General features: G+C 34.4%; 7 protein-coding genes and 1 long non-coding RNA gene across 11 annotated transcripts; 5 read left to right on the top strand and 3 right to left on the bottom strand.

Moving 5' to 3' along the window:
• The first annotated feature begins 11,566 nt into the window (after positions 1 to 11,566).
• On the top strand, positions 11,567 to 16,656 carry LOC110705652 (hydroxyproline O-arabinosyltransferase 1-like). Its single transcript, XM_021883555.1, has 8 exons — positions 11,567 to 12,122; positions 13,583 to 13,650; positions 13,826 to 14,027; positions 14,123 to 14,220; positions 14,311 to 14,380; positions 15,151 to 15,222; positions 15,360 to 15,473; positions 16,281 to 16,656. Exons 1-8 carry the CDS (start codon positions 11,724 to 11,726, stop codon positions 16,332 to 16,334), a joined length of 1,077 nt encoding a protein of 358 aa, XP_021739247.1. The 5' UTR covers positions 11,567 to 11,723; the 3' UTR covers positions 16,335 to 16,656.
• A 448-nt stretch (positions 16,657 to 17,104) lies between these two features.
• LOC110705627 lies at positions 17,105 to 32,708 on the bottom strand. Of its 3 annotated transcripts, XM_021883532.1 has the most exons (21): positions 32,204 to 32,708; positions 31,686 to 31,980; positions 30,047 to 30,644; positions 29,872 to 29,960; positions 29,654 to 29,752; positions 28,268 to 28,832; positions 27,072 to 28,169; positions 26,843 to 26,951; positions 24,689 to 26,373; positions 23,631 to 23,769; positions 23,374 to 23,497; positions 23,204 to 23,287; positions 21,246 to 21,387; positions 20,912 to 21,141; positions 20,627 to 20,722; positions 19,630 to 19,800; positions 19,371 to 19,550; positions 19,005 to 19,118; positions 18,529 to 18,711; positions 18,263 to 18,307; positions 17,105 to 17,931 (listed from the first exon to the last, which is right to left on the bottom strand). In XM_021883532.1, exons 2-21 carry the CDS (start codon positions 31,803 to 31,805, stop codon positions 17,797 to 17,799), a joined length of 6,006 nt encoding a protein of 2,001 aa, XP_021739224.1. In that variant the 5' UTR covers positions 31,806 to 31,980; positions 32,204 to 32,708; the 3' UTR covers positions 17,105 to 17,796. The 3 variants fall into 3 exon arrangements, with proteins under 3 accessions (XP_021739224.1, XP_021739231.1, XP_021739237.1); XM_021883539.1 differs by lacking the exon at positions 32,204 to 32,708 and having other exon boundaries at positions 30,047 to 30,691; positions 31,686 to 31,766; XM_021883545.1 differs by lacking the exons at positions 29,872 to 29,960; positions 30,047 to 30,644; positions 31,686 to 31,980; positions 32,204 to 32,708 and having other exon boundaries at positions 28,268 to 28,693; positions 29,654 to 29,739.
• A 6,517-nt stretch (positions 32,709 to 39,225) lies between these two features.
• LOC110705621 lies at positions 39,226 to 41,735 on the top strand. Its single transcript, XR_002508110.1, has 2 exons — positions 39,226 to 39,474; positions 41,304 to 41,735. It is a non-coding gene; the product is annotated as an uncharacterized LOC110705621 (long non-coding RNA).
• Positions 41,736 to 42,510: 775 nt separating this feature from the next.
• Positions 42,511 to 46,290, bottom strand: LOC110705608 (flotillin-like protein 3). 2 transcript variants are annotated; one of them, XR_002508108.1, is made up of 4 exons: positions 45,592 to 46,290; positions 44,913 to 45,314; positions 43,580 to 44,476; positions 42,511 to 43,109 (listed from the first exon to the last, which is right to left on the bottom strand). XR_002508108.1 is itself a non-coding variant. In XM_021883515.1 (3 exons), the coding sequence occupies exons 1-3, from the start codon at positions 46,117 to 46,119 to the stop codon at positions 43,973 to 43,975; spliced, it is 1,434 nt and encodes a 477-aa protein (XP_021739207.1). In that variant the 5' UTR covers positions 46,120 to 46,290; the 3' UTR covers positions 42,511 to 43,972. The 2 variants fall into 2 exon arrangements, 1 of the variants encoding a protein (XP_021739207.1); XM_021883515.1 differs by having other exon boundaries at positions 42,511 to 44,476.
• Positions 46,291 to 49,896: 3,606 nt separating this feature from the next.
• On the top strand, positions 49,897 to 52,939 carry LOC110705591 (flotillin-like protein 3). The gene is made up of 3 exons (XM_021883490.1): positions 49,897 to 50,879; positions 51,000 to 51,401; positions 51,902 to 52,939. Exons 1-3 carry the CDS (start codon positions 50,352 to 50,354, stop codon positions 52,418 to 52,420), a joined length of 1,449 nt encoding a protein of 482 aa, XP_021739182.1. The 5' UTR covers positions 49,897 to 50,351; the 3' UTR covers positions 52,421 to 52,939.
• A 51-nt stretch (positions 52,940 to 52,990) lies between these two features.
• LOC110705599 (40S ribosomal protein S11-like) lies at positions 52,991 to 55,325 on the bottom strand. The gene is made up of 6 exons (XM_021883500.1): positions 55,207 to 55,325; positions 55,079 to 55,119; positions 54,861 to 54,961; positions 53,636 to 53,780; positions 53,474 to 53,563; positions 52,991 to 53,350 (listed from the first exon to the last, which is right to left on the bottom strand). The coding sequence occupies exons 1-6, from the start codon at positions 55,216 to 55,218 to the stop codon at positions 53,260 to 53,262; spliced, it is 480 nt and encodes a 159-aa protein (XP_021739192.1). The 5' UTR covers positions 55,219 to 55,325; the 3' UTR covers positions 52,991 to 53,259.
• A 1,151-nt stretch (positions 55,326 to 56,476) lies between these two features.
• LOC110705585 lies at positions 56,477 to 61,365 on the top strand. Its single transcript, XM_021883476.1, has 9 exons — positions 56,477 to 56,816; positions 56,993 to 57,210; positions 59,012 to 59,193; positions 59,286 to 59,570; positions 59,647 to 59,705; positions 59,807 to 59,843; positions 59,962 to 60,033; positions 60,298 to 60,622; positions 60,925 to 61,365. Exons 1-9 carry the CDS (start codon positions 56,681 to 56,683, stop codon positions 61,285 to 61,287), a joined length of 1,677 nt encoding a protein of 558 aa, XP_021739168.1. The 5' UTR covers positions 56,477 to 56,680; the 3' UTR covers positions 61,288 to 61,365.
• A 3,936-nt stretch (positions 61,366 to 65,301) lies between these two features.
• On the top strand, positions 65,302 to 66,767 carry LOC110705574 (putative protein TPRXL). Its single transcript, XM_021883467.1, has one exon. The coding sequence runs from the start codon at positions 65,812 to 65,814 to the stop codon at positions 66,484 to 66,486; it is 675 nt and encodes a 224-aa protein (XP_021739159.1). The 5' UTR covers positions 65,302 to 65,811; the 3' UTR covers positions 66,487 to 66,767.
• Positions 66,768 to 70,724: the final 3,957 nt, after the last annotated feature.

Genomic DNA, 70,724 nt, shown 5'->3' with positions numbered 1-70,724 from the left:
TTGTCTTACCTGTATGTATCTTTCTCCAAATTATTTATCAATTGCTACATCTTTAATTTGCTTCTGTTGTGCTTATAGATAAATCTTTAATTTGCTACATCTTCAAAGGTTCTTGTACTCTCTTTTTTTCATATAATGAATTATTTTTCAACGCTCGTCGTTCTTGGGTTTTTTTTTTTATATAATTTTTCCCACGTTAAATATTGCGTGTCTATTTTTACTACTTGTCTTACCTGTATGTATCTTTCTCCAAATTATTTATCAATTGCTACATATTTTTGTCGAACAACTACACAGAAAATTTCTATTACTGGAATTATAGATAAATGTTGCGGACTTGTGGAAGCGTAATTTTCTTTTAAATTGAGCTTATCACTGCATGTTGAATTCTGCAAATTAGTAGAATTTCATCAAGTGCTTGGTGAACTAAGTAAGCAGACTTTAGAGAGAGACAAAAATTAGAGAGAAAAACCAAAGGATTAAAGAAAGAGTGTTAGTTCATAATTAAAATGAGGAAATTACCTAAGATTTTTGACGCACAACTCCAATAAATTGCTATTGCTGGAATAATAGAGAATTGTTGCATAAGCTTAGTTTTTTTCTTGATCAAACTTATCACTACATGTTGAATTCTGCAATGTAGAGTTCTTGATGAACTTGTAAGCACAATTTCGAGAGAAAAGCACAAATTAGAGAGAGAAATCAAAGGATTAAGGGGAGTGTTGAAGTTCATATTATGATCATAACAATTCGAGAGAGAAAATTGGGGAAGAAGATGAGTTTCTGTATTGAATCAATGATTATAATTACAGTAGAAATACAAGTATCTATGCAAGAGTTTGTTATGATGATAACAAACTTATACGTTACATATTTTCTAACTGCTAAGTAGGAGTTGAGCTAGATTTTTGCAAGAGGAAATCCAAGTTACTCAATATGAGTAGCAAAATATGTTACTTAAAGGGTACTATTGTCTTTTCTATACTACCATTCAACCTTTTCTCTCTTCACTCTTCTTCAATTCTACCTCAAGTCCTCAACCATAGCGCTGCACCCCGACCTTACTTCTTCACCACCCCAACCACCATCATCTCTCCGCCGAACACATCACAACAACCACCACCATCATCACTTCTTCGCCCATCTTCGAAAATTAAGCTCAATTGAGAGAGCTTCAATGGAGGACATGGTCACCCCTTCCTTTTGGGGGTTGACCATGCCCTTAATTTCACCCTTCATTTATAGGGTTTTCGTTTTGTTCTGATGTGGGTGGAGATTGGGGGAGGTAGGTGGAGATCGGGGAAGGTGAAGATGGGGAAGCTTTCGTTTTGTTCCGCCGCGGCATTGTGGTCTTGAGAAAGGACGAAAAAGAGGAGGTCGACGGGGGAAGAAGAAGATCAGAGGTTGACAGGGGAAGAAGAAGATCAGAGGTCGACGGGGAAGAAGAATATCGACTTGAGAGATGGTGGCTGTGATGATGGTGGTGGTTGTGGTGATGGGAAGGAAAAAGGAGGAAGAAGGATGAGTCAACAGCAAAAATAATAAAATATTGTCAAATTTACAATTTGTGTTATTTGAGTAACAATTGTTGTTACTCAAAATGAGTAACTAGGGCTAGCCCTTTTTGTAATTGTGACAAAATTCAGATTGAAACTAAAGAAATTCTTGGGAAAATGCAGAAGAACAAAGGAATAAAAAAGAAATAGATAGAACTTAGTGTTGGAAATCTATGACCTAAATACAATTATGTATGTGTACTATTCAGTTATGATTGTATTTATATGCTATTATATACACATAATCAAGCAGGGATTATGATTTATCGATTAATTTGATATGAAGATCAAAGTTTATAGTAGAAATTAATTGTAACAAGTGGTATCATGCATGAGCCTACTTCGTATTGAATTAGTTGGGTTTTATGATTGTTGATTTTGGCTAATTTGTAATATGCAATTTGATTTTAATAATGATCATGGATATGTGTTTTGTGTTTTTGTGAAATTAATTTAACTTCAATTGTTGTTTCGTTGATTCGCGTTGACATCTATTATCATTGCAACTTCCTGTCATTATCTTCTCTAATTAAGAATTAAATTAGTAAAACAGTACAACAATTGTGAAAGTGTGAAACGAAGCTCGTATAACTTTTTAAATTCTTTGTAAGAACAACGAATTAAGAAGTAAGAACTCTTGTGTCTAAGGAATATTCTTTTTCATAGTATTATGCTAGAGTATCAAAGAAAATTCTTAAGATTCTTAGGGCAATTATATTCAACATACGATACCAAATTAGAATAGCCATTTCATAATGTTTCAATTTTCAGAACACGAAGTACCAACATTTATTATGTTTTCATCGTGACTAGATTTCTAATACATATCTAGAACAAAAGGTCATCTTAAACGTCTTAGAATTCTATACTAATTTATGTAAATTTGAGGGCTCAAAATTGTAACATATGCAATATATAATTTTTAATAGAATTAACCCTTTAATTAACATACTTATAATCTTTGAAAGCCTTGTAAGATACGAAATTACGAAGCCAAGAGGAGATTTTACCCACCCTCTGACCCTCGTTGCATACGAAGTATCTACTAACACCCTTAACTACACAAGTTAATACTACTTAATAGAGTACACTACACTTTACATCTTCAAAACGGTACATTGCCCTTTTTGCTTTTTCCCCACAAAAGATTTAAAGGGCTCCATCAGATATTGAAGGACCGTTAAAAGTAAGCAACTTGACTAGTCGAGCATTTTTTTTTTTTTTTTTTTTTTTCTGTTTACTAAACCACTCACACACTCAATTACATAAGAGTACAAAGTAGTAGTCATTAATTCATTACTTCGTATTAATTAATTTAAGACATCTTAAAAAGAAAAACGTGGCAATCAACATGGTCTATCTAATTTAAAATAATTAATCCTTAATTTTCACTAAATTATGTTCAGAAATCATTGAAGTAAAGAGCAAAATCAACTGTATTTCCAGATAAAAGGCACTAATTGTAACTTCATATTCAACTCTGCTAAATTTATAATCATGTACTAGTATGTCCAATCCAGAACACATCTCAATTTACAAATCATTCTCTAATAATGATAATCTGATCGTAAATTTGTAATTACATACACTAAACATAAATAAATTAAGATAATAACTCTCAAAATCTACATTGATTTCGCCAATTTCGACAAAAATCAAACCCTAGAAAATAAAATTAATTTCATCAGTCAACTCCAATTGACAGTGTGAGTAGAAACGACGGCGTTTTTGTTGGCCTTAACAGGAGAAGGAGGAAGCCTAGAGGAGAAATCACGAAGAGGAAACTCATCGAGGTGCGAATCATCATCTTCAAAATTAAGCGCGTAACTCAACGGATCATACCTGAACTCAGTCGAATTAGATCGGCGATTTTTTCCAGAAAACACATGAGAACAAACCTCTTTGATTACAGGAAGCTCAGATTTCAACCAAGACGACAATGTATTCGGCTTTTTCTCGGAATGTTCTAGACTCTTCTGGACGGAGATGTCGTCTTCTTCGGCGTCGCAGCAGGTGGCGCAGACGAAGAGCTTGATCTTCTGCTTGAGTGAAAGCGAGTGTTTCTTGTCGAACTCCATTGAAACTGTTGAACCAATGAATTGAATGAACAATGAAGGAATTTGTGGGTTTGAGATTTGGGGGAGAGAGAAATGGTGTGAAGTTATGGAGTGTTGTAGAAAGAAGAAGGGGAATATATAGAAGTTTGGAGAGAGAAAATAAAGAAGAAGGAGGATAAGGTTAGGGTGGGGCCCATGTAAGTTGAGTGTGTGTAAGGATGATGTGTAAAAGGTGTGCGTTGCGCGGATTTTGGTTGACGCATCGTGACTTCACGTGGATGGCGACGATGCACCCATTGTTTTTAAACTTCTTAATTTGTGGACTAATACAAGTATTCAGTCTTGAACTTTTAATAAGGATATATATGAGAGAGTATAAGATGATTTTTAGCATGAGATAACTTGTATGGATTACGAAATAGAATTGAATTAGATCATACTTGTATATTAATATTATTAAGTAGTCCAGTTCCTATCAATTTGATTTGGATTTTGACCATGATAGCTTGTTTATTTAGGTCCAATTCGTATATCTAATTCTCGTTTTGAAATATTATTGTGATATTATACCGTCTCTAATAAGATTTGATATGTATTTAGGTCATTTAATATTTAATCTAGTTGTTAAAATTATAAAGTAATAATTCGAATAAAACATCTAATTTTTGCTTTAAAATAAAAATTAGTACTCACCACTATTATTTAATCAACTACAAATATTTAAATATCAATGGTTTTCTAAGTTAAGAGTTTAAAACACTCAAAGTAACCGCAAATTATTGGCAAACACATTCAAAAAACACAATCCAAGTCTTCATCCATAACGAACTTTATTAGTTTGTTTGCGTTTGACGGCAGTAAAACACCCATCCTCCATTGCTACCTTTCCTTGATAATAGAATACTAGGTCAAATTCAAAGTAGTGATATTATTTAATTAACTAAATCTAGGTTAATTGAATTTCTAATTTTCAATTGCATCGAGATCTCCCATCACTACTACATCACCTCTACCACTATCAATTTAAAGCATCAATCAAAATTCTCGAAAACACAATTAAGAAACAAATTAATATTTTTTTATTAGGGTAATTCTGGCAAAAAAGTAGATTATATGGTTATTAGTGACTTAGTGTTACACCTAATAACGGTTTAACAATAGTTTAAGGCTCTATAGAACATGATAGGGAGTTCCAAAGCACTTAGGAAGTACATTAGGAGTTATTCAAGTTAATTATAGTATTACCTAAATTATAGCTTAATTAATTGGAGCTTCCACGTGATTATTTGCATTGATTCAAATTTTAAGGTGTACACAAAACACACAATCACCTTTAATTGAGAAGATTGTGGCATCTCGGTTGATGGATTGTAGTTCTAATTAGTAACAATTTTCTTGGATGACAATTTAACTTACTAAAACTGCCTAATTTGGTTTTGTTATCACATGATGTTAACAACCTCCTTGAATGATTACATTAAGCCATTGATGTATATGGAGATAAAAAGCAATTATATTTTAATTTATCAAGGCTCAAAAGTTAATTAAGAAATCAAGTAAAGTACATATTTATTATGCATAGTCTAGAGACAAGTTAAGAAAAACTCAAAGTGGTATTTGATTAACATATCTAATGAGAACCTTTGTCCTAAAATTAACTAACTAACGTAACGCATAAGTTTTTATTTTCTTTTTTTCTAGGGGTGATAATGACCACAATATGTTTGTGAGCTATTTGAGCTCGGTAAGCTAAGTGAGCTAACCTGGAAATTACATGACTGAAGCAAGAAGAATACGGTCAAGCTATGATCAACTGATGAATAGACACACATAACACACACCACTTATAAATTAAATACGTGTAACAAAACATACAAATGTAAGAGTGCATATACTTAAATTCGCAAAATGCTTACTCCCACCGTGTTTTGATAAGTGTTACTCCCTTCCGTGTTTTAATAAGTGTTACAGTTTGACAAAACACGCATGTCGAGACATGACTTAGACCGTTGGTTTATCTAACTATATGTTAGTAAAATCACAAGAAATTTTATAATATGAAAGTATACATTAAAACGAAGTCAACAATGTATTGTACAATAACATTTGATTTTATATATTAGTAAATTAATCCAGTCAAAACCATTATGTGAATAGTGAAAAAAGTAAAACTGTAACACTTATTAAAACACGGAGGGAGTAAACTTCCTTTTTTGTCAAAAAGCTACAATTTAATATTATATCCCTCTCCTCTCAAGGTCCCTACCCCAACCCACTATTACCTATTTAATTATTTTTTTTTTCTCTCATTCATTACTTTTCAATAAACTAATAACCCCACTATCTTTCTTTTATAATTTTTTAATACTCCAACTACCCCACTTACCTCTTATTTTATTTAAGTCAATTAAAACATGCAGGGTTTATATGTATTTCTGGAACTAAACCTTCTTGTAGTGAGTAATTCAAAATGTCCCTTTTACAATGAACAACTTGCCCAACCAACACAAGTCTTTTTAGCTCACTTCGATCAAATGTTATGAAGTGATGCCGACTAAACATGCTTAACTGTGCTACGATGTATCATCATGAAAGTATAAGCCTATAAGGCTTCATGCATGTTTCTTTCTTCCTTATTGGTGGAGACATCAAAACCAAATTAGTGATGTCCTATGTCGACTAGAAATAGATTAGATGACGAGCGATTTTATTTGAAATGAGTAAAAGCAAGGTAGAATAGTTAAACTTGCATAAGCACAAATCATGGAACTTTTGAGGTCGGCTCCAATTCGAATCAAGGTGAGTCAAAGTGATTCTACAGCTATATTATATATAGCCCTATATCATCGTCATCAAATTAAAGCAAATTAAAATTGGTCCAATTTTACTTTGTATATTACAGCTAATATATTTGTGTTACATAAATTATAGTATAAGATAAGGTCATCTTTACTACTTTACACGACATATATTTCATGAAGAAAGTTAAAGGCCACAGTTAGCTAGCTGAAGTTGACTTGATTGGTGGAATTATCCATATTTCGTGTAAAGTTGATGAACCACACATACATCATCAAATGTAAATGTGAACCTATTTTGCACATATGGTGCATATACATGAAAAGGGAGGTTTTTGTGTCACTTTTGGAAATGTAACTTGATTTTGACTAGAGTCTTACTCTAATTAATATCTATAAGAGATAATTTTAATTAGAATATCATGAATTAAATATCATAATGTGGAATATGACATGAGATTATATGACATATATATGAAAATGAAGTATTTTGTGAGAGTAATGGTGGCTAATAGGGCCAAGTTAGGCTAAGCTCATGGAGTGGGGCTATCAATAGCCTGCTAGAGTTGTATAAGGAAACCCAGTTTATGTTTCAAAAGAAAATTGATATTCTTAGTTTGATAAATAGAAAAACTAGCTCTTTCAAAGAGAGTTGATGAGATTCATAACCTAATCAAATATTCCAATGGTGGAGAAATTTTGTTTATTGCTTTTGTTGTTTTTTTAGATGCATCACTTTTTATATATGAAAGTTTCAATTTAGATGAATTACTTTCCTTTTGAATTTAATAAATTCTCTCTACCTCTCTCATATCACACGAGTCCTCTTTTTTCTTTCTCTCTCTATCTCTTATCTCCAAAAAATTACCTAGTAGTATGTGAATTCTAAAATGATGCATCTAAAAAATAGGAGGAAGTACAAAGGATTTTTTATTTTATTTTATATAATTAGTCTTAAAAACAAATATAAGAAATTTTGAATTTAATAAACAAACATAATAGAGAATCAATGAAAATAATTTCAGTTCATTAAAGATGATTTCATTTAGTAAATTAATTCAGTTCAGCGAAAATCAAGGTGAAGTGAGCATAGCCTAGCAGGGATTAGTAGGAGAGAGAACTAATAAAATAATAGTGAGTCTTTACCAAATGAATAAGTATTTCAATTAATATGAAACGAACGTATAAGAAAAGTGTTGCGAGTATTATGAAATGGAGAAAGTAGTTTACATGTCACAAATTATTCATTACCCTGTTAATGAATTTCAAAGAAAGACTATATTCGGATGACTTTGTGATGAAGAGTTCAAAATCCAATAATAGAACGCATATAGTTGAAAAATATTATAGGAAAACTATATTTAATAATCCCAACTATTAGCGATTTACATATTCTTAACCTTTTTCCACGATTTATGATCCCCAATCAAAATGAGGAATAAATGAACGGCCTTTATGTTAAGGATTTAATGATTTATTCATGGGCTTAGTGCCGAAATTGGGATTTTGTAAGGAAGTCATTTTTCATAATTGGGCTTTGTTAAGAAATCATTATTTGCAATTGGGCCATTTGATTTTTTTTTTTTTTTTTTTTTTTTTGTTTCATATGAGCCATTAGGGTGGCCAGGATTACCTGGAACCGGGAAGAAAGCTCTTACCAACTGAGCTATCCCTCACTCTCGCCATTTGATTTCTTATGGCACAAATATAATACGATATCTACCTTTTTTTTTTGATACGATATCTACTTCATTACTAATGGTTTATTAATTTTTTATTTTTTTTAAATACAATCTTAAAGGTAAAATGTTGTATAATGATATTATACTTTCCATTAATATAAAACAATAAAATATAGTAAACGAAATTTGATTTTTCAGAGTAACTAAACCAGAGAAACTATTTTTGATGCATACTAAACCAGAGAAATTATAGTTATGAAAAGATATTTTTTTACAAAATATATCCTAAATAAGATAATATTCTTTTTTTTAAAATAAAATAAAATAATATAATATTCTTAATTTATCAAATTCTAATTTTCTAAGTACGTTTTTTTTTTTTTTCATATTATACTGCCAACAAGTTATAATTTCGAAAATCTAGGCTCACTTTAGAGGTTGAGAGTGAAATTATTCAAGAAGTACATGCCAAAAAAGTGATGCACGACAAGAATTACGTAGCTAATAGCCTATATATTACCATACAACTTACTCGACACTATGCTCGTCACATGTATACATAAATACAAATCCAACTAATCCAAGTCTAGATGAAAGAAAATTAGAAATATATAAGTATGAAAGTATCGCATACTATAATAACTTGATTAAATTCCGTCAAACTAATAGAAGAAAATATTACACCATAGTCCATATATTTATTGTGCAATTCCTTAAATAATACTACGTACTTCGTAAAATATTTATCGGTGGCTCGACCTTGCTCCTCATTTGGGAGCTCCCTGGAATAGAAATAAGGCTTTCTACACAAAGATATACCCTGCCATCAACATATCTTGAGATGGCAAGTTCATTCGACTCTACAATTTCATATTCGGGATCATACCAAATAAGACTAGAATGTCCAACTGAACTAACACGGTTACCATGTTTAGTATCGACACATTTGTTGTTGTAGAAGATTAAAACTCCTGAAGATCTTTTTCTCGAATAAGCAATAGGATCAAACCATGTCATGCTATTAGATACTACGTAGAAATTTGAAACGCGCAACACTTTTGTCCATGATTCTTTGATCCCATATTCCTTCATGCTCCATACTTCAATATAACCACCCTTAGTTTTAAGACATACACAAAAACGTCCATCTATAAATGTTGAACGAGCATGGTTGGTTGGACAACTCAAGTCATCGTCCCATTCTTCTGAAGAGAGATTAAAACGTTTGATTTGAAAAAAAAATTGATAGTTTCCGTTTTCCCATCGGAAAATACAATGTAGCATACCATTTCCATATACAATATTATATTGACATCTTACATGGTTTCTGTTTTGGACAGGTTGTTGATGTTTAGAAGGAATTATCTTCCATGAATCCGCCTTCAAACTATAAATCAGAAAACTAAAAGTCAGCATGTCTCTCTTCCCTCCTAGAATTATGACGACAATCTTGTAATCATCACGCCGAATATCATAGCCAAACCCATAATGATTAGCTATCTCCTTGCGAGGACATATGATTGGTTTGGAAGTATGTCGAGTTGATGGGTTACATATCATGAAACCATCAAAAGCCTCATTGTTGTAGTTAAACATGCTGGGACTTATTCTTTGGCAAAATAAGCCACGGCAAGAACCTACTCCTTCTATGTACGAGTCCTCATCTATCATATAATCGTCAAAAATATTTAATTTAACGAGTTGAGAGTGGGAATCAATATCATCACCAACATGTAGGGAATTCTTGTGAATAAACACGAAAGGACGATTATGGTGATAGGAATTGGAATTGGTTTCACTAGATTTGTTAAGATGATGTTGGATGAAAGGTACGCTATTGATGAGGTTATACCACTCTTTGCATACACACTTGAATCGTAACAATGATTTTACGGGTAGCCTTACTAGTATGTCATACATCAAATCTTGAGGTATTGGGTTTAAGGGTGATGAATTGACGGCCATGGTTGATTTTTTTTTTTTTTTAAGAAGTGGTTTATATTTATAGGCAGTGGTACAGTTTTTTTTTTTTTCTTTTAAGAAGTGGTTTATATTTATAGGCAGTGGTACAGTGTATAATCGATCTATAATATTAATTAGGGTTATAATGTTACTAAGTCTTGATTGTATTAGGAAATCTAATATTGTTAAGCCCTAATATTGTGTTTAATATAGTAATTAGCTAAATGGGCCAATGTCTAATGTTAGGCCTACTCTCTTCTCTTAGGTTGTATATAAACCTTGTGATTACAGTAATACACACTACGAAAAATCAATTCCTAACATGATGTCGGAGCCACTATAATTCTAAACCCTAAAACACTTTTTTCCCTAAAACACTTTTTTTTTTCTCTAATCTTCTCTAATTTACCAATCAATTAACAATGAGGAAACCATGCAAACAAAATATATCCTAAATCTTTCCCGAAGTCTGAAGTTTAAATATCTTTATACTCCATATATTTTCTACTTATTTTTTTTGAAAGAATATTACATACTTAATTATAATGAAATTTCAAATTTACATGATCGGTTTTTGGAAACATTATTAACTATTCTTTGGGATCGGATTTGACAGTATGTTTTTATATGGTAAAATTTAAATTCACCATATCAGTGTTACGACTGTTACCACATTAATAAAAGTCTCAACTCAAGTAATTTCTTCAATTTTAAATATGCACATAACTACACAAGTTAGTTCGATGCCTATATAGGTGTACAATATTAATCAGATCCAGTACGAAAATCTGGATATCTAAATTTTTGGATCGAAAAGATACATACAATCTGTACCAACCCTAATCTATTTGATTATCTAATTAAAACCTTAATCATCTGAATTAAATTTTCCTAAAAAATTCCAAATTGTGGGAAACAATCATCATTACAATCCTAATATCATTTGCAGTGTTAAGGTGCTATTGATTCACCTAATTAGGGCATATTCTCTTTACTTTAACTTTTTTTTTAAAAAAAAAAAACAATTTTAATTTCGAAGTTTGAAAAATTTCCAATAAGGTACAATATATTTAATCAGGTCTAATAAGTTTCAATAAGTTATCTCATAAGTTCCAATGCATAATCAACTTCAATATCTTCACAAAAGTTTTCATATTAGATAAATTGATGAAGAAAATCCAACCTTCACTTTAAATTGCAATTAGCTAACCATTAGTACACATTATTGTTTTATAAATAATTGAAAATAAGATTAATCCAAGTAACGAATATGGTCTATTAATTGAACTCAAGTAACCACAATTTGTTTTTTTGATTTGGTATTTACGGGTCAGACACTTTGAGAGTGAGCGAGAAGGATAAGAGATCCCTACCCTCAAAGTGTCTCTAATAGGGATTGAACTCCCAACCTCAAGGTTAGAAGGCGACAATCCTAACGACTAAACCGAGCTTAGCTTGGTATACGATAGTATTTAATGTTTATAATTCCCAAAACAAAATACGAAGTATTGAATGCACATATACTTGTAAATAGTACTACTCCGTAATAGAAACGAAGTTTGGAAAGAAAGAGTCATCGTCAACCTCTCTTCTCTCTCCTCTTCCCCAAATTCACAAATCAAGTCATCATTTACAGAGTGAAGAACTCAGAAGCAAAAAATAACGAAAATGGGTTTTGGGGCATTCTTCAAAACCCTATTAATTACATTTTCAGCAGCTCTAGTCACCTACAATGTCATAATCTCTGCAAATGCACCCTTAAAGCTTGATTTCCCAGGACCCAATAACCCATCTTTACTTGACCCGGTTATCAAACTTCCTAATGATCGCAAATTGAAACTGGGTTCATCTCAAAAAAGGCTCTTTCATACTGCTGTTACTGCCTCGGATTCTGTGTACAATACTTGGCAATGTAGAGTCATGTATTATTGGTTCAAGAAGTTTCAGAATCAACCCAATTCTGAGATGGGTGGGTTTACCCGGATTTTGCATTCGGGTCACCCGGATGAGTATATGGATGAGATCCCTACTTTTGTTGCTCAGCCTCTTCCTTCTGGGGTGGATCAGGTGATTGATTTTTATTTGACTTTTTTTTGTTGAAGTTTTGATCAATTTTAGGAATTAATCTTGTTTTTGTTAGGTAGATTTTGAAGTTTATGGTTGATTTTTGATGGATTTTGTTATGAATTAGAAATGTTGTTGGTTTCATTTTACTGATTTGAAGTTGAATCCATAAATTCCATATTAGGTAAAAGTATCATATTTGAAATGTTAAATATACTACGAAATAAGGTTGATTTAGCTCATTTAAGGGTGAATTTGGATTCTGTTTTGACAAATCGACGATTGCTTGATCCTTGGTGGGTAGCAAATGTGTATTGGAACTTGCACAGTTAGGAGAAGGGGGTTTTTATAGAACCTATGTAAGTTTCTGATGGCAGAGTGGAGTTTGTGATTAGGTTGCTGAGTTTGAAGTTTGTGGAGTTAATTGGCTACATCCCATAAATTTGTGATGGCAGAATAGTTGAAAAGATAGAAAATTTGGACATCCCATAAAAAAAATAGAAAATTTGGACATAAGAAAGTCTAGTGGTGGTTGGGGAAAGTGGCAGAAGATGGAACGGTTGTGGTCCTTTGAGAAGTAATGATTGTATGATTTAAATGTACTATATACTTGCTTTCATTTTGTTGAATCACGGATGTGGTGCCTTAACTTGTGGAAGTTAGACAATATGATAGATTAGTCAGGCTTATCACCCGAGCACAGTAAACATCTGTTTGATCTTGAAATAAACAATAGATGTGATTGGTAAAAAATTGTTTTAGAATTCCATCAGGTATATATTAACTTGCAAGTTCAAATCTGTACGATAATGAAGGGCCTTCACCATTATGCATGTGCTGAAACTGCTGATCAGTGTGAGAGTCTGAAGTTATTGAAGTTGAGTCTGTGTAGAAATCGGTACAGTCTGCTTGGATGGCTGTGTAGATAGTTGTTCGCCTATTTTTCTGAAGGTTTTTTAGGAAGTCAGAACCTAAGTTGATACAGGTTTAGGCAGTTCATGTCTGTATAAGATGCTACTTTGTATGTGAAAATTCTGGAAGATGTGCATGTAGCTGTATCCCAGTAAATTGTGACTGTAGGCTTGAATAATTATGGTGATGCTATCTAAATGCAGGTGCAGTGAATGCTTCTTATGTTCAATTCAATAAGCTGGTTTGATGTTAGTTTGGAATATGAAAGCACATGCATTCAAGTAACTAGGTAATGGTTGCCTGTGAGAAGTTTGAGCTGAGGAGCCCCATTATTGACATGTAATCGAACTGAATGATAAAAAGAGGAAGTCATTCTTCTTTATGTGGTGTAAAAGCCCATGTACACCTGCTAAGATTTTTTTTAAAATTTTTATTTTGCGCTTAATTTGTTCGTCAATGTTGTGTGATGTGTAATACTGCTCATATTTTTTTAAGAGGAAGTCCTACCAATCTCATTTGTCCTTGTTTATGTCCTCCTTTTGAACTTGTAGGGCTACATTGTTCTTAACAGACCTTGGGCATTCGTACAATGGCTTGAACAAGCAGACATCAAAGAAGAGTATGAAATCTGATAATTATAAATTCCTTGGTCCTTTCACATCCCTTACCCCCCCCCCCCCCCCCTCACTCCCTCCTCTTCCCCTCCCACTGGAGAACAAAAATTTTTTGGGGAGGGGGGGATTCTGTTATCATTTCTTTCTATAATTAATTAGCAGTTTCTCACTGTAATGCAGTTACATACTAATGGCAGAGCCAGATCACATTATTGTGAAGCCTATACCTAATTTATCTCGTGATGGATATGGAGCTGCTTTTCCATTCTTTTATATTGAACCTAAGAAGTATGAGGCTGCACTCCGGAAGTTTTTTCCTGAGAACAAGGGACCAATAACACAAATTGATCCCATTGGAAATTCTCCTGTAATTATTGCAAAGGTAACTAGTTCTTTTCATTTTGTTACAATAGATATGCGTCTATATAATTGTGATCAGTATCATCCTTTTCTTTTCTCTCTTGCTATTCTTTACAGGAATCTCTAAAGAAGATAGCTCCCACGTGGATGAATGTTTCATTGGGAATGAAGAAGGATTCTGAAACTGACAAAGCATTTGGTTGGGTTCTTGAGATGTAAGCTTCTTCAAAGTAGGTTGATAAATTTGTTTACTATAAATCTATAATAAAGCATGTCTTGTAGCCTCACTCCCTATGAATCTGCAGGTATGCCTATGCTGTCGCGTCTGCCCTGCATGGTGTAAAGAACATCTTGTATAAGGATTTCATGATTCAGGTTTAGTCTATTGCTTTAACCTTTATATCTTTTATTTTAATGTCGTATAGCTTTTATCTTATTCTTGTCCATTTTTCCCCATGTTTTGCTCGCTTACCACACTACTTGCTTGAGAGATAATAATACATGATTACATGTTAAATTTTTTGGTTGGATTATCACATAATATCTCAATGAAGCTTGAGTGTTTCATTGAATATATATAAACACCATTCACCGGTATGCATCCTATCACTTGCAAGGGTAGTCGGATTCTACATTTCTTCCAGACCCTAACTTTCAATAAATGTACGAAGTATAATGCTTCTTGGTCAGACCATAGAGTTTCTGATTACATTGACTGTTTGCTTCTGAAGTTACATATTTCTTTTGATGATGGGCCCTTATCAACCTATTATTCAAGATTTATATAAAACCTTTGATTAAATTAGAGTCCATCATTGCAGTTCATTTTTTATGTAGCTGACATATGCACTACTTTTGGGCATTGGATTATAACGGGCTTACTTCAAATTAGTGATTTTCTCATTAGAACTAATTAAGCTTCTTATTTAATGTGTAAGCAGAATTTTGAGGTTAATTACTGATTTGTACATATCTATTCTTGTCTATATGTTGACAAGAAAAAAGCTTGCTGGCAACGTGCATGCTCTCATTTAGGATGATGAAGTTGATTATGTATTCTGATTAAATCATTATGGTTTTTCCTTTATGAGAAACAATCTATTGAAATCATTACACTTATTATTTTCTGTTGTGATGTAAACCAGCCTCCATGGGACACAGAAGTGGGAGAAAAGTATATCATACATTACACTTACGGGTGTGACTATGATATGAAGGTATGTACCCCTACCCCTTCCTCCCCTAAGCTGTCTGCTTCCCACTATTTGCATGTCTTCACTTGTGTGCATGCCTTCTTTCGTATCTCAAAAGCATTCTTGAATTGCCTTTGAAATTTTTAGATCCTAAAATGCAGGGCAAGCTAACATATGGAAAGATTGGAGAATGGCGATTTGACAAGAGATCCTATGACAAGGTTAAACCTCCAAGAAACTTGACACTGCCACCACCCGGTGTTCCTGAAAGCGTGGTATGTTTTTTTCAATTTGTAGCAGTGCAATTGTTTTCATTTGGCTGCACCCTTATGGCTGTCTTCCTTTTGCAAGCCACTCTTCTTTGAACTAACACATTCGTGCATTGGAGCCATGTATTTGTCTCTTAAGGCTTTGGTAAAATTGGTTTTAGTTTATCGAGTTTCGTGTCCTTGTCTTATAAATTAGATACTTGGCAAGGAAATGTGACTATGTTTGGAGCTATGAAAGGTCATATATATAAGTACAAAGATTATGATTGTTTTTCAAGATGAAGGAGCATTGTTTTGTCATAACAGAGGAAAACCTATCTGGTCTAATAATAGGAAGCTAGTGCTAGAATTAGATTATAAAGATAAGGCGCAGTTGAGAACATGAGGTACATTTATTGCCAGACGGACGTTATTAGGTGACTTTTAACGCGGAAAGTTAAAGAGGTTAAACTTCCTGAAATTTCTGTATGTCATCATTGCAATTGTGACTAAGAATATTATATGTGATGAATGAGTTTATCTACTGTGTATAAAGAAAAAACTTACCCAGTAGAGAGCAGAAGACTTCACCTTCTATCTTGATAGTAGCCTGGTAGAAAGTTTTTAACTTACATTAATGACAAGTTGATAAGACTTATAACTAGCATGTACTCGTGCAATGTCCAAGCTGTATTCTGCTAACTGTATAAACCATTGCAGGGCTGTTAAAAACTCCATTCAGATCTTCAACTGCACAGTAGACTTGAAATGATCAGCTTCTTAGCAGTTTAAATCTACCTGTGGTATTCTTAGTGTTTTGTTTTTCTATTACAGGTGACGCTTGTTAAAATGGTGAACAAGGCAACAGCAAACATACCAAACTGGTAGTCATAATGAGATGTGATGGATTACAATACTGTGATAATGTTGTATTGCTTTAGGTAATGTGGCTTTGTTGATGCAAGATAGATCCAACTATACAAAATCATAGATCATCCTTAATAGTAGAGGTTTCTTTTTTTCCATTCCTTTTAATCACTGCCAGGTGCCACCCCATATTTTTGTATTGCTGAAGTACAAAAGATTTTGCACCCTAGGTAATAGTGCATAGGTGAGTTGTAAAAAGCTGAAATTCCTCAGAAAAGTTTGTTAATATAGTGAATTTCTTGTGCAAGTTATGGTGAATCAATCCCATTGATTCTTTCTACAATCATTATCTTTGTTTAAATGTTACTCCGTACTATCTGAATTTCCATTTTGACTAGACTAATGGTGTATGTACTGATCTACCACTGCTAACGAGAGTACATTGTCCCAAGTGCATGGAAGGCTATGCCTGACATTTTACAAATTATGAATCATCATTTTGATTTTCAGTATCTAACTTCAAACTGTATTTGGTTGTAATATGAACTTGTTAGTCCTTGTCTAAACTTGACGAACTTTGTGAACAAAGTTTGAAAACATTTAAATTTTCACTAATTTTGTTATATTTTAATTTTTATGTGGAACATCTAACTCCTACAATGAAGTAGTCGTATAAGCAAGGTTGTCCCTGATTGATCCCCCCCCCCCCCTCTTTTTTCAAAAAAAAAAATTGTTTTGGGCAGTATCTTTGCAAATTGAATGTTAACTCTTGCGCACTAATTCTCCTTGACTTATGTTGTCAAAAACAAAGAAAATCCTTAATTGAGTTGAATGAAAACTCCTTTGAATGCACTAGAGTTCTCTTTTCTTCTATAGACATTGCAGCCAAACAGTGATCATAGCTTAGTTACGATTTATCGGAGCATCAAAAATGAAATAAGATCCTAGTAAGTCTTCCACTATGATAATTCTGTTGAAAGCCCTTCTCAGCATGACCTATGTAAAGAAATATCAACCATTGCTAGAAGTTTTGGCTCCAAAACAGTGGAAATAAGATCAAGAATCCACAGGCACAATGAACAGCTAAGAGAAAGGCCAGAGTGCACAGCTCACAGAACCTGGCTTAGATTCAGGATCTTCTGGTTCAACTGATTCTACTGACCAATGCTTGGGTAGACCTATCCAAGCAATATAGATCAGAACTCCAATCTAGTTCTTCCTGGGTTGATCTGTTTCAGGACTTTGACTTTTGAATTCCTTGGATGTTATCAAGTATGCCAAAGTCTCATTAGAACACTGTCCCAACTCAGATGTCAGATTGGCGATAACATTAACTAGTATACATGTAAATTTACAACCATATTAACACAAGGCGTCATCACCCTTGTAATTACATCAAGATATTGAAATTGCAATTCGTACAACAGACAACATTTTGATAACTGGAAAAATACATTGTTGCCCATTGAATTTACGGCTTTGTCTAGTTCAAATAACGCCTGCAGTTTTTCGAATTGCAAAAGCAGGGAATTTTCTTACCTTCATCCTCACGATTGAAATGATAATCGTAAGTGATTTCCTCCCCAGGATAAATATCTCTTTGAGCCAAAAACACAACCTGCAAGTGCAAATATAAAGCATCTCAGAATATCTGCATTTTTTAACTTAGCTAGACGATTAACAGGGTCATCCTCCAGATAGAAAGGGATGTTACTGACTGAATTGCCATTTCAATAACATGTGAAGAGAGAAATCTCTGATTATCTTATAATGTAACAAATAAAAAGAATGGTTTCTCAAATCCGTTATGCTGGCTTGTTATCATTCATCCTCGTTGCTGCTATGTACATATTTTGGCAAATGCATAACTATTTAAATCAAGTAAGCAATCTCATGAACATTTTATGAAGCAAAGCAACATAGCATAAAGAAGAAATCTGTTCCATTACCTTCTTTTCGCCCCTGACAGTCAACACTTTGGCAACACAGTTTGGCTGGTCACAGAAAATGACATGAACAAAATCAGTCAGCACATAAGTGCATATATATATATGGGATGATAAGGAGGTTAAATTAAAAGATCATTAAATCACTGAGCAGAAACAACCACCACCACCCCAAAAAAAGAGAGCATGCACAAAAGAAACTTTCTATATTTTTTTCTCCATGGGGAGGAACATTTAGGCAAGCAATAGTATCCAAAACAGCATATTACCTGGCATGAATGGTTGACAAACCGAGCTATCCCACCTTTGCAGGTAGCATCAATAATCTGTTCCTTGTCTATTCTAAAAAAGTAACATGCACTCTTATACTGAAGCTTTCTTCCTGACAGATACTCGGTCTCTCGTTTATCAGCAACACGGTGCCCCACTATCTCACCAACATATTCAACAACCTAAGAGATGCAGATGTAAAAAGAATAACATACCAGTAAAAGAAGCCAACAAGTCTAAACACTGTAATTAACCATAAAACATAGAGTTCAGCAGATATAGCTGCTCAATATCTGAAAAGTGAACTCAACCATGTTCAGCAGATACCAAAGTCAACTAATTTGATCATAACAACCAAACCATAGTACAAAAGTCATGTCTTATATTATCCTGCAATTAAATTCACATCAAGATTTTTTTTTTTTTTTTTAATTATTATTATTTAATTTTTTTTGTCAAGGATGAATGACCCTACCATAGCACCACGTTGAAAAAACTGTGACGTGTACAGACCAAGAGCATGGATACCGGATTTATACACTACCAAATGTTTCCAGCCCTTTGCTTGTTTGTATCGAGCATATTCTTTCTGCAAAGATGTTATGCATGTATTAGTTGATTTTCATCACTTAAATGCAATGACAATCCAACCCTTTGAGGAAGGTTTCAAAGACATATACAAAGACAAAATTGTGATAATCACTTATGCATTTCTGTGTCAGTTGTTGAATTCCCAAAAATTAAGCAATGACTATTTCACATGAAAAATGATATTGTGATATATGTTTGCTATCCATCCCACATTTACAAAGAAAGAGATTATGTTTAACTCTTTACATACCCGATAATCATGGTCTATATCTGAAACTGAAGGTTTAGGCAGCTTATTCCTGCTCAGCTTGTGTCTATTGATGTAAAGCCAAGCGTCTACTTGCACCTGAGTGACAAGGCACCCACCTTTACCCCTACGCTGATAGGAAGAATAATGCCCTCCATCTCCCTGGATTTTCCCTTTATATCCCTAGTTGAGAGGCAATCACATCATAAGCTTTCTAAAATATTCTGCACCATAAAGTGCCAAGAATTAACAACACTTGTACCTCTGTTCTGGCACAAGTTGGCTCTTCTTCTTGACCAGTTTCAGAATTGTCCTTGTTAGTATCATTATCATTCTCTAAATGACAAGTTCTGGAATCAGCATGAAACAAGCATCTTCCATAGAAACCAATCTGATCCCTGTCAACTCCTTCTACCTCACTTTGCAGCAGACCCTGCAAGCAACAAGGTAAGATACTTTGAGATGCCATCAATGATTATCATCAGACACTTTTTTTCCGTATAATTTTTTATTTTTTTTCTCTTCAGTGAGCAAGAAGGAACAAACTATCAATGATATGAAAGTAGCAGCCAAACCACATCTGGCCTCCATATCATGCCCTGAGAACATCTATATCACCAAGATAATAATGATAGGTTGATGATCATGCAGAGAGTTGGTTTTGGTTCTTTAAGCAGAGTATTTTCTTTAAAAACTGCAACACCTTCCTCACCTCAAGAAAACAATCCTTTGAATCAAGTGGCAATCACTACTGGCCATAAAAGACAATTTTGCAGATGATCACCTAGACTAGTTCTTTATCCTTCCCATTTTGTTTTATTCTTAAAGCAGAAATTGAATGATGACAAGCTTTGTATTAAATAAAACTTCTTAAAGCCAAAACCAGCAAGAATTGAAACTGAAAGGTAGAAAATTTTATTTAATATAATAATAGTTTCATCAATGAACTCTAATCCCTTAGAAATTTTAAATTTTTGAAATGTTTAAATTCTAGCTAACTTACTTAAATTCCCATGTCATAACTCATAAGTGAGGCAAATGTGGATGCCCACAAGGTAGCCAAGCTTAATTCTATATTCAAGAGAGGGAAATGTGGATGCCCAGTAGAAGAGGGTCCTATTGGGGTGATTGATGTTGTAAAATGCAAACGAAGACATTAACTTATTGATTGAAGTCCGTTTGAGTTTTACAATTATTACCATAAAGAAAAGGGTTCATCAATTAACTTAACTGGGAGCACCATATAAGCATAGGATTACCTTCTGATGAGCACACCATGGATGAAAGTAAGTACAACATGTCTCAACATAACATCGTATGCACGAACCACCAACGCGCTTGCATATATAGCATACCTGGAACAAGGAAATTAACTCAAGAAATTATGGGAAGAATGGGGGGGGGGGGGACTGTCACATTTTGCATAGATTGTTTCGTCAAAAATTTGAGACTTAAAAATTTGATCACGAAAAAAAGCAGAGATGAAGCAAAGTAATGTCTGATTTTTACTGTATGAAACTCCATCTACAGAACAAAGTGCTTACCATGTATTCTTTAAGGTTGGAAACACCTGAAATATCAAAGGCACTCATGGTATCCACATTAGGACATCTTGTTCCTGGAGTCCATAATCCACACACCATATGGACCCACTGCTTGACAGTTGGATCAAACAATCCTGATATTATGCTGTTATGCACTACTGGTTTTATGGAAGGACAGGGATGGCATGTTGCACTTTCCAAATTTTTCCGGCACTCCATTTTTGCTGGAACTGTGAAATTATTACTAAAATTAATACTCAACGCACTGCATACAATACAGGTTTTTAGTAGACATTGTTATAATGGCTACTAATAGCACAGGGAAAAGACATACCATACAAGGCTTCAGCTGAACCAACACTCATAATATGAGGTTCTGTTCGAATATCCCATGCTTTCAAAAGACTTTTCACCACATTGCGGCTGCCAAATGCACGAGTCATGGCCCCATCACCATAACCACATAGGACACAAGCCTAAAGTAGACAAATCATCAATATAAGTTGTTTAAAACCAATACAGATGTAAATCAGACAGAATAAGAACACACACACACACACCCTCCCCTTGGGAACCCCTCAAAAACAATTAAAACTGAAAGAAGATAAAATTTCATGCAGCACCTCCATTTCAGTAATGCTTAACCCTTGTTATACTAAACCAAGCAAAAGCCCATGCAAGCTATGCAAGGAATAGGACTCTTACTGCTTCTAAAAGGGTTGGAAATCGACACCTCTACGTCAACCAAATTAAGTACATATAAGTATTTGCAATGAGGACTTAAATTATTGAATACCACACTACTACCAGGAACTTAATACAAGTTCAAATAATTCAAGTTTGATCATCCGCCAAATTCATAAACAATTCATATACCTCCTTCATTCTTTCTAATAAATATAAGCAATGTATTTCTTTTTGGAAAGTTGCAATACTATTTTTTTTTTAAAAACGAATTTAGAGAATATCTATCCTCATTACATGGGTCCTTTTTTGTTTTCTCTATATCTCTCTATAATACTCTCTCTACATATCTACATTTCCACCTCTGATAGTTGACTTAGGCTGTTAGGCATCCCCGCCGAGGGGGGGGGGGGGTTCCTTGGTTAACCCCCCGATGGTAGCTGACATTTGCAAATCCTGGCACACAAGCATCCAGAGCACAAGGTCCCCAGGTTCCAGACCCGAAACAACTAGTATATAGGGACAGAGGGGGTATAGCATTCTTCTCATAGAATACATAAGTAGATGTACTGGCACAATGGTATATGGTTCATAATCAAAATAATCTAAATTTTCAATAGGTTTACGGACTGTTATAGTAATCTCCCAATCTCCCTTTCATATATTATGCAGTCTGCAGTCTCTGCACAAGTCTTCTTCCTACAAAACATATAAATTTCCATTGTCTGGCTCAGTTTATTAGGCAGGTCCTTTCCATTTTTGAATAGTCAATGTGTTAAAGGGATACTAATAAAAGAAAAAGTAATACAAGTGACAATAATAATTAAACATTCTCAGTTAGCAGTGACAGCAGACGGATGGAGAGAGAAAAAGGGAGAAAATTCAAAGGACCAATATGCATCTGCAATTAGTCTTCTCAGTGTTCTACATAGACTGCTACCATCGCTTCTCCCTAATTATTTGACATACTACCTCTTTCTTCACTAAAAAACTCTTAACAAAATACATTTATTTGCCTTTGCTTAATGTACCCTAAACTAATCTATATATCACCTTCCACAATTATATTTATACAAATATCCCACATGTTATTGATACTGAAAGTCAAACCTACCTTTGTCAAAAGCATTTTATTCTAAATAAATGTATCCCTGAAAGATAGCATTCTTCTGGCCCGTAAAGTAATGAATCAGATAAATATAAGTTATATGTGAATTTTGGAGCTGATTGATCCATGTTAGAGGACCATCTCAACCAAAAGCTTAAGCTGATGGTTGAGGCCCAGGAATATGTTTTATACTCTATCACGCCCCCTCACACGAGAGCCCATTGGGCTAGAAGTATGGATGCAGCATGAGCCCTCCTCATACCCAGCGCTTAATATTCCACTTGAAAGTGGGGGGTGGATGAGATTCGAACCCGTGACCTATGTGTCACGTTGGCTCCGATACCATGAGCTTTTGGTTGAGATGGTCCTCTAACATGGTATCGTCCTCTAACAATCCAGCTAGTGTGATCACTAACCCATAATGTGTAGCGTCTTTTTTAGAATCACACCAAAAACTAAAACAAAAAACTAGAAATCTGAAATTGAAAATAGAAGCTTACAACATCCTTAGAGCTAGTTTTGCATGGTCTGCAATACCAATCCCCTTTTGGCACTCTTGAAATCCCATAGCAAGCTTGATGGACCTGTAAATTTATGAGAGAGAAATTTTACAGTATATTTTTAAGAGGCTAAAAAAGAACTAGCTGAGATTCCAATCACTACTGCATACTTGGATTGAGCAATGTCCACACTCCAACAAACAGTTAGCATTGTCTTTGTTTGAGATTCCACACACACAGCATAATTTATTCACTTCTGACATCAGAGAACTACTGTGCAGTTTTCTACAGGATCTGAATCAAGAAGCAAAAACCAATCAGATAAGAAAAGCCATGGCAGGACTGAATCTGCATTAATACTGGAAAACATTGCTTCAGCATATTATTCAGGAGAATCAAAACTCTATGATCTCCTGGTTCTCCTCACCTTCTACCAGTATCTCTACTTTTACCACCATCACATCTTTCAGCATCTTTCAGTGTGATCATTTTCAATCCACATACTGTTGGTTGTGCACTCATTACATTCTGGGAACGACTGATATCTGCAGCTATGAGTTTGTTACCTATAGCAAAACCCAATTATTGCTCTGTCAGTGCATTATAACAAATAATACATTATCAAAACTAGAGTACATGTGAGAATATGCATCAAACACTTAAGAGAAGATCCCTATATCTGACCAGAATAGATCGAGGAGGGAGCAAGCAGAAAACAAGAGAGGGCATTGCTGCAGAGCATTAAACTCAGGAACCTAAAAGGCTAAGATATATGATAAACATTTAGCAAGTAATGTACCATACAAAAGCAATACACTTAAGATATCTGTCAGCTAGCACCTCTCTCACACCTTATGTCTACCTGAGCACAGCACAACTCTCATTCGTCATATTTCATTAGACACTATGTATTCATCTCTAGGGAAAGGAGCAGCATCATAATTCATAAGTTCATTGCAGAGATGGTCAGCGGCGGACCTGCCCTTGTGCCTGGCCAGGGCCCAAAAAAATTATTAAGTTTTTTTAAAAATAAATAAATAAATTAGTTTGTTAATTATTGTGATTATTATTTTAGGTCAATTTTAAGCTTGTTAATTATTAGTTAGTATTGTAATCTTGTCAATTTTCTATTTGGATGATCTTTGTAAATAATTTTTCTTAGGAATTTTGGTAAAAAAAAATTTTTACATATTTGGTTATCGATTGTGACTCACCAGTCGGAAATTCCTGGGTCCGCCACTGGAGATGGTATCAGAATCCAAGAGAGTTGTTTACATATAAAGGCACTATCTTAGCTAATCAATTAGACAGTGAGAAAGATCACAGAAAATCTAATTGTCATAAAAGCTCAAATGGATTTTGTTCCTTTATCATGCACCCACAAGAAATTACAAGACCACTACAAGATTGCACATATAAAAGCAGATGCCAGAGTGAGGAATATTGATCCAAGACGCAAGCAAGCCTTAAATTTTAATATGATACCTCTCATAGATAACTCATAGAGGCTGCGCATACGGAGTTCCTTGGTCTTTGATGCAGAAGCTGGGTGAGAGGTTGAAGTATTTAGATTAATTTCACCTCCTTCCGGCGCATCAGCATTATCAGGTTGTGTATTTTGCAGGTGCATTTTCTGAGTCTCCTGATTAGAAGCATCTGACCAAACCTTATTGTTTCTGCTATCTTGGCCTTGATAGGAACTAGATGGTACATTATGGCGTTCTCTACCAACATAGCAGCAGATATTCTTCTTCTTTTTTATTGAAGGCACCACCGGTTCTTTCTCAAACTTAGCATGTCTTTTGGAAGCTTTTAGAACCTGGCTCAGAGGAACAATCTTTGGTGGCTTTAATTGGTCAATATCTAGTTCCTGATCACATATAATACCATACTTTCCACAAGCAACAGGCTTCATCTTTTGGCAGTCCTTCGCACTGTTCTTCCAAGTTCTATCAGAACTTGGTTTGTGCAAAGCATATCTTTTTACAGCTTCGGTAGCCTTGACAACTTCAGGAGGCCTGACTTGTTTTATCTTTTTGACAAGAGCATTTTCTGGCATATCAACGGAGTCGTCATTTCCCTTCAATGGTTCCTGATCACTGGTCTCACCCTCCACAATGTTATATATCCCATTACAATCTCTTTTACGAGAAAGCATTTTGGCTGCAAACAAGGCAGACCTTCCCTGCTTGAGACAATTATAGCTTGAACTAACATTAAGCATTGTAGATGTATTTTGATTAGACTGACTTGAGAAGGTGAATGTTGTTCCTAGCATCTTCCATTTATTGGTACGCTTTCTCTTTTTACACTTAAATCCATTCTCATTTTGAGTCTTATTCGGATTTTCATCAGAACTACCTCCAGACACTGTAAAACTTTGCAATTCATTTGAATTTGAATATGTTTGCCTAAATTCATAAATTTCTTTATGATGAACTACATTTTCCAACACTGACAAAGATTTTTCTTCAGTAGATCTAGTGTTACCATCAGAAACTTGTAAATTTCTAACACTATCAATTGCTTCATCAGATGAACTTATGGAAACGGCAGATGATCCTTGATCTGCTATTTGGCCATTGTCACATACTTTATGACCGCCATCAACAGTACCAGAATCAATCCTGTCGACCTCATTAGATGCTTGAGTAACAACTGGTGCAGAACAATCAGAAGAAATGTCCAATAATTCTTTCCTTTTCAACTCAGCTGCCTGGTTCGATTTGAAAATATCTTTAGCGGCAAGCTCTTCCAAGTAAGTTTCAGATTCTTTCCTAGAGTCCAACATATGCGCTGTTGCATCCGGAAATCTCATTTTCGAATTTGCATTTGCATTGGGAGGAACATCTGTCCACTGAGAATTTCCACAATCTAGTTTGACATTATGTTCCTTTTCCTTATGATTGCACTCTATTCGGAACGCTTTTTCATTAGACACGCAGTCATCAGAAATTTTTGAAGTACTATATGTAGGGGTTTCAACAATTGCAATGCTTTCTTGCTTCTTTAAACCATACATAGAGCCACTACCTTTGGATTCCTGCTTTCTCTTTGAGCATACTTTCTGAACATTGTAATAGCACCTGGATGAAATATGAGAAGATGATTCTCGAGTACATCCTTGCACCACGTTACAGTCACATTCCATGTTTTCTTGTCTTCCAACACTGCCAAAGAAAATGCAACAATCAAGAAAGTATCAAAACTGAAGATAACAATTTAATGAACTCTAGGACACATATGACTAGGCCATTCAAGAAGGGTTCAGATTACTTAACATTGAAACCGAACAGGGGCAGCACTCATATTTCCAAGTGTCCCCACAAAAAATTATCTCACAGATGCTAAACTATAGACTGGTTTGACACTTCCACTGTTGTTAGCTTGTAGCTGCTTTTGTCTTTCAGGATTCATTTAAAATCTTATTGCAGTAACTTCCAGAATTCACTTAAGGGTTTAGAACTATTGTTTTAATAGTTTCACTGAAGCTCTTTTAAAGTTTATAGCTTTGCACAGTTAGAAGGTCTTTAACAAGAACCAGCCAATAACATCAGCAGAGGCTCTGCGCAGAAAAAAAATCTAGTTAACTACTCAATATATTATTACTACTAAAGCTTGCATGAAATAAAAGCTAACCTCAGTTCAGACTGTTGCGTTGGCTGTTGATTACTAGTATTTTCATTATACTTGCCAGTTAACTTAGAAAATATTGTCATCTCTTCAGAATTAGCACCCGAATTTGTACCTGTAAAGACAAAACACTACTTGAAGTCCCCTAAATACACAACAATCTATTTATGTTCTTATTGGATAAAATAAAAGATATGTGTTGCCTGTTGCATAGTCCCTTTTCTAATAACCTCACCTTTATTATGACCGACATCAGGCAGGAGGGATGGTGAGGTAATATGTCCAACAGAAGATTGACGCCCATGTCTTTGTGCTTCAAACGACCCTTGATCAATAAATAAGCCCTGTGCTCTCAAATCAAGAATGCCACAGTTCTCAATTTGTTGTAAGTGGTTGGAATGGATCTTTGGTTGCTGATCAAGTGCAAGGGAAGCATCCGGTGGCCTTTCCTTAGATGATTTGTCTATATTCCCTAAAGCATGAAGCTTCAAGCTCTCAATTCTTGTATGTGAGTTTACAGCTTCAAAATCTTTACTAAAAGAACCATGACCTGTAGCCGCCGCGGACAGTGGGGTGAAATCAGTAGAAGTTGCGTGCAAGGTTGAACTTGTTCTAGAATTCAAAGATGGATTTTTCAGTTTATTGGAGAATTGATCTCGGTCAAGATTGCTTGCCAGGTTACACGCATTTCTAACGTAGTTTGAAGCTCCAGAGACATCTGACGACATCTTCGCCATCCCATACATGCTAAACTTTGCAGCAGGCAATACAGTACTATTAGGATTACAAGGTTCCCCATTTCTAGCAAAACCTGAGCTTTCCATTGGCTTAGCATAATGCCAAGAGCTTGATCCACTCCCAACATTGGATCCTTCATTCCCACATGTAGCATCCATGGTTTTGCTCATCTTATTTGGTAAAGCTGTTTTATTGATGTCTAAAGGCCTGATTGGTGGGTCTCCATTACATGAAAAGTCTATCAATACAGACCTGTCTACGTGAGGTTGGTAATGAACTGTCCAAGGACTGAGAGGATGGCAGTGTTTCATCCTTCTATTGATTTCCTTAGGATACAAATTCCCTCCAGCTGTAGAATTAGAAGGGGGGACTTTCACTGAATTTGTAAAATTAATATGCAGCCCATCTTTTAAGTGTTCCGCATGAGCAGCACCATTTGTAGAAATCAGTGCATTATTAAGAGGGCCTGCCACGAATGAAGTTAGAGCATTATTCAGAGGACCTGACACAAATGTTCTTTTTTCTCTGCAGGAATCAGGGGCAGAATGGTGAAAAATTTGCTGCTGCTTTTTCTCAGAGACCTTTGCATTTGTCACTGCATGAGAAGGCATTACAACATGTAAATAATCAAAAATAAATAAATAGTAGATTAATTTGCATAGATAATAGACTCGGAAAGTCCTCTTAACGCACAGTTTTGATTCAGCATCTCCTGGGCAGTAGTTATCTGGACTCCACCAGTGTGATGTCTCATAGCTGGTAGAGAAACAGTTCCTGAACCCCAACTCAGCTGAGATGGCTGCCCAAGCTTCAACTCAACACTAGAAGAAATAGGACCTCTCTGGCGAACAACTTCATCCTTTGAATTATTGTTGGCTTTGGAGCCAACGCTCTGCAAGTTCAGAAAAGCAGAACTAGACGAATTCTCACAAGAGGAGGTAAAGTGGAAGGACCTTGAGAGACAACCATCCCCTGGTCCATCTTTATCACTCAGCAATGTCGGCCTTAAATTTCTTGAAGTGCAAGCTATTTGGGCATTTTTAAATATTTGATTAGGAAAATCCTGGATTGCTCGAGGTCTACTAGGGGAAACATTATTCCGAGGCTGCATTGAAGACTCTGCAGATGAATTAAACAGACTAGACATGTCAAAAACCTTCCTCTCGTCAGCAACAGTCATGCTGCTATTTGCCAAGCCAGAAGTTGCTAACAATCCTTCCGGCCAGTCCCATCCTCTATGATCCCCTGGAGCCCTAATCTAAATCATTATAAAAATATCACCCCTCATCTCCATAATTAAAATACATGCCAATAAGAATTAAAGAGTTAATGCAAAACAAGCAAGCAAAAATGCGCTACACCCTATTTGATAGCAAAGCCAACATACTTAATACTATACTACAGTAAATAATGCTGTAGAAGTCAGGTCACATCCAACTCCTAGCAAAGCATTAGAATACCAAGGTTCTATTTAATGTTTTCAAGTCTAAATTCAGATTAATTTCATTACTTCCAGGAATTTATTTGAAATGAAATATATAAACAGCCAAATCCAATGACCTGCAAGAACTCAAGTGGGCAGACAGGTATATAGTCATAGGTAGCAGATATTATTATGTTAGATTGATTGGATACAAGTTAGAAGGTAGACATCAATTTACTGCAGGAAAAGTAAGAATGATGGGGCCAAGAGAACAGTAAACAAACCCCTTAGAGTTCATAATGAGTTTAGCCATGGGGCATCACGAGAGTAAGTATTCCTATTACCACTAAACCAAAATAACAGATGGAAAATGGACAATGCCAGAAGGGTGACAGAATTGCGTCTAATTAGAATAATCATAAAATGCTGAATTTTCTAGTGACAGTAATTTGCTATACAGAAAAGCATGAACGGCACATTGGCACAGACTCATTCCATAACTGGGTGCAAAGAAAAGAAGGCATATGGGGCATAATTATGTCGATGATAAGTGGCAAAAAAATAATGCATGCATAGAAACTCCTAAACAAATATTCTACAGATTATAGAAGTCAGCTACAAGAATACATTCCAAATGAATTTAATTTATATCATACCCCGAACTTCTGGAGGTACATTTTACGCCATTGAGCAATGCTATCACCGCTATCCATGCGAACAGCATACCCAGGATTAACATCAGATAAACCTGAATGCTGCATTAGAACAAAGCAGAATGTGCTTTCAGAAGTCTGCAAATAGATATAACGTAGACAACACAGCAGAAAGCCACATGGAAGCTACACAGATATCAGCTTTTGACTATTACAATTACCTCGCAAAATTTAGACACTGACATTCGCATACCATGGCATGAGCATAGAACTCCAAAAAGACCTGTGTTGCTGAGAAGTAGATCTCCACCTTTTCAACCAATCATGCAGGCAAATCAGATTTTCAACCAAAACACTGGTTAATATGAGGATTGAGAAAGGGAGAAATTAACTCACATGCACCCATGCAGAAGACACGAGGATACCCACTCACAACTGAATTTTGTTTCTTATGGACAGAAGTTGAAGCTTGCAAAGATGCATCTGGAAAATTATTGCTGCTTAAAGGAGCACAAGTTACCCCTTTTTGCAAAATATTACTCCCATTTTCAGTCTGAGAGCCAGGATGAGTGATGGATGCCCTCAGGGCACTAAGGTCTTCACTTAGGCCATGACTACTACCATTATTTGCATTCATAATAGACCTCGAGGGAAAAATAGGGTGTATATCTACTACAGCTCTTGCATTATAGTTTGCGCTATTCTGCAACAATTGCCAATTTTTCATTGTACCAATATTTCCCTGAGCGGGAGTATCTAGAATACAGCCTCCACTGGAAGAATGCACATTTGACTGTCGCTGTAAATCATATTGCAAGAGAGAAGGTGGGGGTGATAACAGAGAGCAAAATGAACTTCCGGTTTCAAGTTGGGTTGGCTTGCATGAACCAAAATTCAATATATTGGATGTGGGTGCCTGTTTCATTTGAGAAGACAGTGGTCCTTGTTCTCGCATATCACGGGGAAGAATACAGTGGCTCATGTTTGTATTCAACTGCAGACCAGGTAATTCAAATCATCATAGTTGTTGGATTTCAGCAGCTACAGTTGTGTTAAACATGCAAAGATTGCATGCAACATGAACCAGTAGAAAAATGGAAAGACAACATAAGTAAGCACCATGTTTCTAGATAAGATTCACATAAGATTTACATGTCAGATCCTATGCTCCAACATAAGATGGACAAAACATTTGAAGCTTTGAACCCCAACATTTACCATGTGCCTTGCTTTAATCAAATGAAAGGAACATAAATGTAACCATGATGCCAGTCATGCCACACTACATTGAGGATGACAAAAGGTTTGATTTGAGTAGCATTACTTATTTGACATACTTAGTCCTACAAGAATAAATTAGTGGCCATTGTTTATTGCAAGTCTCGTAAAGAAAAGTTTCTCAAATTATCAACCGAAGGAAGTAGAATTTCTCAAACTAGATGAGTTCCTATCTTGTCTACCAAAAATTGTTACCTTTTAAGTCTTCTTCTTCCCGGATTGGTTTCTATGCTCAATCATATCAACAAATTTTAGCTACATGTGGATTTTGAATAGAGTTATTTCCCCTTCAACCTTAAACAATCCATACACTATACATTATGATCAATCCATTATATGTTATGCTCTTCTATAGGTGTTCTAGATTTCGGAATGACTGGATCTCAAAAAGGGTCCACAAAGACAAGAATGTCAACCGTGTCATGGCTAAAGCACAACTCAATACAACAGCACTTCCTCTACACATGCCATGTCTCATACATATCGATGCATTTATACATGTTCATAAGCTCACTGTATATCAAATATACATTTAATGACTGAGAAATCAGCCAACCAACATCGATAATGTACGCGTAATAAAACACATTATATTGTACATAAAATATATTAATGAATCAATACAAAAACACAAAAAAGTTCTTGCCAATTATCAGCTCAATGTCATTCATGATACACTTCCAACTTATATAGAACATGCAAGACCAAAAACTTCACAAATTGCAAACCACAAATCTTAATTAAAATTTACAGTTACCTGATTCCTAGCTTCCTGCTGGAGCTGAATTTGCTCAGAAGAAGAAGCAACCCTCAAACTCGAACCCAAACCCGGACTTGGTGATTGCATACCACATTTCATCTGCCAACCATTTTCCATAACTCAAACCACCACCGCCTTCGCCGCCGTCACCGCCACCAACTTCCCCCCTTCCCTCCCCCCCCCCCCCCAACCAAAAAAAAAAAAAAAAAACACTACCCAAAATTACTGATCAATTATTCAATTTCCACCATCAAAAATCATCAGAATACAAATTAAACTGACATAGAACATCCTGAAAATGCAGAGAAGCACATAAAAATTAGAACATTTACAATCAAAACAAACATTAACAGACTATAGGTTATAAAATTAAACTAATAAATTGAACTTTCTGGCATTTTATAACTCTCAAAACTAATTATTCCAATAAACAAATTAAAAAGCTGAGTATAAATTAAAGCTTACTGAATAATAAACAAAAGCAGGAGAAAAAGAATAAAAAAGAAGAACAATACCTTTTTTTTTCTGGATATTGCAATTGTTCTTGTCATCAACTATGCTTCTCAGCAAGAGTGAGAGTGAGGAAAGACAGAGGACAGAGAAAAAAGGAACATGGGAGTGAACAGAAGAAAGAGGAATTCGAGGTGTTTTTTTTTTTTTTTTTTTCCTTCTTTTTCTACTCCTATTATTCCAACGCACTATTATTATTTACTCATTTTTTGTTTTTTTGAAACATTATTACTACGTATTTACTCATTTTTTATTATTGTTGCTAAATTAAATAGGGCCCTTTGACTCATTTGATAGGTCAACATCTCTATCTTGTTGTAGGGTACTATTATGTGTTACTAAATGTAACTTATTTTTTTTATTTATCCATTTTGTTTTTGGAAATTTAACTAAGTAAAATAAAACTCATGGGCACAAGCCGCACAACCACACAAGCATAATGTAACTAGTGAATGAGGGATAACTCAGTTGGTAAGAGCTTTCCTCCCGGTTTCAGGTGATCCTGGGATCGATTCTCATCTCTGCCCTAAGTGGCTTATATGAACCAAAAAAAAAATGTAACTAGTGAATTTTTAGCTATGGTCAACTTTTATTAGACAGCAAGTGTATGTCAAAATGGTTGATGTTTTTTAAGTGATCCATCCTTGTACGTAGCTAGCATTGGTATAAAACATATGAGTGTGCAATATATTAGAATGGACATCATCTTCATCATCAAATATCTCAAACTCCATGTCTTTCATACTAAAATTCCTCATATCGTGCCCCCCATTATATGAGTTGAGCCAAAAATATAGCCCCACGTCATCGGTAAAATAGATACAATTGCATTGCAATTGTTAGGCTCGTTCTTTTGGATTGAAGTCAAAAGTCTTGAGCTAAAAAGACTTTTTTTGGACTAGATTATTTATCAAAATATGAATTTATAATTAATATGAATATAATAATTAATTATAATTAATAAATATATGTGTAAAATCTATATTAATATAAAAGAATGGGTTCAATATAGGTTTCATGTCAGTTAATGCTTCATATTATACAGAATGATACCTACTGCTACTATATTAGAATATTGTTAAACAGAATGATACCTTCTGCTATTATATTAGGGATATTGTTAAACATAATGAATCTTTCTGCTACTATATAAGGAATTCTAAGCTTTTGCAAAATTTGAGCTAATGTCTGATGCTCACCAGGTGTTTAGAATGGACAAGAAGTATTGGCTTATCCCCGCATATGCAGATGAAGATCTAGAAGGATGCTAGAACTTCAGGGTCTAAATTATCCATCAAAGCCTGACCTTACAAAATTTGAGATTATTATGTTTGTATGGTGGTTATGCTATGTTAGGTTAGACCTAAGTAGGGGTGCTTATAATGCAAGTCGAGTTTGAGTTTGGGGTATCTCAACTCGACTCGTTAACATATCGAGTCAAATCAAGTCGAGCTTTGATCGAGTCGACTTTTGACTGAGTTGGTCTTGAGAAGCTTGATAATTGATTTGGTCTCAGTAGAATCCCTAGTTAGTGTAACACTTGTTCCTTTTCATTATTTTTGTATTATAAAAAATATACATGTGATGATATGAGTACATAAATGTTATATATTTATGAATTATTATTGTAATATAAAGTTTTTGAATCAAAATATTTTTATTTTATATTAAACATAGTAATATATAAAGGAATTCAAGTTTCCCACGAGTTTTCAAGTCGAGTATTGAGCTACTCGACTCATTAACATTTCGAGTCAACCTCGAGCTCAATCGAGTTGAGTTTTGACCGAGTTGAGCTCGAGTAGCCCGTAAATTGTCTCGTCTCATAAGCACCCCTAAACCTGAGTTCTTAATAAAATAAAAAAAATAAAAAAAGGGTTAGACCTGAGTACTTACAATATTCACAATATTTTTTGCTTACTAATTTCCTCCGCATCCTACACTTATAAACAAATTTGGATTAGTTTGTTATACTAGCATTATTATAATCTTCTCACATGTCCAGTTTTTTTTTTTTTTTTTTGATAAGATTCACGTGTCTGTTAGGTTCTTATAGGCTTAAACTTTAATTATTCTCTCATACTCATGGTTCCAAGACCCTAATAATTACAATTTTCACAATAATTTTTGCTTACTAATTTCCTCCCCATTGTAACTAGATTTTTATTTTACTAGATTAGACCCGTGCGACGCACGGATTACAAAAATTACTGAAATGAAATAGCTTATTTCTATATATTATTTATTTATCCGTATATACTTATAAATTAGATCATAAAAGATATCCAGCTATCATCATAAATTACATGAGTAACAAAATATAAAAATGAAAGTCAATATGATCTAATCAAACTATATCTAAGAGTTCAAAATACATACCAATTTATATACTCCATATCTAAGAGTTCAAAATACAAAGTAAAAATACTTGTAAGTTAAAGATCTTAATTTAAATAAATAGAAGCACCTTAAAAATATAAAACAATGCTAACATTTACTTCTTAGCATCCTTATAAAAAATTAATAATAACACTCTTGAAAAAAAACTTCGTAGTTACCTAAAAAGTTTCAGCTCGATATCAATTTATTTATTCCAACAAAAAAAAATGTATTTATTTATTGACACAATCAAAAGATTGAAAAAAAATGATTAAAAAAAAAATAACCAATTCCTATATATATAACATCATAAGTGCATTTGGCGGGGAATTTTTTTATGAGAAAGCGACACATATACAGTTTGGGAGAGAGGATAATGTCAGCAGTTTTCTGTTAAAGTAATAGTTAATAGATTATAAGCACCAAATAAAAAAGATTATTTTTGTCATAAAAATAATATAAAAGATTTGAAATGATATTATTATAATTGTATCAAATATTCACAGAAAAAAAAGGTTAAAAAGGAAAGGGAAATTTTAGAGGGAGAAAGTAGCACCAGGATGTGACATGTGTCACTCCCGATATCTATTTTAGCATTAAGTTAGTGATTTTTTACTCCATGGTATTCAACTTCTAAACAAATTTAGATTAGCTTGTTATATTACCATCATTATAATCCCCTCACATGTTCATTGCATTCTTTGTTGTCTCACCTTTAATTATTTCTCTCTCACACATGGTTTTCCAAGACCCTAATAATTAGGATGTTCACTAAAATTTTTGCTTACTAATTTCCTCCTCATTGTAACATGCTCTTTTTTTTTTGTGTTCAACTTATAAGCAAATTTTCTATACAATAAGTTTTAATGGTTCTTTACGCGTGCTATACGGGAGAACCGAGTTTTTGACAATAATATTAACATGAGTAAATGTTATTGCATTCATTATGTTTTAAATGGTTAACGTAATGTGGTGTTGGAAACATGTAACAAAGTACTCCCTTCATTTTTAAATACTTGCTCAATTTTTTTATGCGTGGAGTTTAAGAGAAATTGGAAAAAGTACGGAGTGATAAAATATGGAGATAGTGGGGTAGGTGGATGAATAAAAAATTATAAAAAGCAAAAGTAGTTGAGAGAATTGGAGAGAATTTGAAAATAATAAAATTTGATTTATGTTGGGTCCAATAGTTAAGAAAAATTAATTAAATATTATAAACCTTTTTAAATAAGGAAATGGAGCAAGTACTTAAAAACAGGTGAAAATGAAAGTAGAGCAAATATACAAACATGGAGGGAGTTATTAGCCACTATGACCATAATACATATTGCTCACAAATATCAAATTAAATATGCAAGTTGGGACTTTCATTATTTGGGCCTCTTAGATTTTTGGGCCCTATGTCGTAGGTCTCTTTGCACGGGCTATTAGACAACCTTGTGGTGCTTCTTTCTCAGATGGTAAGTCATAATCTTCTTTTATACTCGTATGCTGAATTACTGACCTTAACCACACACATTCAATACTAGCTTATTATATTGCTAAAATACTAATCAACTAAGGATTTGTTTTATTTACCTTATTTTTACTTCATTTAAGTCTAATATAATATAAGTGAAAATCAGGTGAATATATGAACACACCATAAATCTAATTTATCTTCACTGTTAAAACTTAAAATTGTTCCTTTAATTATAGATTTTTACGAGTTAAAACTTTTTTTTTAGTAAGTTTTATTTTTGCTAAATTTTATTTCCTGAACTTAACTTATTCTAAATTGTTATTGAAAATAATGGTAGTTATTGTTTCAAACAAAGTTACTAAAATCAAGAAATCTCTAAAAGTGGTATGATTTTTTATTGTCAATTTTTAACATTACGATGATTTTAATAAATTTGACTAATTTTTTATACTATGTAATTCTTGTTGGTATTTTTTTTAATAAATATATCATATAATTTTAAAAATAAAACTTTCTTTAAAAAAAAGTTTGAAAATTTGGCTTACATATATCATATATCAACCAGTACAACCTTCAGCATAGTGGATCTTAGACTTACAGAACTACTGTAGGCATATTTGGCTTCATCACGGTCCTTGCACTATCCTTCACGGTTCTTTCTGCACTGTAAGCAAATTTCAATTTCTACCCTAATTTACTGTAATTTTATTTTTTGTTTGGAATTTAAATGAGCTTTTCATGTTTAATATTTTGTAATATTGTTCATGTGTTTAGAATTTCCCTTAATTTTATAACTTATTGTTTCAGGTAAAATTTTAATTTGTAAATAATTTCATGTAATTTCAACAAATCTAACTTTGATAAGATTTGAGATTATTAATGGTGACTTTGAGATGATTAAGGTTGAAATCTTAATTTGTTTCATGTAAAATTTTAATTTGTAAATAATTTCATGTAATTTTAACAAATCTAACTTTGATAAGATTTGAGATTATTAATGGGGACTTTGAGGTGATTTAGGTTGAAATCTTAATTTATTTCATGTAATATTTTTAATTTGTAAATAATTTAATGTAATTTAACAAACGTAACTTTGATAAATACCTTTAAGTGTCGCACAAGGGCTAATGAAGAATGTTATTAGAATATTTAATGAGAACTTCAGTGGTAAGTGTGGTACAAAAGTCGGTGCGATTTTTTTTTTTTTATCAAAGATATCATTTGAGTTAATTATTCTTTTGTAAATAGCTTTAATTTCATAACTTATTGTTTCTTAATTTGTTTCATGTAAAATTTTAATTTGTAAATAATGTAATTTCAACAAATCTAACTTTGATAGGATTTGAGATTATTAATGGGGACTTTGAGGTGATTAATGTTGAAATCTTAATTTGTTTCAGGTAAAATTTTAATTTGAAAATAATTTCATGTAATTTCAACAAATCTAACTTTGATAAGTACTATAAATACCTTAAAGTTTGGTACAGGCGGTGATGAAGAACGTCGTTGTGATGGTTGTTGATCAAACTTTAAGTTACTTATAGTACATAGTTTCGTCACAAATATGGGTTTCGTCTTCCTTTTTTATTACCGTGGCACACTTGGGAGAAGGGCACAGGTGAAATCCTCTATGAGAGTCATGAACGTGGCACTGGACTGGATTACTCAGCCAATAATGAGGAATGTTTAAGTAGGAAAAGCACGATGTTGTGAAAGGAGTGCTCGAAAGTTACACGAATGTCAAAACGTTTCCTCGACTTTTATCCCTCGTTTGAGCATATGAATCTAACAAAAAGTGCAAGCTCAGTTTAACTTCCATGGAATATATGTTATGGTCAGACCAAGTGAAAGGCTGAAGTGATTAAAGACTTCTGCATGATTCAGGTCATTCTTTGTGGTAAATGATATTTACTGCTATAGATGTAATGACCAGAGATATCAAAAGTTCAAACCCATACACAGTAGATTATGTACATAGGATTTTTAGAGTTTTTGTTCAATTATTCTTCTGCTAAGGTGATCTGATTTCCACGTCATGTTCTCAGGTATAAAATTCGATCATATGAATTACATAATACGAAGTATTTGTTAATCACATGTGCAACTTACATAGCTTTTTTTCTCTCTCTTCACTTTACTTCTTTCTAATTAAAATCTATGCTCAAACCCCTTGTTGTAATAATAACAGAATAGAGGAAGTACTACATAATGCATTAGTCATACCATGTGCTTTTTAGTTATGCATTAAAAAAAATTACCCCTTCCCCCACCACCCCGCCCCTGCCGTCGCGCCTAGGTTCAGCCCCTTTTGTCGACCCTCCCACCACCCTTGTCCATCACCCTCCCGCTTTCCCCCGAATCACCATCCCCTTCCGCAATCCCCCTCACTCTTTTCTATAGTTATACTTTTGACTTTCACGATCGCTTATACAAATCCTTGACTATGTATATATTTAATATAATACAATTATAAAATTTGAAATGTTGACAAATTTAATAACATCCCATATGATATGATTTTGATCTATATAATACGAAGTAGTTTTTTGGGCAAATTTATGAAAGGATTTCTCGGATTTACTTTTATAATTGAGGAGTTTAGTATTAGAAATGCTAAGAACTAATAAACACAAAACTTTAAAACGATATTATCATTGAATGTTTGATGATTTACATTGGAAGACGGCATTCATATTTATACTAAAGTAAGTCTAACATGGGAAATCGTTGAAGCCTTGAATTGAAGGATCTTTATACTTGGGCATAAACTAAGAAAACCCAGGAACTCACTTCATCGTTATATAAACCCAGGAACACCCTTTTTTGTCATTTTTCCAGAACATTCTCTCTCTCTGAAACCCATTTTTACAATGCTGCAAAATTCTCTGCTCAAGCTCACAACAATGGCGTTTTTCCCTCTCAGATTCTCTCTCCTACTGTTCTTACTAACCATCTCACAACAATGGACTGACTTATTAGGTTGCATTGTTGCAATGGTATTGGTCTGAATTGAACATTGGACTTTCTGCATAGAATTAGCTACTATTTTAATTACCTCTACTTATGAAAACATACATAATATAATTTACTTCTAAGAGGATGTTTGGTATAAGTTTTTTAGAGTAGTGGAAACGAAATCATGTTAGTATTTCCGTTACAATGTATTTGATTAATGACTAAAGTAACACAAATCGTTAGTAGTTGGTAACCCATTCCACCAAATTGTTTACGATGTAATAAGTGAGGAAACAGATTTTGTTTCCTTCCTCTAACACAAAAAATAAAGAAAACACTTCTTTCTTCTCTTCTTTCGTTCGAAAATTTTCAAAGAAATTCCTAAACTTGTTCGACAATTCTACAAAGAAAGTTGCGATTCTTCAGATTTTGCTACAAAATTTTCAATTGTCTACTTCAAATCTTCAAAAATCATCACAGGTTTGCTATCTTAATTTCTCTCGTTCAATTTCTAGGATTTATGCGAAATTAATATTGTTGTTCCTGGTTTGAATTCTACACTTGCTTGTTTGATTAAAATTTTCTTCTATTTTATTGATTTTCTACTGAATTTGATGATATATATTCGTATTATTGTTGTAATTACGGGTTATTTTGTGTTTCCCCCCTAAATTTTCCCCAATTATCAAGAAATTTCTAATTTTAATTAGAATTTTGATTTGGGATGGTTTTGCTAGTTAATTTGCTTGTTACTCGCATACTATTTGATCTGACTTATCTGCTTGCGTTGCTATTATTTACTCCTTGAAATTACAAGCTGATTTTTCGAAAACTTTCTTATCTATCCCAAAGTAGAATGCTGTAAGGGTAATACCAAACAAGTAGTAAGGGTAACACTATATATTACCCTTTCCCCTCCTAATTTGTTTTCATTCCCTTACATTTACTAATTTGCTACCAAACGTCCCCTAATAGTATTTACTGATACCCATAATTGCATTGAACCATCTCAAACCTTTGTCAAGATTGAAAGTGATGAGCTACTGCTGTTAAAGGCTTATAATTGAGTTTTCTTTCTTTCCACTACTCATCATAATATAATAATATATACTATCTGCTACTTTTTGAACATATATTGAGTTTTCTTTTTCTATCATAATCGAGTTTATTAAGATTTGAGTTTTCTATCCATAGTGATTGACCAAAAAGTTTTCTGATAGAGTTTTTTTTCTATGCACAGTTGTTAACATTAACAATGAGATTTGAGTTTTCTTTCTCTATCATAATCATGCTTCTAGTTGTTAGGGGTTCGTCTTCCAATACCGACGATGAAGAACCTTTCAACAACAAGAAGAAATGCTCTAGACGCCATTTGCAGGATCCCTTAGTAGTCCGGAGATTAAAGGGAGCCATAATTAATAATTCTGGCATTACATGTGATTGCACACTTTGTTTCAAACTCTAACCAACCCTTAATGCCCTCCAGTGCCACGTTCGTGACATTCATAAGAAATATTACCCGTGCCCCTCTCCGAAAAGTGCCACGGTGATAAACAAGGATGACAAAACACATACTTGTGACCAAACTAGGTACTATAAGTACCTTAAAGTTTGGTACAGACGGTGAATGTCACTGCAATGGTTGTTGATCCCCATAAAAATATGATATTTTATTATATTTTTTTCTAACGGATAAATCAGAAAAGAAGATCAAAATAGAAGTGTGAATGAAAATTCCAAATAGTGCAATTAAAGAAAGGGAGAAAGTATTTAACAAATTATATAAAATTATTTACGAATTAACAAATTACATAACTATTTAACAATTATATAAATAAATGATTTTTTTAATTATCATTTTGCCCTGGGCCTCCAAAATGTCAAAAACGGCTCTGCATTTTAGTTGCTTTGAAGGGTTGTTGGGCTGTCCGCCTTACTATACTTAATTTCTGATTTTCATGCAAAACTTGGTTCCATTTGTACCGTAGTTCAAAAGTCTATAATAATCAAACTTTCTCTAAAAATACTTGTTCTGAAGGCATTTTGTTAAGATGGGTTCATAATTCGATTGTCAATTCTTCAAAATTTTCTCCTTTTGTGGTGTATCTATTTATTTAATTTAGAGTTTAATTGTACCTTTTTTCAATACAAATAGGGAAGGGTGGATTCATATAATCTTTCTCTCTCGGTTTAATGGCTATATTTGGAAGGGTAGAAAGCATACTGTTTTCCAATTGGCTATGTCTCATTCAATTTTTTTGTTTAATGGCTATATAGTGGACTTGATGGCTATTATTAATACTTTTCAGGTAAAGGGTACGGTGGTGAATAGGCAAGCTAATCTCAGATGGAAGAACCCAATAACTGAATCTTTCAAGATTAATACTGATGGTTCGTTGGCTTACTGGCAAGGCGTGGAGAATTAAAGCTAGGATTCCTGCCGAAGTGGAGCTCATAGCAATCAGAAACGACATGAAAATGGCGATAAAAGGAAGTTATGATGGTGAAGAATCAAAAGGGTAAAGGGAGGATATTTTGTAGAAAGGCTTGTGTTTGATATGACTTCTTGTGTTGTGATTTTGTGTTGTGTTAATGTTTTTGATTGAATGAATAGTTGTAGATAGAGCTTGAAAGATTTATGTGGAAACTTCCACATATGTAGATCTTTTTAAACAACAACACCGTACCACCACTACCATCGTCGTACCGACATCATCAACAACAATTTTCGCCCTTTCGCTATGTTCTCTTGCTAAAAACAAAGGTTTTCAATATTTTATTTTTTAATTTTGTTGTTTAATCGGATTTTTTTTTAACATATATAGTTGTGGTGGGTGGTGGCTGCTGGAGTTCGGTGTTTGGGGTTGGGTTGGGATTTTAATTTTTTTTTTTCTTATTTTTTTATTTTTTTATTTTGGGGCTACGATGTTTTGTTTCGACGGCGACGGTGGTGATTTTAGGTGGGTGGTGGGGTGGTTTGCTTAGGATGGGTGGTTCGGGTTGGGTGGGGGTTGTGGGTGCTTATTAGGATGCGTGGTAGATCTGGATTGGGTGGTTCGAGTTGGGTGGGGGTTGTGGGTGCAATGCTTTGTTGCCTAGTTTCAATAGTAAGTGATACTTTGTTTTTAAGCATTTCAAGATATTTTGTTAATTTACAAAGCCTTAAGCACATATCTTAATTTACATTTGCTCACTCCCTAATTAAAGGACATATAAAATGAAAGAGATAAATAAGAATCCATAGTCATATAAATTATACATAGTCATCGTATACAACAAGCGAGGTACCATACATTATAACATTCACAAGTAATGATGAAACTAACGTCAAGAATCTCATTAAACGCACCCTTGCTCTACTTAGCTTTCTTATGCTGTCCTCGAAGAAGTAGTAGCAGGAAAGGATACATGCTTTAACTAGATAAAACCATACATTTGTTCCTCTGGTAAGGATTAATCAACATAATATAATTACAACCGGAGAAATATAATCACTAATAAACACAAAACTTTTAAACGATATTATCATTGAATGTTTGATGATTTACATTGGAAGACGACATTCATATTTATACTAAAGTAAGTCTAACATGGGAAATCGTTGAAGCCTTGAATTGAAGGATCTTTATATTTGGGCATAAACTAAGAAAACATGTTAAATCTAAAACTTGGGCATAAACCATATAGGAGAAGAATACTGAAAAATTATATCAGTTGTTATTATACCAGTGCCTCTATGATAAAATGGTTGAATTTTTTTCCGTCGCCATGTCAAACATACCCATATCGCGGCCACGGACTTTTGTTTCGATACGATATTTCCAATGATTAGTTTCATCATCAATGAAGTAGATAGTATTTTGGTGGCAATTAGGAGCCTTTGATATATGAAGAGCAATGGCAATATTATCACCAAGAAATAACAAATGTTCACCCAGATCCTCAACCTGCTTCCATGACTCTTTATTTTTTATGGTGCATACCTTCTCGCATGACTTAGTTGTGTTACCAACATATTTATAAACTACGAAACTAATAGTACGATAGCAATCTCCGTTGGACCAACGCTTAGCAATCCTAGTACGGAGACGCCGGTCATCATATTTTAGACAACTCTTCATATAGCGCAAGACAAGAAGCAAATCACGTTAGAAAATCTCAAAATATTTTATAAATATTCCCAAAATATATCTCCTACTATAACAGAATTACTAGTTTATCTACCGTATATTCTATCAAAATTAATTGATAATATTTTTTTAAAAAAATCGATTAAAAAAAAAACTCACCATTAACAGCAATTCAATAAACTCTTTAAAGTCTACAATTTCTCATGGATTTAATTGCTTCTAATTCTCTAACACAACTTATTGATCCGTAATATTTTAAATTTTTTTATGAAATATATCAACACAACTTTTAACTAATTGATAATATTAACAATAAAAATTCGAGAAAAAAAAACCTAAGACAAGTATAATTGAATTACGAAACAGAAATTAAGAATATGAACAACAAAAACAATTCATGGAAAGAGATCTAGCAACCACACCAAACCAACAACGAAAAGAAACCAATGCCGTACCTATTAGAGTTTCTTGAGTTTATTGAATTAAGAGTAGTTCGCCGCTTATTGTGATTTGTAATTTGTGATTTTTTATAACCGTGTTTGACATCATCACACGTTTATATAGGAGACAAAACTCTCCTCAAAAAAATTTAGGAGACAAAACTTAGGGGACAAGGACTTTTATACCGCCTAGAAATAGGATAACTGCAAACCCCTACACAATTAAACAGCCCAACCCCACCTTTATGGGCCTTATCCAAAAGTGCAAGTCCAGCCCATCTTTGTCATAACAATCAAAATCATTTTTTTTTTTATTTTTATTTTTTGGGTGCAAATAACAATAAAAATCATCAAACAAATTGAATTTACAATAGCTTGCATTCATACATGGAAAATTGAGGTAAAACCTCAATTATTGTCCTTAAGTGAGGCCAACCATGCAGGCGGAAGCATCCCAGTTTGTTCTTGAACTGTCTTGAATAAAGGTGGCAAAGTCCGATAAATATTTGCGACCTCAGCCATTGCGGTGCCACCAGCCGAACCCTCGCCAACATTACCTCCATTTGTCCATACACTAATCGTAGGCTGCAAGCCCTTAATACCTTCGGCATTAATTTTAGCAATGTCTTGAAACATGCCGTTGTTAATCATCATATAGTCCCTTAGTGCGACGTAGTTGCCCCCAAGTGCCTCTAGTAAGGTACGTACATATGTGCCTTGTGCTTGTGCAAGTGCTAGTATACCTTCTGCCTCTTTTTGCTTTGCATAAAGTTCGGCATCAGCTGCTTGTTGACGGGAGTAAAATGCTGCTTCGGCAAGTTTTTTTTGGGCTTCAGCCTCCTTTTCTTTCTTGAATAGAGTTGCTTCTGCTCCTTTTTGTTGTTGGTATAACTCCCAGTTTGCTTCTTGTGCCTTTTTTATTTTCACATTTATCATTATTGTTTCAGTTTGGTACTTTTTTTTCTTTTTTATTTCTCTCCATTTATTTTTCTTTCAAAGCAATTATATATGACTGAAAGCATGTTTATTGCTTTCTAACAAAATACAATAACTTACAAGTATTTCTATACTAAGTAACGTCAAATTTATAAGGTATTCAAAGTTTATGAATTAAAAGTATTATATTGGATTGCTATAACAATATATTTGTAGTATTTCGTATACTAGTATGCATTTGTGAAATAATTATATATTGAGATTACATGAGTATATTGGATATCAATATGTAATTTTTGTTAAAATAGGGTACTGTCTAACTTTAAAAGTTCATAAATGTCAAAATTATATGACCAATTATGACTATATTTGCGAGTTATACTTAAGAAAAATTGTATGAAGTAGTACTAACCTTAGTTTCATACTCAACACTAGCTTTACTCAAAAATTCAGCCTTCAATTTTTCAGTTTGAGTCAAAGCATTCATCCTCTCAACCTCTGTTTGCAACTCTGCTTCTCTAAGTTTGACTGCTTTCTCAGCTTCCACCTCAGCAACCTGTGTTTCTTTAGTCCAACTAGCCTTTTTTGTTGCCAACTCAGCATTTGCTTCTGCCACCTCAGCCAATCTTTCAAATTCATATATTTGCACCTCTGCCTTCACTTTTATCTCCTCTTTCTTTGCTCCTCCACTTCTTTGCACTGATATTATCTTCGTTTCTGCATCAATTTTCGACGCATTTTGCAGCGTTTCTCCGTCTCTCAGCTTTGATCCTATCTCCCCCTTCTTCCTAGCTTCTGCAACATCGATCTTGGCCTAGTGTTAAAATATGTTACGAATAAATTGTTAGTACTTAAATATGTTACAAATGTTGCCTAGTAGAGATACATGAGTTTTTTTTTTTTTTTTTTTTTTTAAGGGAAAGTTCCAAGAATAGATTTAGCACAAATATTAACGCGTCTATTAAATCATGTTACATCTTAATATGATTAGGAAAGGTTTGAACAACATAATAACATGACGACCAGCTTATAGACATGTACTAGTGACACAGTCGAGCTTATAATAAATATAAAAAAAAAAATCTCCAAACCTGATTGGCAGCCTCCATTTGGGTCTTTTGCCCCAAATAAGAAAAGTATTCATGGCCAGGAATATCTACCAATTGTTTGATATTTGCATTATAAATTAGCAGTCCAAATTGATTAAGCTCAAGCTGCACCTTTTCAAAGACTTCCTCCTTAAACTTCTTCGCACCACTAAAAACCTCCTCCATGGTCATGGAGGCAACAAGTACTCGTGTTTCACCCTCGATCACACCTTGGACAAGCTCCTCCACATGGTGGGAGCGCTTGTCATGAGGAGCAATAAGCTTGGCATACTTGATAAGGCTATCATCATCGTCGACCCTAGGCCCAATGGTAAACACTGCAGGAAGGATAAAAGGCAGCTTTTCCGAACTCATGGCTTGTACCTCGAAGGTGTAGTTGACCGGTGAGATGTCGAATTTGGTGCATGACTGCCCTGGTAAAATCCAAGCCTTCTTCGCTAGCTTTATATCCGTGATTCCAACCCCGGTTACTACTAAGTATTCTGATGCACTCGCTATCTCGAACCTCATCTTATTCTAACTCAAAGATACTTGATATACTACTATAATATAAGAGGTCTCTTCAATAAGGTAGAAAAATATGGTAGAAGAATTTTTGAAGAACAGCAATAAGGTGCAACAAGTTGGACTAATTCGAACTAATTTGATCTGATGTACAAAAGTCGAATGAGGACCCACCTATTGTACATCCTTAGAAGCTCTAGGTGGGCGATTTATATTAAGGAATATGCTTGTGAAATTTCATACTTTTTCAATATTAATTTGCAAGTAGAAATCACATAACAATTTACTTTGGAGTGTCGAATTAAATTCATTTATGGTAGACTTTGACTAAGCTAAATTATTCAAGCAACCACCATGGCACCATACTTTGGTTGTGCATTTGTTTGACTATTTCATTCGTTAGTAAATGATATTCATATCTTTGTTAGCAATTATATATACATATAAGGATACTAATCTTCGTTGTAGCTCATTTTCAAACGTTGAACGTGGGCGATTGTATGAATTCCATTGTAGTTATTTGTTCCATATACATACAATTTGAAATAATCTATATGCAAATGGGGTAGTTTTTTAAAATGATCTCCTATGAGAAGTAAGAAGTCTTCAATAAGATCAGTTGACATTATGCGCAAGAACTTGGAATATTAATCGAAACATATACTTTGACAAATAGATAGTACATACTCGTATTATATAATAATTATGTTAGATTGATCATCGCATATATATGATAGAGGCCAAATTTAATTTAATGAGAAAAGAGAGACTAGTCACGTAATCTATAATATTATTAAAACACAAAGGGACAACATGTTAATGCATGTCATGTGTAACCGATCCCTCAATATGATTTGGTGCCACATCATTACTATGTGTCACCCTTACAAGTCATCACTCTTTATCTCTTCATATGTGTAACTTTCGCATTTAATTTTTCCTAGATAGTAATTTCGAAGTGATTGCATAGTAAATTATAATTAATTTGTAAGAAATAATGTTGGGAATATAGGAAAATATATTATTGTGATATATTTTCCATATATATCTTATGATATTATATTTAGAATAATAATAATATATGATAGAGTTTATATTGTGTAGGTTATCTTATGTAGGCTATAAATAATAGCCAAGATCATCAATACAATTAAAACTATTCTCTCATAAATAATATGTCATGGTATCAAGAGCAGGTTAAATCTTGGGACCGTTCACACAAATTCTCTTCCTGCCGGTGGGTTAGAATATTAAACCCACCGGTGGGATTCATAAATTTGCTTCCGCTATGCAATAGTATTGCTCTTTGAAATTTCTATTTTTTTTTATTTAATCTTTTTTTTTGGAATAACCATGTGAAACGTGATCAATATGAATGGTCATATGTGATTTGGTTAGGTTGTAGTGTTTGAGTGTGCTTCCTCCATTATTGCATCTCCAAGGAGATGAAGAAAAGCCACGTTTGGCGTATTATTTATTATTTAAAAAAAAAATTGCAAAAGAACACGGACACCAGCAAAGGGCCTGGCAAAGAAGATCACGGATACCAGCAAAGGGCCGTGGCAAAGAAGATTACGGACACTAGCAAAGGGGCGTGGAAAAGAAGACCACGGACACCAGCAAAGGGCCGTGACAAAAGACCACGGACACCAGCAAAGGGCCGTGACAGAAGACCATGGACACCAGCAAAGGGCCGTGGTAGCAAAAGTTCTTTTTTTTAAATAAAAAAAAATTGAAGGCGACATCAATAGAGTAGTGCAACTCGATCAACTTCAACAAAGTGCGAATTTCCAATCATAACGTTCGTGTTACTGCCGTTACGATTGCGGGAGGGTGTTGAGAATATAGGAAAATATATTATTGTGATATATTTTCCATATATATCTTATGATGATGTTATATTTAGAATAATAATATATCTTAGTGATATTTTAAGATAGATTTATGTAGGCTATAAATAATAGCCAAGATCATCAATACAATTCAAGCTATTCTCTCATAAATAATTTGTCAAATAATTAGTCACCTACTAATGGTTATTAATTCCTTGAATACTAATATTCTTGATTAAATACCAGTTAAGCAATTATACATAATAATATTTACAAGTATATAACTACATCGCTCTTTCTATTCCCATATTTTTTTTCCATTTATTTAATTTTACTTTACACTTAAGGTATAATTTTTTACTTTTTGTATTTAAACAAAATCTTGGTCAACTACATTTTGTAACAGCTAAAACAACGTGTGAAGTGATGAATGTGTGATGCCTACAAGTTTTAAGTCCTTGATGTAGATTACGGAAGTCCTGCTGTTAGCTCATATAGAGCTACCTAATCATGGATGATGGATCCATTACTGAGAACATCAACAGTACAAGTTTTGACATATACGCACTTTTGGTCTAGTACAAGTTGTTAGTTTTCAATTTGATCACACATCCAAAAGCTCACAGTGTTACTGCTTGTTGTCGAGTTGAACCCCCTAGCTTGTCAAGGCTCATTAGGGCGATCGTGCAAAGATGAGTGAGTTAAATCAATGAAATTCTTATTGTTGCTTATTGCATGTCAAATTGTCAACATTCTTATTGTTGCTTATTGTCATAGAAGAGTTAATTTGCAGATGATTAAATATTTTTACTTTTGACTCGAAGGAACCTTAAAATTGTTGCTTATTGTTATACGAAGAATATGAAGTTCTTCCCATCAATAAAAAAATATATGAAATTCTTTTTTAGGTTTGATTCGTTCCTTTGTCCGTGCATGGATGTGTGGGAATCTACTCAAGATACGGGGAGAGCCCCCTCTGATAACAGATGAGAAATCAAACCTCCATCATGGGGGAGGGGGGAGATGGAGGGACTAACCATCCCTCTCTAACTCCTAAATCCTCCACTAGCCTTGCTTGATAACTAAGGTACTTTATGAAAATGGGCTATTGGGTTGCTGATATGCGCGCTCAAGAGTTGCTGAGAGAGAAGATTAGTTCGAACCATGGCATATTTGTCATCATCAATGCCAACCAGAAATTGATGCAAAATCTCCTCGTCCCTGTCCTTTTCATATTTCGCAGCGACATCACAAGAACAAGCTCCACACTCACAGCTGTGTGGTGGTTTGAGGCGCACAAGATTGTCAAAATAACCCATCAATTGATTATAATAGTCCTCGACAGTCATGTTGCTCAATTTTTTGCAATTGGTGATTGAAGCCCTTAATTGTTGCAACTGAGGTCCGCTAGCTTCACAGTATCGTTTCTCAAGATATTCCCATAGACGCTTGGCTTCGTCAGCATAAGGGATTGAAACAGCTACTTCATCAACAAACCCAAATTTGCGCCTAGATTTCAAGGACAAAGAAATAGTCCTAGTCCTAGACTTTATCACCCTTCAAGATCACGTGAGTAATCAAGTTTTCGGGTTGATCGCCTGAGTCAAGGTAGAAAGGGGAAGAAGGATCAATTTTGCCGTCCCACCATTGAAAAAAATATAGAGTATTTAGGGTTTAGAATTGTAGTGGCTCCGATACCATGTCAAGAATAGAGAGAATAGTGTTGTGTATTTTGTATTAGAGTATGCACAAGTATATATATAACCTAAAGAGATTAGGGCTCATAACACACGGCCCAAGAGCTATACACTAAATAGGCTTAACAGTAAACAATCTCTCACGTGCAACAATAATTAGAAAATGAGTTACAATGAAGATTTTATATTTTATATTGCTGACTAAGTATATTATATACAAGTAGGCAAGTAGCTGCTTACATATAAGTTACCTTTCGACTTTCGTCTATTAACAAAATGATCAAATAAATGCACAAAGAATGTAATTGCCGGACGATTACTTATATTGAATTTTATTCAGTCAAAGTCGACAACTATGATTATTATTATTCAATAATCAAATAATTTCATCTATTCAGTCAAAGTCTACAATAGATGTTTTGATTCAAAAAAAAAAAAAAAGTCTACAATAGATGTAAAATGGTTTCATATGTCCACTTGCAAATTACAAGTTTTGAAAAATTCCTTGTTTTATACATCTCTTATCAAAAAAATAATTCTTACCAATCATAAATCATTCTGCATTCTTAAGATTGTACAACAGTTTGATCTTGATTCGTGTATCATATAATTAATCTCAGGTTAGTCCAAATTGTTGCACCTTGATCAGCATTGAATTTTTTTGCCATTATATATCAAGTATTTAATTTGTGTGTAAAAGAAAGACAAAATGTTGTACTGTATAGCGAGTGCATCAGAATATTTAGTAGTAACCGGGGCAGGAATTTCGGATATAAAGTTAGCCAAGAAGGCATGGGTTCTACCAGGGCAATCATGCACCAAATTCGACATTTCACCGGTCAACTACACCTTCGAGGTGCAAGCCATGAGCTCAGAGAAGCTGCCATTTATCCTGCCAGCAGTGTTTACCATAGGGCCTAGAGCCGATGATGATGATTCCCTCATGAAGTATGCCAAACTCATTGCTCCTCATGACAAACACTCCCGCCATGTGGAGGAGCTTGTCCAAGGTGTGATCGAGGGTGAGACACGAGTACTTGCTGCCTCCATGACCATGGAGGAGGTTTTTAGTGGGGCTAAGAAGTTTAAGCAGGAAGTCTTTGAAAAGGTGCAGCTTGAACTTAATCAGTTTGGATTGCTCATTTATAATGCAAATATCAAGCAATTGGTGGATATTCCTGGCCATGAGTACTTTTCTTATTTGGGCCAAAAGACCCAAATGGAGGCTGCCAATCAGGTTTCTATATGTTTTTTTTTCTTTTTCTTTTTATAAGCCGATCATTGTATTATGTTGTTTAATTTAAACCTCTCATAATTAAGTACTAACTTATGATACATCTTTTAACATGTACACTAGGCCAAGATCGATGTTGCAGAAGCAAGAAAGAAGGGTGAGATAGGGTCAAAGTTGAGGGATGGAGAAACGTTGCAGTATGCGTCAAAGATTGATGCAGAAACGAGGATAATATCAGTGCAAAGGAAAGGAGGAGCACAGAAGGAGGAGATAAAGGTGAAGGCAGAGGTGCAAATATATGAGAATGAAAGGTTGGCTGAGGTGGCAGAAGCGAATGCTGAGTTGGCAACAAAGCAGGCTAGTTGGACTAAAGAAGCACAGGTTGCTGAGGTGGAAGCTGATAAAGCAGTCAAACTTAGAGAAGCTGAGTTGCAAAGAGAAGTTGAGAGGATGAATGCTTTGACTCAAACTGAAAAATTGAAGGCTGAGTTTTTGAGTAAAGCTAGCGTTGAGTATGAAACTAAGGTTAGTATCACACCTTTACAATTACTAAACTAAATTATACAAGTATAACTTATCTTGATTATAATTTGACAATAAAAAGAGTATTCATGAACTTTTTAAAGTATGACAATAACCTAGCTTATTGAAGATTAAAAGATGATTGATATGCCGGATGTTTGTGTAGCTATGTAATCTCCAATATGTCATCAATATGAATCTCAGTATATGCCTAACATTGCAAAAGAACATATTATTACTCATATAGCACAAATGCATATTGTTAAAGCGATCTAATACAATTAACCTTTGAGTACATTGTAACGAATATACAGAATATTACACTTGCACACCGCTCCTTTTCAATTTTATAATGTTTCCTCTATCTTATTAGTAAGAAATTTTGACACAATTTATACAGTAAATAGTGGTTAGAATTGCATCTTAAACTGGAGGTTGGATACAGTATTGACCACTTTGGTCCACTAACACAAACTAAAACTATTGTCAAAATGTGAAAAAAGGTACAAGAGGCAAATTGGGAGTTATACCAACAGCAAAAGGCAGCGGAGGCAAATCTATTCAAGAAAGAAAAGGAGGCAGAAGCACAAAAGGCACTTGCTCAAGCAGCATTTTACTCTCGTCAACAAGCAGCTGATGCCGACCTTTATGCAAAGCAAAAGGAGGCAGAAGGTATACTAGCACTTGCCCAAGCACAAGGCACCTATTTACGTACCTTATTAGAGGCACTTGGGGGCAATTACGCAGCTCTAAGGGACTATATGATGATTAACAATGGCATGTTTCAAGACATTGCTAGAATTAATGCTGAGGGTATCAAGGGCTTGCAACCTAAGATTAGTGTGTGGACAAATGGTGGTGATGGATCGAATGATAAGACAGCCGGCGGTACAGCAATGGCAGAGGTCGCAAATATCTATCGGACTTTGCCACCGTTGTTTAAGACAGTTCAAGAACAAACTGGGATGGTTCCACCTGCATGGTTGGGCTCACTCAAGGACACTGGTCATACATATGATTGAGACAATTTTATTTCGAATTAGGCCCTCACTTGACCTTATATTTGTTGAAATAAAATTATTTTTACTGAACTAAAATTATTTTTGCTGAACTTATGTATTTATGCTGTTCTAGATTTATTTGCTACTCAAAGTTTGTGACTAAACGTTTTGTTATTGAGTGGTCTATATTCTTCAGTCATTGTATCATTCGTATGACAATAATTTTAGTAGAGTTTTTGTCGCCAACTAATATGCAATCCGCATTTGCATCTAAATTGATATATAAAATTAAGGGAACAAAAAAAATGGCATTCTGTATTTGAATAGAATTAGTTTACATTAAACCAGAAATGTGGTTTCAGATCCTGTTTTTGACATATTATTGATTTGATAGGAGCCATAGGATGAATTAAATTAAGATATTAACCATAGGATTTACCACTGCTTATTCGCATCACAAACTCACAACAATACAACCCAAAAATATATCGACAGAACGTCTCAAAATGTAACTGCAACCAAATTGTTTAAGGTGGGAATGTTGCGTCAACCAACAACTACCAGACACGAGTAGAATATTCATACACCTTATACCAGCTAAAGATCTATCGGCCAGAGTTTAGCCAATCAACTGAAATTTAAGTACGATGAGAAAGCTCAAGCAAAAAGGGTGCCAATAATTTATAAACCATGAGAAAACAAATTAGCCGACAAAATCAGATTTAAGGAACTGAGTTGATAAAAACATACTCTAAAATCAATCATAGAAACACTTCTACGAGCATAAGATAATACATGAACAAGGTTTCTTCTGACTGCTTTCTCAACTTCTAAAGAGTAGAATGTGATCAAAATTTGGTTTACAGTCCAGTGAAAGCCTTCTTGCCACCAGTCGCTGCACCAGCGGGGATGACCTTCAAGACATTAAATCTCACTGTCTTTGAGATAGGCCTGCAAGGTACAACAATAGAAGAGATACATTCAATACAATTCCAAGTAATCAAATTAGAACAACACATCTTATAATTCACACAGCAAAAATTGACAACGTTCAGAGAAAAAGGATGAACAGACCTGCACTGGCCAATGATCACATGGTCACCTTCCCTCACACGAAAACAAGGTGAAACATGGGCAGGGATGTTGGAGTGCCTCTTCTCATATCTAAGGATACATAAAGCTTAATCAGTGAAAATTTGAAAAAGAATATTCAAAGATAAGCTAACTATGACCAACCTTTGGTACTTCTTGATATAATGAAGATAGTTGCGACGAACAATTATGGTTCGCTGCATCTTGGCACTGTGGCAGGTACCAGCAAGGATACGACCTCTGATAGAAACGTTGCCTGTAAATGGGCATTTCTTGTCGATGTATGTTCCTACACAAAGGTAAAGTATGTGAGCTGCATTGAACAGAGTTCCATAAAATAGTATGGAGTCAATACATGACTCTACAAAAGCATTATGCCTTTAGAAAAGGCATATTAAGGAAAAAAAAAAAAGAATGAATATTGGCCTTAAATATAGTTCGTTATATGACTTGGGACATTTAACGTCCTCATTCGTTATATGACTTGGATCAAATGAAATGTATTCCTTAAGGTGCATAGTCTGCTATTTAGACTCACAGAATATCTAGATAATGATCAATTAAGCAATACAAATAACTATAAACAGCAATCAGAATCAGAATCTTACAAATGCTTGGTATTCCTAATTGAAACTGAAATCCTTGCAACTCTTTCAAGTAAAAAACAGATACAAATGACATGACACGATTTATCACAGATGCCACAAGCATAGACACAAGTTGGAAAAGGACACTCTTTGGTGGCAAATGAATAGTTCAAATTTGACAAAAAAAAAGCAATTAGATAGTGTATAAACCCTATAAGCAGGCAGTGCATGTAAATTAGGCCACTAAGAGTTCCTATAACTTAAATCAGATACCATAGCACATATTCAATCAATCAAAAGCCTTAATCCCATAAAGCACATAGTATCATCCAAAATTGCTAACTTCAAAATATCAAAAGATTTGAATCCCACAAATCAACTAGGACAAACTACAAACAACATTGTATCAAAAACATATGATCCCAAACTTCAAAGTTCAAACTATTGATACTACAACTACAAAACCGCCAGAGATATTCGATCTCCTTGAAATTTAATTCAGCATCTCACACTAAACCAAAATACAGCAAACTAAAGCACACATTACATCAACAGTTATCCAGTACTCAGTCTCCTAACAAAAACTTAAACACTAATTCTAGTCATTTAACAAGAAATAATTGTTCATCAATTCATACATTTTAAAGCATTAACTAATAGAACTATACAAATACACATAACAAGCTTATTTCAACCTCAATTATTATATAATGCTTTCAAAATACGCCAACCATATTGATGATTTCAACAACCAAAATTCATCAAAACATAAGAGATTATACCTTCGATGGCATCACGAGGAGTCTTGAATCCCAAACCAATACTCTTCCAGAACCTGTTACCTCCCTTTCCAGGTCTCTTTCCTTTACCAGACTTGTTCGACCTACAGATTTCCATAAATGACCAATTTTCAATCAAATTCAACCTCAAAAAACTCGAATTCAAACAAATCGCAGCTCAAATTCAACAGAAAATTACAGAAAAATCGATGATCACTTACGAAAGGAACACCTTCGGCTGCTTCAAATAAGCCTTCTCCGTCTACCAATATAAAAAATGAAAAATAATAAATATTCAATTGATTTTAATACAGCATTACGAAGAAATAGATAGAGGACAGAGAGAAACCTGTTCCGCCATTGTTAGGGTTTTGCAGAAGCTTTCCGAGGAGAGAGAAAATCGTTACGGCACACTCACTGAAACCCTAATACTAATACAGCTTGAAAGAAGTGGAAATGAAAGAAATTTTAGTTATATAGTAAGCCGACTGAAGTAGCCCTAATTGATTTTAATTACCGAAATATCCTTAGTTCTGTTTTGGGTTTATTGTTTGGGCTCTTGGATGTAAAGCCCAGATATTTGTTTGGGCTTTTAGATTTATGGCCCGGTTATTTTTTTGGGCTAAAAGCCTGAATCTTGTTGTGTTGTTTCTTGCTAAATGTAAAAGGATTTGATTGGAGTCAACAAAGACACAAAATCATGATTTTCTTGAAGGTTGAGCTCTATCAAAAGTTTGTCTTATTGCTTTTTCAACTTTTTGGACCCCACAATTCTTCTGAGGCTCAGTTTTCAATTTTTTTTTGGCTACAAATTTGCAACTTTCCATCACCATTGCTCTCCAAAATGCCCTTGTTTTTAATTGATTGGATTGTGAATAATGCATTTATCAAGGTGTTATTTTATTGAATGAAATGCATATATCAAGATTCAAAGTGTTATTTTATTGAATGGAATGCATGTATCAAGAACATAAACTATTGTGAATAAACTTACTGGTTTAGTTATTTTGTGTTTACATAAACGAAGATAAAAGGGACTAAAGGGTTAATATAAACGAAATTTGTCATCACTTTCTCAAAATCAATTAACAAGAATGCTTTACAAGTATATTTATATGAATATTGTTGCATTAATTGTGCAAGCTTGAATAAAATACACCTAATTGTGTGACCTGACTATTTTTCCATAGGTTTTAGCAACTTTTACATCAAAATCATTCTTTTTACCCTTATATTTGACCTAAAACTTATTAAAGTGCAAGTAAACAACTAATCAGCAAAACATCCTTGTAAATAACTAGTTTCACCAACTTATAAACTCCAAACACACATATATTATATGCTGGTAGTTAATAGTTTAAAAAGATGGTTAAATAATTCTAGTTTCATCATATTTTATCAGCTAACGATTATCAACTAATTATTAGATGAAGGCATGTAATTTTTCATTTATTTAAGATAACTTGAACTTATTTTTCTTTTATTTACTCAAATAATCAAACTTACAAAAACGTATTTTGTTTTATACTCATGTAACTATTTTTTTTACTATATAAATTACGTAATAAATTGAGGAGAACACCCCCTAAAAACCACTTCGATAGCACAAATTAAATCGGAAAAGGGCATTTGAGTAAAACCAAAAATTCTTTCCTGGTGGTGGGGTTCATGTTTCCTCAATCCTCACCCTCTAGTCCTAACCTTGACACTATCTAGTCACTATCACTTCACACTTCTCTACTATCCCTTTCCTCCAATCCCCATTGTTTCTTCTTTCCTCTCACCATTTCTCTGCTCAAAAAACAGAGCAAAAAATACTCATAATGCTAAACCACTACACTAGTAGTAGTAGTAAAGTAGTGACTTCAATTCATCTCCTACCTACATTACTATACTTGTACTTGCTCACTTTAACACTTATAGTAGTTGCTACTCCCGCTTCACTCCCTCCGTCTCCAGGTACCATCTCGTAAATTCTTGTATTAGACGGTCTCACAATCCAACAACATACAATAACGTAATTTCTTCGCGTTTCTAATACATTATGGTCAGACCGTCTGATACAAGACTTATGGTTAGTTATCGTTTTTACCATTTTACCCCTTACTATAACTTTTTGTTGCTTGAATTTTTAGGGTGGGAAAGTGAAGGAAATTATACAAATAATGGGGGTGAAAGGGGAATTTCGGAGGGGCCGAGTATTGGTGGAGGAGTGGGAGAAGGGTATGGTGGTTACGGAGGAGAAAGTTCGTTGATGACATTGGCACCAAGAAGAACTCATAGAAAGGATCCTTTAGATGGTTTTAAGTATTATAATGGTGGTTGGAATATATCTGACCGCCATTACTGGGCTGTAAGTTTTCTTCTTACTTCTTATCTTCTTTTCTTGTTTTATTCATGCGTACATTTTGGATTTTTCTTGGAGGGTAAAAGAAACAAATAAACGTATAAATTAGGAATGATAACTTGGTTAGCATGAAGGTAAAATAAAGAGAAATCAAGGATAATCTAGTCCTTTGAGTTTTTTTTATTAGGTGACTCAATTAGCTAGTTACATACTCGAAACTACATGTGAAAGTAGGTAAAACAGGGTTTCTTTACTAATTAATGATTGTGAGATGGAAATGAAGGACAAGTTGATTAACTCGTGAATAACATTAAGTAAAAAAGTTTTCTTTTCATAAAGAGTTAGGCATGTATCAATATAACATTAGGCAAAGAAGTTACAATTGAGTACTAACCTACTACTGCTAAGTTTTGGGCAAATAACATTAGGCAAAATACCAATATGCCCTTAATGAACCAATATGTCCTTGAGGATAGAGGACACAAGGTAAAGGCATGACTAAATTGTCAAATTTTACCTTTTCTTTTATTAGTTGTCTAACTGTTAAACAATAACTCCATATCCGAGACATCTGAGAACTTGAGCAACAAATGCATCCAATGCCTAATGGTCGCTTTTACAAGGAGAGAATAAAACTAGGGGTGATGACTTCATAAATACTGCAAGGTTTGAGGTAGTGCTACACGTCTACAATAGTACCTAAGCTGCTAACATGGTCTCAAAATGTGTACATTGCTATTCCTAGTGGCCAAATTATAATTGTAAATTTGAAATGCACTTATTACTTTGAACTTTATGATCGAAATGGGTCTCTATCTTTATGGATTTGGGCCCAATGCTGCATACTTTAGGTATTGTGCATAACTCCTAAAAAAATCTTCATAATTTCCAGCTAAACATTAATTTAATCACCCCATCTTTATTAATCATAAGTATTTTATTTAGTGAAGATAATACTTCTACAATACATTGATTAGGGAGAAGAAAAGGGGGAAAAAGGATGAATGGTGGGACCAGATATTTGACTGAAACTACTGGTTGAATACAACCTGTCACAAAATTTGTGGCATACTTTAGGGAAATTGGAGAGTTTTGAACAGATCCTAATATTAGTACACTGATCATTTGAAGAACTTTGTCACCAAGTTCATGTCATGTTTGATTCGTTAAAGTACCCTCCAAAGGCCCGGGCCCTATAGCGCAAATGAATTGCTGGTTGTAAGTTGTAACGTTGATGGTGAAATTTGAATTAGTAATGTGGCAACTAATTTCATATAGAGTACGTGCATGAGTTTAGCATTGTACTATGCAATAAGGCTACTCTCTTTAGCATCACATTTTGTGTCCTTTACAATTTTTTTGCAAGAGTGCACTAAATGATGATATTTTTTTTTTACTAACCAACCTTATTTTACAAACTGACTACACTTATTCCCTTATTCCCTTATATTTGCATTCTTAGGTAATTATGTAGTTTGTACATTAGTACAGAACAAGCTAATGAGAAAGAAGATGAGATTTAAGTGGGATGAGTATGCTATTTCCAAGAGTGTCATCGACCAATGTCATGAAAATCTAATTTAATTCAATGTAAAGTCGATTTTAGAGCTGTGATTAAACTCATGAGAATATGAGATAGGCAAAGGCAAAGCGAAAATATCAGCAGCATTGTCTTTCAGAGACTTGAAACGTAGCTTAATATATCACCAAGATTTGACTGCTAATTATATTTCATCTTTCTTACTGATTGTAACTTCTTTTGTAGCTCAAACCTCATAACATTCTTCCTTATTTTGTTGTATTTCAGTCTGTTGGATACTCTGCTGCTTCGTTGTTCATCATGTCCTTAGTCTGGTTCTTTGTCTTCGGGCTGTGTTTGTTAATTATTTCTATCTGTCACTGTTGTCAAAGGGAGCAGCGCATTGGCTATTCACGTATAGCTTACGTTCTTTCACTCGTACTTCTTATACTCTTCACACTCGCTGCAGTGTATGCTCTCCCCTTTATGTCTACCAGTACCACTAGAACATCTTAGTTTAACAAATACACATTCTTAATCCGTCAATAATATTTTGTTTCAGTGTTGGATGTCTTGTTTTGTATAATGGACAAGCAAAGTTTCATCGTAGCACTGTATCAACTTTGGAATATCTTGTGAGTCAAGCTGATATAACCGAATGGAAGCTCAACAATGTGTCCAGTTATCTTTCGTCAGCAAAGCAGATAGGAATTCAAAATGTTTTCTTGCCTTCTAATGTGCAAACTGACATTGACGACATAGACATGAAAATCACTGCTGCTTCTAGCTTCCTGGATCACCAGTCGACTAACACTGCTGATGACATACGAGAAGTATTAGATTCTGTGTAAGCACTAAAATCTACTTCAACTAAATAACCACCAAATTTACAGCTACAATTGATCATGTTTGTGTTTCTGCAGGAGGCTCGCCCTCATCATAGTTGCTGCCATCATGCTTTTCCTGGCATTTCTGGGATTCTGTAAATCACTTTGGCTGTTAGCTTTCTATGATCTCAAATTTTCCTCTTTGGCCTTTGTGAACTTAACATGCTGATTGTTTTGTGCCTTTCTTTTGTTCCAGTGTTCTCAATGTTCGGTATGCAAGTTCTTGTCTACACGTAAGAGACAAACAGATCTTGAATATATGTTACCATTACTTACAATTAACTAAACTTAGCTTCTGCAACTATCATTACATTCATATGACACTTAAGATGACTATTGGAAATCCTGCAGGCTTGTGGTTTTTGGATGGATTATATTAACTGGGACTCTTATCTTGTGTGGCGTATTTCTTCTGTTCCACAAGTAAGTATTGGGTTGTAAAAAACTTCTGATACTTAGAATAATAATCACCATAATATGTTGACTGGTGAGTTTAACACAATAGCTTTGTGGACTCATCGAACACCATGCTTAGTATGTGGTACACGAACACCATGAGCCCTTATCACCAAGCTGTATGCCTATAATATTGTTCATATCTCATAAGCTTGCAAGTACTCTAATACTGCTCGATTTTCTTATATCTTTGTCTTGCTTAACAGTATTTACTTGTTTGTTCCTCACCAGTGTGGCCACAGATACTTGTTTGGCTATGCATCAGTGGTCTTTGAACCCAACGGCTCATACAGCATTAGATGAAATACTTCCTTGTGTCGACCCTGCTACTTCACAGGAAACCTTGAAGCGTAGCAAGGAGGTTACATCTCACCTTGTGGACATGGTTAACTCAGTCATATCCAATGTCTCTAACATCAATTTTGGCGTGCAATTTAAACCTTTTTACTATAATCAGTCTGGTCCTCTATTGCCATTTCTTTGCAACCCATTCACACATGATTTGATGGACCGTCAATGCTCTCGGGGTGAAGTTGATTTGAACAATGCTTCTCAGGTAACAGACCAACCAACCCTTTTTCAAACTATTTGTACTTTCCACATTCATGTTTCAACACTTTTATGCCAACTTATATATATCTAGCAAATTTTGGTTCTATATGCACCCATCTAAAGTAAATATTAGCCTCAAATTATTTATCTCAAGTTTGGTAGAGATGAATTTCTTGAATAAGCTTGCACAAAACACACTTGAATATTTCGACAAGCTAGGAAAGTTTCTAGGGGCAGTAGTGCAGTACACTTTCAGATTGCCCTGCAATCCCCTGCTAACAACACTGGCTATTTTTCCTCTTGCAGGCTTTGGGTAACTATGTGTGTCAGGTTGATCCAACTGGGATATGCACTACTACAGGCCGTTTAACACTGGCCATGTATAACCAAATGATTGCCGCGGTGAACGTGAGCTATGGCTTGCACAACTATGGTCCTGACCTTGTTGCATTACAGGACTGCTCTTTTGTCAGGGAAACCTTCACAAGCATATACACCGATCATTGCCCTGGTCTTCGACGCTATAGCAGATGGGTGTATGCAGGATTGGTTTTGGTCTCTTTTGCAGTGATGTTGTCCCTCATCTTCTGGGTGATTTATGGTAGAGAACGTAAGCACCGGTTGTATACCAAAAGGCGGTTAAGCGAAGGTAATTACAAGAAATCTTAATGAGTAAATTGATTACTAATTCTTGCTGTAATTCTGATACTATTGCTATTAATGAATTTTAGAATTTTAGCTTTGTCATCGTTTTGTTTACTACGTTTTGCGTAGATTTGCTTTGCCCTACAAGGCTATAAGTATCAATAATCTAATTGGTACTAATTGTGTTAAGAAACCTAATGTTGACACGATACTAGTTATTACTCTATATAAAATACGTTACAAGCAAAAAAAAATAGAATTATCTTCTACTATCAGCATGTGTACTGCTCCTCAATTGGAGGACAAACATAAAGTCATAAACTACATAATCGTGTAAGAGGAGGCATTTGGATATGATATTTACTCAAAATGTACCCAAATGATTGAGCTCTAATGTCAGGAAATAATTAATGAGATTAACTAGTCACTTCTTTGTGCTTAAAGTCCTTATATTATGGACTGTATTGCCAAGGAGTTAACAGATGGACATGTGCATATGCAATTTAAGAAGACTTTCTTGGGATTTGAATCACTTATTATGTGATCTGATCTAAATTTGATTTGATGCGGAGTATTTTGAAAAAAATTGAAAACTTTGTGTTGAAATAAGTTTAGATGAATTTAATAAAGCACGGACACACCATCCAATTGTCATACATGTACCACATATATGTAAAATATACCTACATACGTGTTAGACACATAATAAGACACAATTTAATTTTCTTTACTTGGACATACAGTTAATTATTAAAAAAATTAACCATTGAACTATACATACTCTGTATCATAATATGTGTCTTTTAATGCAAACAAAATAAGTCATGCCCTATAATTTTACTCTCATGTAATGTGGAATTTAAGAAGGAAGTTGAGAGGAAAGTTATTTAAATACTCAATAAATGAATTATAATTGTTGATCGAGAGATTGAAATTTTGTACTACTTCGTGCTACATAAATAGTTAGCAATTTAACAAAACAAATAATCTCATGAAAGTCATTAAGCTAATGTATACTTATCATACATGGAGTATAATTGTTCCTAGGTTAAAGAATATTGCATAGATCAAGTGTGTAAAGGCAAATAGGCATTGTGGCAAATCTAGCAATGACCATTGAATTTTACATTTCAAGAACTCCAATAAGGATTCTTTAGGATGACTTTTCCTTGTTTTATTTTTCTTATTTCTGGACAATCTAGAATTTTATTGGTGGAGATCATCATTTAATTGATAAACTTTCTTTCACTTCATACTTCAAGAAAGAAGTTTATGTAAAGTTGTAGGTCAATGTATTCAATTTGATCGAAGTGTTTGCTCAACATAAGAAGACAATGTATAAACATAAAAATAAAATAAAATAAAATAAAAAGTAAAAAACGAAAATTTCGTCTATATTACTTACTGTCATCAATAGATTTTTCTATCTTAGTATATCACCAAACGGAGAAAATAAATAAATAAATATTTACATGAGCCATTGATCCCGTTAGACAAGTTCAGCATAAATTTCTTCCTCAGATTTCTGACAAGTTCAAAATTTATAGTTCTAACCACCTAGATATTTAAGCTGTCCAAATTTTAAATTGATTTAATACTAGTTAGATCTTGTAAGAAAAGTCAATTGTATTGGTCGTGTCAACATGGAGCATGAGTTTGATAGCTTGATTGTTTGAACACCTCAAGTTAACATTTCAACAGCTGTATTTGTGCATTTCCTTACTTTGAAATTAATCAATTGTTCTCTCTTAACGACCCAACAAATTAAGGAGTGTTTACATACTTACATTATAGCCCTTAACTCTTCAACGGCTTTTAATAACGAATTATTAACCTTTATTTGTACTCGTATAGTCTTATTAGTTATTACATATTAAAACCGAATTTTACTAATTCATTACGGAGTATAAATTTTCATATTTGTGTTAGTTACGTTAATATTTGATGTGCAATGGCTCAAGAAGATGTGTATATATACATAGGTTCTTGCACAATTTTATGTGAGAAAGTTTTTTTTTTTTTTTTTTTTTTTTTTTTTTTTTGACAATAGCATGTGTGAAAGTTGATGGTGCTGAGTACAAGTTGAAATATGGTATTTTTGCAAGAACTTACTGAGAATATTTTGAATATAAAATCAATTTTACACCCTTTAATACTCTAAATAATTGTGTGTATCATTATACGTCAATTAATCATTCCAAATCACATAATAGTCAACACTATTTTAAACTGACTTTTATGATTACTTGATTACCGACTTAACCAATAGGAATTGAATCACTAAACTAAATGTCAAAATACAAATCCTTTATCAACTATGACACCCAATATTCACGAGTGGTACGATGTATTACGTATACTCTCCTTAAATAAATACGGAGTACCTCTTACAAATTAAAATGTGTCAAGGTGACTTGAAACTTTGGGCAACTCAAATTGAAGGAAAGTCTTGTGCGTAGCATATGTTCAACTTCCCCTTTAAGTGCATTGGCTCAAGTCACATTCATAGACATAATATAAGCCAATAGACATGTTCACATCCATCATCACGTTATTGGTATGAAATGGTGAAACTCATCTGTCAACCCACTCTTCGATCTACACTTTGTCATTAACTGATAAGTGATAATCATGTATAACCGACGCTTTTTATTCCTATTTAAAGTTCAACGATTTCGTGAAGAACAACTAGCTACTTATCCTTCTTAATCAAAAGTCCCTTAGCATCCCAACCAAAAAATTAAGAAAAAAAAGTTTCTAGTTTAAACTAGTTAAGTTTGATCCAAAAAATTAAGAACTCGATCTACAAACTCTACCAATATGAAGTTATCCCTATGGAATCGTTAACGGGTCCATATTACAATTTTTGACATGTAGATTTGCAATTATTTGTTAAGACCGGTAACTTTAATCTAACGATCTAAATTTAGCAAAATATGATCCTAAACTAAAGCTAGGCACGGGCCGGGCTGGCACGCGGGCCCGCCGGCACAGCACGGCACAGCCCGAGTTGGTGGCCCGTCGGCGTGTCGTGGGCCGTGCCACGACAAGGGCTGAACTTTACGGCACGAGCCCGCCCCTTGGTCCGCCGTGCGAGCCCGCCGGCACGCTAATTATATATATATTTATAATATATAAATATAAATATATATATTTATAATATATAAATATATAAATTATATATTAATATATTTATATATATTTAATAAATATAATATAAGTTATAAATATAATAATTTTATAAATTATATACATTATAATATAAGTTATAATTTTATAACTTATTAACCATTAACAAAAAAAAAAAAAAAAAAAAAAAAAAAAAAAAAATTGGAAATTGCCAAGCCCGCCAGGCCAGCATGAAGGCCGGCACGACACGAGCCCGCCAGGCCATGGGCTAGCCTGTGAAATTGGTCGGCATGGCACGACACGACAATCTGGGCATGCCGGTGACCGTGGCCCGCCAGGCCCGGCACGGCACGATGTCCAGGTTTATCCAAAACTATCAAAAATGAATCCTCGTCATATTCATTACGCACTTTGTTTAAAATTTTCCACATCAATGATTTATACTTCGTACTATATTTTAACTCTATCAATTCAGGTAATCATGTAAAGATACTCAAAATAAAAGTAAAGTAAAACAAGATTTCCAAAATAGATCTATTATAAAGGTATTATTGTTGAAAATAGAACTTTGTACTCTTTGTTACGAAGTACTTCCCCTATTGCAATATACTTACCAATTACCATACAATCTTATAAAGTATATAAATCTATCCAACATTTTAACTATCAGTTTAAGTTTTGGTTGAGTTAATCATTTAACATGGTATCAAGAATCAGCATAACACAAAGGGGTTCAAATCTCATACACCCCTACTTTCAAGTGGAATATTTCGCGCTGGGTACAAAGGGGCTCATGCCGCATTCACACTTTAAGCCCTTCAAACTCTCATGTAAGGAGGCGTGATAGAGTATATAAATCGATCTTGAATTTCAATTACAGTATCATAAATGGTAGCGCCAACAATCGATCATTCGGTCGATTATACAGAGTACAAATTTATCATAAATTTTCAACTTAATATGGGGTATCACATACAACTATACAAATACCGATATACGAAGTACGAGTACATTACACTGAAATACGTAACATAGAATAGTGTATTTTGTAAACAAGATCCCTAAAATTAAAAAAAATAAGAGACGTGTCGACCAATATAGCAGGCCACGAGAACCCGTTGAAAAAACGCCATAAATCCCGTTCTCTTCACATTTACACCCACTTCAATCCTAGCCGTTAGATCCCCACTGCCTCACCCGCACTTCCTTCTTTGTCCACCTCCTAATTACTAATCCGGCCCTAACAATTCCCCAAATTTACTAATCATACCCTTACCCCAACTTTCTATAAAACGAACACTTTCATCTCTTATTACGCAGTTTGCCAAACCATCTCCCCACCTCGGGGCCCTAAAATTCCCAAAATACCCTTCCCTCCATTTTTTCTCTCTCCCCCTTTTCTTCTTCAAGCTTTCATCAATGGCGGCATCTTCAAAATCCCGCTCTAATGCTCCAGTTCTCCCTGTAACTTTCCCTTCCTTTCAACGTTCACTTTCTCCTCCTCGTAGATTTTCTCACTCTTCCTCAAATTCATCTTTGCCGTCGTCATCTCAACCGTCCGATCCGTTTTCCTTTTCATCTCTACCGTCGAATTTCGCATCATCGTCGTCTTCCTCACCTCTGTCATCGTCGATGTTCCACCGGTCGTCGTCTCCGACGAGAGTTAATCTCTCTTCGACGAGTACTGCGCCGTTTCGTATCTCACTCAGCCACCGCTCTCACTCTCCGAACTCACGCGTTTCGGTACGCGATCAAGTCGTTTCGAAACCTGCGAGTATAAAGAGGACGTGTATGTGCTCTCCTACGAATCATCCTGGTTCGTTTCGGTGTTCTTTGCACCGAAACGCTGCTCGAAACGGGGGCGATTCTCACTCGGTTTCGTGCTCGCCAAGTCGACTGAATCTTCGGCGATCTGCGATGACGAACTCGCTTGTGAGAATCGGTACCGTTGAAGGTGATTGGGTGAAACGTGCTTTAACGGCTCTGATTCGTCCGTCGTCTCATCAACAGAAAAGGAGATTCGATTTTCAGCGTCGTCCTAGTCGTCTTCGTATCATGTCGAAATCTGGTAATGGTGATTATGATGTTCGTTGATGTGGTTTCAAAGGTTGGTTGAAATTTGAAATTGAATTTTTCCGCCATTTTTGCCGAGTTTCTGCTCAAATTTGCAAAGATCTGATGGTGATCATGGAGGAAGATGATGGATTCTGAGAATCTGGAGATTTTTGGTTTGAATGTTTGAACAATTTGGACATTGTAGCTTGTACATAATCAGTGGACCTACAAAAAAAAAAATTCTACAGATATTTTAAATCTAATTAATCGATTTTAAGCATTAATTAGATTTAATACAAGTAGAATTTCTATGTTCTGGATCAATTTTGAGGAGTTTGATTTCTGTTTTTTTTTTTTTTTTTTGGGTGATTGAATTTGAATCCATCTTTCCGTTTTTGTTTTTGTTGATCGGCGCGTATTGAGTGTGCGCGTGTTTTGTGTGCAGTCGTCTAGGTTGGACGTAACCGTTACGTTCGCCGTGAAAATTTGTAGGCAAATACCGTTTGTCGACGTATATTCCGTTCAGTTTGTTCGTTTTGCACATCGTCGCCGTTGATTTGGTCTCGCCGTCATTTTTATACGTTGCCTCCATTTTCAGGTACTTTCTTTTTTACCTTTTTTTTTTTTTTAATTTTTTTTTACTGTGTTATAACCTCATTTTTACTGGTTACATTAATTTCGTAATTTACCTCTTTTGGTTACATGTGGCAGACTTCCAGGTGAAAATTGGATCTTGTAGCCTTGAGTGTGGATCCCGGTTTTAAATGTTGTTCCTGTTTTGACTTGTTTTGACTTAAACTTGGCTTTAAAGCATTGTTTTTGTTTTGACTTTTGGATTACGGACTAGTTAAATTTTAAATCGTGCATTGGAAAGCATAAAGGTCAATGTTCGATGACTAATGAAAAATGGCATAAATTATTTGAAAAAGTAATTAAAATGGTTAAAAAGACATTTTTTGAACTGGTGTATATTAATGGAAAAACACTTTTAAAATTGATGATGGTGAAGTGGTTTACTAAGAATAAAGAATGGTTCTAGAAGGGATGGGGTAAAAAGAAAAAGAGGATGGACAAATTGAACACAATTGAGACAAGTGCGGAGAATACCTTTGCGTGGAAGAGGGAGATGGAGGAATACGGAGTATATGCTAACTTTACCAAAAAATAAACGAAGATTACGCGTTAAGGAAGAGTAAACGAAGGAAACATTACACAAATATCATGACCTTTTAATGAGGGATTTGATTCTTGCTATTTGAATGGACTAGTGGTGGGAGATTGAGTACTCTTCAACTTGTGGACTTGCTTCATTTGGTTCACTTGTTTAATTTGATATTAACACCATGATAAATTAATTAATAACTAATACAAAGGTCGTACAAAAAAGGACCTACAAATAAACGCTTAGCACTATATTGAATTGTTGATGTATTGCTATTTGCTAAATATGGAGTAAAGCTTAGTTTTTATATAATGATCCTATAAAAAATTAATAATGATATTCAATAGAACAAACAATTATGTTGATAAATTATTCGAGTATGTGTATAGTGTATATTAATTGAAGTGAATCGGGTAGATTATCATCAAAATCACACGCTCACAATCGTACCTTAACATGACCTAAAATTGACCCAATTTACTAATGTAAGTTTCATAGGTTTTCTCTACGGCCTTATTCTCTTCATCATATATTTTTTGAACTTAATTTAATTTTGCTTAACTTAATTATATTTACTGAAATTAAACTAGTTGTACATACCTTAAATAATTTTACCCACCTTGAATTATTTTAACTGGTTCTCTATATATTTGTTCTTTAATGTTAATGGCTTTTAACTGATTAAAACTTGTTTTTGTTAAACGTTAACTTGTTTATAACGAATCATGAAGTATTTGTTTAAGATGAAGAGAAAAAAGTCTAATCTTTTTAGAACTATATTGAAACTTAAACCGTCTTTTTAAATATAATTGGAATTGGCCTCTTGTTTGTTTTGACTTTTATATGACGGTTTTCTCATTAAAAAGGCCAATACGGAAAAAAAAAAATTAGAAATTGAGAGAGTAAACTATGTTTATGACATCTAGTTATAGTAATGTGGAATTTTATGGATACATTTGGGCATCTATCAATATATGGAGTATACAATTATACTTGTGAAAAGGTAGAATATATTCATATATGTATGACATCTGATAATAGTAACATGGTATTTTATTAATTGATTGATTTGTAGACTGTAGTGGATGCAACTATAATGAGACTATGATGTGATCATTTGGTTGGATTAAAAATACACAATAATTTAATTTGTTCACACATTAAAGCAGAAAACTATAAAGCTCTTTACAGTAGTTGAGAAAACGATGCAGCAAGCAATGAAAGGAATTGTTCATATATTCCTCCTATCTAAGATCTAACTTCCACTTTGCTTAAGATTTAGGAAGCTAGGTTTGGTTCAATAAGAGTTATAAGAAGATTAAGAACTCATAAAACTGTGGGTTAGATTATATTTTAGCTAAAAGAAAAACTATACCCAATTCACACAATTTAAGTTAATATTCTGTGTCAATTAAATTTTTTTTACGGAAATTTCATGATATACCACTGAGTTTCTTCAAAATTCACCATATACCACACAAAATCTTTTAATTCACCATATACCATTCAGTTTAGGTCCGTTAGCACAGTATAGCATTAATGACAACTGCCGTCAGTGTGCCGTTTGGGGTAAATTACCAGTATGCCCTTACGAATTCAACTGGTGCCATTGTTAGGGTTGACTTCCCCAAACACAACGTTTGTCTTCAAAAAATTGACCCCCATCTTTCTTCTTTTCCATTCAAGAAACTCTCTGTTCTTCTTCGCTGATCTGGAACCCTAAAAATCCATCAAAAATTTGCAAAGTGTCGATTTTGTGAAGTGAACTGCAAGTAGGAAAGAAAATTGGGAACGACGGTTGAACTTAGTGGCTGTTTGACGAGGTTTGTGAGGCAGCGTGGTGGTCGTGACTGAATTTCGCACAAAGTTCGCTAATTCGGTGGATTAAGCATACACAAGGTATTACTATCCTTATCCATTTGCATTTCGAGTTCTGATTTTGTTGTTTTTTTGCAAAATTGAGTTAGGGTTAGGGTTTGGTGGAAATTGATCATCTGTGTCAATTTGTTTGCTATGAAATTCGAATGTGAATTATGTGAAAGTTAAGTGTGTTGTGTTGCCTGCGAATTTGAATTATGCTAAAGTGATGTGTTTTTGTTTTGTATGCGATTTATAGTTTGGATTGTGATGTAATGTGTTGTTGGTAAATGTTGTTGTTAGGATGAGTGCAATGTGGTTGGTAGTTCGTGCTCCAGGGGGTACTTTTGATGTGAGGGTAGATGACACTGATAAGATCAATTTGATGGAATTGATTGAGTATATGTTTGAGGATTCAGTGAAACAGAACGTATATCTCCCTAAATACTTCACCCTGCTTGTGAGTAAACCTAGAACAAATCGTAAGTTAGAGTTAGTTGATGATGGGGCAATGTTGAAAATGTGGGAGTGGAATGAAGGGAAGGATGAAATTGAAGTGTTTATAGAAGAGACAGAAACACCATCTCTTGTGTTTCAGTCTGTAGAAGCTAGTTGGGCAAAAACTTTGAAGAACAGGGCTGAAAATATTAGGCTAATGGAGGAAGAGAATAGAAGGAAAGCAGAGGAAGCAGAAGCTGAGGAGCAGCTTTTGGCCCAGCAGGCATACACTGTGGCTGTAGAGGTCCCTGTTGTGGATGCTGATGATGATGGGATTGAATATGTAAGAGTGTTTGCTACCCCAGCAGCTGATGAGGTGTTTCCAGGGGATTCACAACCTCAACCCTCACAACCTCAACCCTCACAACCTCAACCCTCACAACCTCAACCCTCACAACCTCAAACATCTCAACCAAAAAACCCTCCAAGAAGCAAAAAGCTTACTCCAAAGAAGAAGAAAAAACCCCCAGGACAGTCAACTCAACACAGACAGCCCACACCTACATCACCCAATGTTCCCCAACAGCAGCCTTCCCCACCACAAACACCAATAGACCAACCCAGGCAGGCTACACCCCCTCCACCACAAACAACAGACCAACCCAGGAAGCCTACACCCCCTCCACCACAAACACCAACAGACCAACCCAGGCAGCCTACCCCCCTACAGCACAACCATCACACCCAACAGCTAGAAGGCCTAGGCAACCAACCCAGCCCAAAGCACAAACCAGGCTTAAACCCAAAGAATGGAGGGTGC

This window comes from Chenopodium quinoa, unplaced genomic scaffold (assembly GCF_001683475.1).
Source record: "Chenopodium quinoa cultivar QQ74 unplaced genomic scaffold, ASM168347v1, whole genome shotgun sequence".
NCBI lineage: Eukaryota > Viridiplantae > Streptophyta > Magnoliopsida > Caryophyllales > Amaranthaceae > Chenopodium > Chenopodium quinoa.
The sequence above is the reverse complement of the archived record's forward strand: the minus strand, read 5'-3'. Positions and strand labels throughout refer to the sequence as shown.

What these genes read in the sequence shown, in the direction of transcription:
- LOC110705652 (XM_021883555.1), top strand. Translation starts at nt 11,724, where the DNA reads ATGGGTTTTGGGGCATTCTTCAAAACCCTATTAATTACATTTTCAGCA. An exon ending in CAAGCAGACATCAAAGAAGA is followed by an intron (nt 13,651 to 13,825) that starts GTATGAAATCTG and finishes ACTGTAATGCAG; the next exon opens with TTACATACTAATGGCAGAGC. An exon ending in CCGGTGTTCCTGAAAGCGTG is followed by an intron (nt 15,474 to 16,280) that starts GTATGTTTTTTT and finishes TTTCTATTACAG; the next exon opens with GTGACGCTTGTTAAAATGGT.
- LOC110705627 (XM_021883532.1), bottom strand. Translation starts at nt 31,805, where the DNA reads ATGGAAAATGGTTGGCAGATGAAATGTGGTATGCAATCACCAAGTCCG. An exon ending in CATGGTGTGCTCATCAGAAG is followed by an intron (nt 19,801 to 20,626) that starts GTAATCCTATGC and finishes TGTTGCTTGCAG; the next exon opens with GGTCTGCTGCAAAGTGAGGT. An exon ending in ATATAGACCATGATTATCGG is followed by an intron (nt 19,119 to 19,370) that starts GTATGTAAAGAG and finishes ACATCTTTGCAG; the next exon opens with AAAGAATATGCTCGATACAA.
- LOC110705608 (XM_021883515.1), bottom strand. Translation starts at nt 46,119, where the DNA reads ATGAGGTTCGAGATAGCGAGTGCATCAGAATACTTAGTAGTAACCGGG. An exon ending in AAATGGAGGCTGCCAATCAG is followed by an intron (nt 45,315 to 45,591) that starts GTTTGGAGATTT and finishes TTTTAACACTAG; the next exon opens with GCCAAGATCGATGTTGCAGA. An exon ending in GTGTTGAGTATGAAACTAAG is followed by an intron (nt 44,477 to 44,912) that starts GTTAGTACTACT and finishes AAAATAAAAAAG; the next exon opens with GCACAAGAAGCAAACTGGGA.
- LOC110705591 (XM_021883490.1), top strand. Translation starts at nt 50,352, where the DNA reads ATGTTGTACTGTATAGCGAGTGCATCAGAATATTTAGTAGTAACCGGG. An exon ending in AAATGGAGGCTGCCAATCAG is followed by an intron (nt 50,880 to 50,999) that starts GTTTCTATATGT and finishes CATGTACACTAG; the next exon opens with GCCAAGATCGATGTTGCAGA. An exon ending in GCGTTGAGTATGAAACTAAG is followed by an intron (nt 51,402 to 51,901) that starts GTTAGTATCACA and finishes ATGTGAAAAAAG; the next exon opens with GTACAAGAGGCAAATTGGGA.
- LOC110705599 (XM_021883500.1), bottom strand. An exon ending in CAGCCGAAGGTGTTCCTTTC is followed by an intron (nt 54,962 to 55,078) that starts GTAAGTGATCAT and finishes GGAAATCTGTAG; the next exon opens with GTCGAACAAGTCTGGTAAAG. An exon ending in TATATCAAGAAGTACCAAAG is followed by an intron (nt 53,564 to 53,635) that starts GTTGGTCATAGT and finishes ATGTATCCTTAG; the next exon opens with ATATGAGAAGAGGCACTCCA.
- LOC110705585 (XM_021883476.1), top strand. Translation starts at nt 56,681, where the DNA reads ATGCTAAACCACTACACTAGTAGTAGTAGTAAAGTAGTGACTTCAATT. An exon ending in CTCTTCACACTCGCTGCAGT is followed by an intron (nt 59,194 to 59,285) that starts GTATGCTCTCCC and finishes ATTTTGTTTCAG; the next exon opens with TGTTGGATGTCTTGTTTTGT. An exon ending in CCTGGCATTTCTGGGATTCT is followed by an intron (nt 59,706 to 59,806) that starts GTAAATCACTTT and finishes CTTTTGTTCCAG; the next exon opens with TGTTCTCAATGTTCGGTATG.
- LOC110705574 (XM_021883467.1), top strand. Translation starts at nt 65,812, where the DNA reads ATGGCGGCATCTTCAAAATCCCGCTCTAATGCTCCAGTTCTCCCTGTA.